Source organism: Solanum lycopersicum, chromosome 11 (genome assembly GCF_036512215.1).
Source record: "Solanum lycopersicum chromosome 11, SLM_r2.1".
Taxonomy (NCBI): domain Eukaryota; kingdom Viridiplantae; phylum Streptophyta; class Magnoliopsida; order Solanales; family Solanaceae; genus Solanum; species Solanum lycopersicum.
Window position 1 is genome coordinate 40,472,904 of NC_090810.1, and position 72,089 is coordinate 40,544,992.

Below are 72,089 nucleotides of genomic sequence, written 5' to 3' on the forward strand. Positions count from 1 at the left end.
GTGGTTCTTCAAAGGGAAGGTTGGAAATGCAAGACAAGCCTAGAATGAAGAAGAGGTTCTTCAATAAATTTCCTTCCAAATTTTCGAAGCTCGTGATAATAGGGTGTCTAACCCTAAGTATCAAAAGGGAATAGGTACTAGTTCACCAAGCAAGAATCCAACTTGTTGAAAGTGTGGTAAGAAACATTTTGGTGAGTGCCTTGTTGGGACGGACAATTTCTTTGGATGTGGTAAGAGTGGCCACAAGCTAGTGTTTCAAATGTATATGCTCCAAGAAAGAATCACTTTTATTCTCTTCACTCTAGAGGTGAACAAGAGAGTTCTCCCAATGTGTTGACCGGTATGTTATAAGTCTTCTCTATTGATGTTTGTGATTTACTTGTTCGAGTTCTACATTATTTATTGTTACTCCCTTGGTATATAGAAAGTTTGATATTTTGACCGATATCTTAAATGAACATTTTAGGGTAACTACCCCTGTAGGTGATTCGGTGGTTGCAAAGAGGGTTTATAGAAATTGTCCTATAATGTTTTCCAATATAGTTACTCAGGTTCAACTTAGTGGAACTTCATGTATGTGATTTTGATGTGATTTTGGGGATGGATTGGTTGCATGACTGTTTTGCTTCCATTGATTGTAGAACAAGAATTGTCAAATTTAATTTTTCTAATAAACCTGTCATTGAGTGGAAGGGGGGAAATTACATTCCTAGAGGTTGTATCATTTCTTTTATGAAGGCTTGTAAGATGATGTCCCAAGGTTTTTTATATCATATATTAAGGGTCAAAAGATTTAGACTCCGAAAATCCTCCCATTGAGTTAGTTCCCGTGGTGAGGGAATTTTCGTAGCTCTTCCCTAATAATATTCCGTAATCCCTCCCGAACAAGAAATTGATTTTTGTATTGACTTGTAATCGGATACCAACCCCATATCAAATCCTCCTTATCGGATGGATTCGGCCAATTTGAAAGAGTTGAAGGTTCATATCAAGGACTTAGTAGACAAAGACTTCATTATACCTAGTATTTATCCAAGGGTTGCTCCGATTTTGTTTGTGAAGAAGAAGGATGGGTCAATTAAAATGTGCATTGATTATCGCCAACTCAATAAAGTCATCGTTAAGAACAAGTATCCTCTCCCTAATATTGACGACTTGTTAGATCAACTCCAAGGGTCGAGCTACTTTTCTAATATTCACTTGAGATCGGGGTATCACCAACTTAGGGTTAGAGGTGAGGATATACCAAAGATAGAATTTCGAACTACATATGGTCACTATGAGTTCCTATTAATGTCCTTTGCTTTCACTAATGCCTTGACGGCTTTTATGGACCTCATTAATAGGGTGTTTCAAAGATACCTAGATTCATTTGTCATTGTCTTCATTGATGACATCTTTGTATATTTGAAAATGAGGGTAAACACCTAGACCATTTAAAAGTGGTATTACAAGTCCTTAAGGGAAACGAACTATTTGCCAAGTATAGAAAATATAAGTTTAGGTTGAGGTCGGTGGTGTTTTTTGGTCATATCATCTCTAGTGATGGAGTTGAGATTGATCAAAGGAAAACCAAGGCGGTTAAAAATTGGCCTAGGCTATTGACTTCAATCGACATTAGGAGTTTCTTCGGTATAGTGAGATACTATAGGAGATTAATGGATGGTTTTGCATCCTTGCCACTCTTTTTACTACTTTGACCCAAATGAGAGTGAAATATGAGTGGTTGGAGGCATATGAAAGAAGCTTCAAAAGTTTGAAAGATAACCTTACCTCTGCTCCGGTGTTTACCTTAGCGGAGGGTACAAAGGGCTTTGTGGTATATATTGATACATCCCGAGTGGGCTTGGGGTGTGTTCTTATGCAACATGATAACGTAGTATACTATGACTCCATACAACTTAAGGTGCATGAGAGTAATTATTCAACTCATGATCTTTAGTTAGCGGCCATAGTGTTTACCTTGAAAATATGGAGGCATTATATATATAGTTTTCATATTGATGTGTATATCGACCATAAGATTCTTAAATATGTATTTACCCAAAAGGAGTTAAATATCCAACAAAGAATGTTGTTTGAATTATTGAGAGATTATGACATGGGTGTTTTCTACAACCTTGGCAAAGCCAATGTGGTTGCGGATGCTCTAAGTTGTATGATAATGGGTAGTGTGTCTCATGTGGAAGAAGACAAGAAATACCTAGTGAAAGATGTTCATAGTTTGGATCATTTGGGTGCTAGATTGGAAGATTCTCCAAATGAGGGTTTTATGGTCCATCATAACTCTGAATCGTCTTTGGTGAAGGATGTGAAGTCTAAGAAACAGCTTGATCCATCATTGATGGATTTGAAGGAATTGGTTCTTGGTAAGCAATGAGGAGGGGGGTGGTGTTTTAAGGTATCAATAAAGTTTGTGTGTTCCAAATGTTGATGACTTAAGAAATAGGATTCTTGAGGAAGCTTATGGTTCCCGTTATTCTATTCATCACGGAGACTAGTGCAGGAGGTGCTAATGTGCCTTAGCCTATTTCACGAGGTTTTAGTAGTTGGAATTTGATGAAAATTTTTATGGAAGGTGTCAACCTAGTATTAGAGTAGGCTTAGGGTAAATAACATTCGAGTACGACTCCCCAAGGACCACCCTAAGGGCCCTTGGGGAGGACCCTTTCAATTTGGCTAAAAGGCTGCCACTAGGTAGTGGCTACCTACACTTGCCATTGACGGGGCGGGGTGTAGGAAGAAAGACGGGGCGTCAATGCGTACGTCAATTGAAACTTATACATTTTTCCAAAATTTCCTAAATTACAACTCTCTAAACCAAACTACGGATGTGCAAGATGGTTCGAGGGAGTGGGTGTCGATTGACACAGCCCGTAGGTCAAGGTCTCTAAGGTCAGGCTTGCAATTTTTCTATTTTATTTTAAAGTCTTCAATTAATTAGTTAGTTAGTTAGTTAAGGGTTTAATTAAGGATTAAGGGGTGGTTAATTATTTTAGTTAGTCAACTATATAAACTACCCTAATCCTAAACCCAACTTAACACCTCACTTTTCCCAAACTCAAATTACTCTTCCTTCTCTCTACATTCTCTCTCCTAAAGAAGAACTCCATAGGAGGATAAGGTCAAGGGAAGTAGGGCTTCAAGAATACAATTCTTATCCATCAATCATCAAGTAATATCAAGGTATGGGAACTCTTCACCTCTGGGATTCCTTTCCCCAAAGGGTTCTTCCAAAGTTTGTTCCAAAAAGATGATTTTCATATTGGTTTCTTTCTAATCCGAGATTGGAATTTTCAGTTGTGTTGTTCTTGATTTCTATTGGTTATTATGGATATTCTATGATTGTAATTCTTGATGCTAAACCTGGTATTGTGGAAGAGGTGATGAATTGAACCCAATTCTCTAACCTTGGGTTATGAACTAGACTTGAATTGATTAGTAATGATGCAATTTACTTAGTTGTTGTGTTAATTAATATTTTATGATACTATTACACCTACTATTGGATGAAGTTGGTTAGTTGATGGTAAGACCGTGGATCAAATCTTATGTCAAATCTTTACTTCAAGTATAATGTCTTATAATTGGTGATGAAGTTCAATTGAACTATGTCTTGTAATTGAATTAAGTAAGTGTTTGTATGATGATTCAATTGAAATATCTTGATCATGTGTATTGTAAGATTATTATTAACATGTAACGATATAAGATTTGTTATGAAGTACCTATGTGACTTACTATGATATGATGACGTTACTTTGTCAATCTCACATATGAGGATTATACCGAAAGGATGTTCTCATGAAATTCCTATTGATATAATGACTATAACAATACAAGGAGTTATTCTCCTATGACCTAAACTAAGTTATGATTGTTAAAGAAATACATCTCAAAAGGGACTCTAGCTTAGAACCGAGTGAACTAGTAGTAAGGAGTCTCCCTTCCCATATAGGGAACGTAGGTTCACTATTGTACTCGTGCGATAGAGATTAAAATTCCAAAGTCATAAAGAGAGTCTCAAACATGTCTCCTAGTTCTTGAACTATGTTACTAGGTTGCCAAGTAATCCACCTTCCTACGGTATAGGGTTTCATGACATCGGATTTTACATTAACGTATGTGTTCTATGTTGGTTAAGGAAAAATGTTCCCGAAAGTAAAATGAAGTAATAAAGTGAACTCTAACTAAGATGACTTAAGGGGTTTGACTTATTCTAGGTAGGGATATGGGACTCTACCTATACATTGACCTAGTTGGCCTTAAGGGAAGTCCTAAAAGGATGTACTTATGTTCTTATAAAGTGAATGATATGCATATGTTGACTTTACATGTTAATGATACTATATGATATTGGTTTCACTCATGAACATGTTATTGGTCTATATTGCTAAATGTGATGATGAATAATCATGATGATTTTGTTATGTCAAGTTAGACATTATTTATGATCCTTAGGTTAGTTTACTTGTTTAAGTGGAGTTATGAGTCTATACTTGGTCATTGAACTAGTAAGCTTGGTAAGGGGTTATGAATAAGGGTTTTGCTTGTGTTGTAATGTTTTTCACTCTTGAATACACACGTTGTTGTTATAACATGATGTGAAGTTTTCTTGACTATGGGTCATAGTATGCTATACACATGTTGACTTGACTTAACTTGATGATATTGGTCTTGTGTTGAATATGCTATTGTCTTAAGGAATATATGATTATTGTCTTATATGTTTTCGTCATTGTTCATAAGGCTTTTCAAAGTAACTCAGCATGCTTTTGAATAAATGTCCCCTTTAAGCATTATTTCTAAGTTGTGTGTGCATATGTTTCCATACTTAGTACAAGTTATGTGCTAAACCCCATTTCTCCCTTTTTCCTAAACATTTTAGGTTCCGGTCATTGAAGGGCTCGCCGGCAAATTTGGAAGAAGGCTTGGATTATTTCTTCAAGAATGGGTATGTCCACAAGATCCGAGGATTATGTCGTTTCTCATTCTACCTATAAGACTTGATATAGTCTAATGACATTCGTTTAAATCTTATTGTTCAATACATTGTTATAAGCCCTTAGTGGCATTTAAATATTTGTGTAAGGGGTATGCCCGAATTGTTCTATTTCGACTTAGATGGTTTTATATGAGACATCTCTATTAGACTCTATGTTATGTATATTGTATGTGTCGCATAAAAGTAGAATCCTATGTAAGCTTCCTATGTGAGGAGTCTATATAAACTCACTATGTATATATTATGTGTAAGCGAGTGATCTATGTAAACCTCATGATGTAGATGTAGATGAAAATTTTTAATTGTCTGCACTTTTTAACCTATGATATATAATGACGAATGTTACGAGGCTAGTCTTAGTCCTATCGAAGGACAACGGTGCCGGTTACATCTAGGGGGTGCTCCCTGGATGTAACACTCAACACGGGACCTGATAGAGTGTTGAAGTATCCGTGTTGAGTTTAAGTTTTATTTTTCTCATTTTATAAGTTTTTGCAACTTGAAAGTTTTCAAGAACACTTGCAAAGACTCACTTTCAACAAGTATTCTCCTGCAAGCACAACAAGTACCTGATCAAGCTGCATGCATTAGAGTATGTCTTAGGAGTTATAGTTTGGTGCATTGTATTGTAATTTATTCTCTAGTCTATAAAGGATTTAGATATTTGCTTTTGGTTTGAAAAAGTCTAAATTAGTTAGGGTTAACTGATTTAGTGGGCATTGTTTTGTTGCTTAGTGAAAATTTTAAGTCATCTAGGTGGAATGATTTAGTGGGCAGTTGTCACGACCCACAAGTAAACCCTAGAAGTTAGAGTGTCCTTGTGTCGCCACATGGAAAATGAGACTTCAAGAAGTCTCATCTAAGTCACTCTTACCATGCATTGCATAATAAACATACTAAAATGAGTAAGAATTTAAAACATTCTTCACACACGAAGAACTCTTTTCATAAACATTACACAAGCAGAAGACTTTCATTTAAAACATTAAACCTTTAATCTCCTTGAACCATCTAAACTTCAGAGTACACAACATTTGGGACTAATACCATACAAGACATAAAATAAAGACTGACATAAGGGAACATGTGTGGATATTGTCCTAGAATTAATGAGGACTCACCAATACTAGATATTTAACCCTTTGAAACCTATCCATCTTCAATGGCACATGAAGACTTCCAATTCCCTACACTTAAGTCAAAAAGGGAAAAGAAGGGATTAGCACATTAGATGCACTAAGTATGGAAGCCATGCAAAAACCATGAAAAAGGGACATTTAGTAAATAATATGTTTTTTATGAATTTTGATTAAAACATCATACTATAATAATAATAATAATAATAATAATAATAATAATAACAACATTTAACAACATAGAAACATATAAGAAATCATTTAAATAAATAGTCACTTTTTTGGAAAATGTTACAATGAACTCTCTTCACTGTTACAGTGAAGTTCCTTAAATTAATTTTGCACACGTTTTAGCATATAATTCCCTCACTAAAAGCTATCCTAAGACTCACTTAAGTAAGAAAAAAAGAGAACGCCCATACACTCTCTCCAGGAACACCTAAATTATACTTAAGACCACTCATAATGAGATACACATACTTACAAGTACATCAATCACATGCACATGAGATTCTCCTACCAAAGGTAATTTTGAGGTTCACTTGGGTAAGTTGTGAAGCAACCGCCCATACAATCCCTTACACAAACACTTAAGAAATCCTATAGACTACTTAGGATAGAATCATTCTTACTTAATACATTAGCATACATATAATATGACATTCTCCCCTACAAAGGTTATCAAAAGACTTACTTAAGTAAATCGCCATAATGAACTGTCCAAGATTACCTACTTAAGAATACATGAAGTTTGGATCATGTCTACATAATCAACAATCTTCCTTAACTAGAGTCATTCTTAAGAATTATATAAGTAAGATAAGAAGTGACCACTCCTCTGCCCCCTTCACGCCATAACTAGACAATCCTTAACTACTCTAGATAAGTACTTATTCATTTAACATACTTTCTTAACTTAAGTCATTACATTCATTAGTTCATAAAAGACTCATTCATCACATAAGGACATTCAAGTAATGGTCTTGGAAAAGACCTAGGGACTCCAACTAACACCTTCAAAGCCTATTGTGCAATGTCTAGATAGTACCACATACCACCACCTAAACTTCATAGAACTTCTTTAATGCTATTAAGTATCCAATATGATGAGAATAGTAAATAACCGGCATAGACCATGTTAACAAAACATGGAATCTGGGGTTCTAACCTACTCGGATGAGGGTGTTCTACGAGCCAATGGTAGAACTTTAACACATCCCATATAGGCACATGGTTAAGGAATATGAAGGGCATGCTTTGTGTTCTACTCTCATTTTTTAACTAGAACTACTTCCCTTACCATACTCACTCAGTTCTAGCCTTTGTTCTCATAGAGTAATTTTCATTAAAGGTTCATATAAAGGGGTTCTATATCAATTTCATAACTCAATCATATTTACCCTACCAAAGAGGTCCTCTTAGGGATACCTTCCAATGGAGATGAGAAGCTCATCTTGACTTTCCTAAGGTTTAATATGATGTTGATTCAGACAATCAACATTAACTCTATCATTCATTTACTTGAAGGATAACATTACAGCTTTCGACTTCAACATTCATAACCTTACCACTAGGTTAAAGGTTTCACATAAAAGACCTTCTTAACATCATTCAAGGTCACATGTAATTCATAAATACAAGAAAAAGAGGCTTTAGCACACTAAGTCAAGACATCTCACCTTCACATTCATATATGCATCAAGTAAGGGACACAAGTCAACCAAGACAAGACACAAGATACTTCACTTTAACACATATTAATTGTCATTATTTAAGTCATTTAGGAATTACTATTATCATCTTGATGTCATCCTATACACTACCATATCATCATCAATATAACCTTCATAGACTCATATAGTCAAGTAGGAACAACCGTGCATCAACCCTAAGACTAAACATAGAAGCACATAGACTTTCACATTACTTCACATATAGATATATGTGTTCATACTTAACATAAATCAATTACACAAATCATCATAATACATCAAGTAGTGCCAAAAAGGTCATGATCATCTTATTGCAAAAGTAACGCCGACAAGGCCACATTAATTCACATAGCACCGTCACCATAAGTGGACCATACCAATCACAACATAATTGAAGTCTAATTAACATAAAATAAAAGGAATTGGGGCAGCATACGCCCAGTCCATCTTACCACTTCGATTTCAAGGCTAAATCGTCCAATTCGATGTCATAAGGCCCTTACCCATGGCCATAACCAATAATTCAATGCAGTTATATCAATAATCAATGAAACTAGGTAAATTTAATACATTTTCATCAATCTAATACAACCTAGATATCAATTTACTAAAATTAACACATAAATCAATAGCCCAAAGAAAACTATACCAGAATTCATAAGCCTTAAGTCAATATCAATTCAATAAGCTTAATATTCAATTGATCTAAGAATATAAAATACTCAATTGATCAAATTGAAACATCCTATAAACGAATTAATTTTAATCTATACATTAATCAAAAGCCCATAACAATTTACTCATGAATTCATCAATATCAAAGCATGATCACATAATTCATATTTTAGTCAAATTGAGAGATTTGTGAAGGTCAAGTATTCATGGAGAATTTCATTGGAAAACATCAATTATACATCAGTAATATCATATCTTAACGTTTGAAAACCATTCATGCAGGAACCCAAGACTTAGAGTAGAAATTGGACTTTTTCATCTTTTTGAAATCTTTGAAAATCATCTTTGGAATTGGCTCTAAGGTGATAACAAGCCTTAGATGAAGAACTCCCATACCTCATTATAAGAACCCAATGATAATTTAAGAAAAAACTCCATTTAATAACAATTTTCAAGCTTCATCTTCACCTTAAACTCTCATGGGGTCTTTAAAGAAACTTTGGGTGGGAATGTGTTCCGATTTAGGTGTTAGGGTTTAATTGAGAGTTTAATGACTTATATACTCTTAAAATACTCATAAAACTCAAAATTACTATCCAAAGTCTTATAGGGGCGTGGGGTGATTTTGCAACTTCACCCCTCAACTTAACAATAAAGTTGTGCGCAGGGGACCGACCCAGCACCGGTTGCCCATCAACGGCCCGTCCCTTGACCAATAGACCAACCTGTTGGTCCGTGGTCTGAGGCTTGTCTTTGGATTCCTATCCCACGCTTAAGTGTCCATCGATGAGACACCACCAACGGGGTGTTGACTGACCCACTGGGTGTCGATTGGCATCCGTTGGTTGGGCTGTCTTGGATAGTCTTTGCATCAACATTGGATCCTTCTTCAAGGACCCTTGGATGGTCCTTGGGAATATTTGCTCGGACATTTCCAACCCAAACATGATTGTATATGAGTTTAGGACCTCTCTTATGAATTTCATCCAACACGAACACGTAAAATTTGACGAAACATGCATAGACATGCAACGTCGTTTCAAGGAAAACCTTTCCAACATCATGGACGTTCTTGGATGTTTGACCTCAAAACTTCATGAAACTTCAAAACACTACCTATATACACAATAATATCTCATTTAAGGACCTTATAACCTCATGAATCACACATAAACACATAACACCACATATAAGGTGTATTGGTGACTTAATCGTCGAACGTCTTGGTCGTCCCTTGACGTTTGACTTCCAGTGCATCTAAAATCTTAGACACTGCCTCAAACACACGTTATAAACAATTTTAGGACCTTGGACCATCATGAAAACCATGTTAGTCTCACCTAAGTGATTTTCGGGGTCTTGCAGGAGTGTTGTATTTGCTTAGTCAAATACTAAATCATCCGGAGCGTGGTGACGGGTCGGTGTGGTATCCTCTTAGCAAAGTCTTGTTATCTAGGGGTGATATCTTAGTAGACTGTTTTGAATCCTCTTAGGCTCTTCAAGTAATAGGGTTATACTTGGTCGTGAGATTAATAACTTTCTCACATTGATTGTAATCGGGTTCCACTTTTGCTTGAGAAGATTAGTGAAGACGGTTGAAAATCATGTGGAACTAGTCATGGTTTTACTCCCTTGAGCAAGGAGGTTTCCAGGTAAACTGCTTGTGTTGTGTTCTCCTTTCTGTTTAATGTTCTGTATTGTTCTTGTTGTGTCAAGAGACCTAGTCCATTGACTGATAGTGGACGCACGCATTCTATCACCTCCCTCTCTCACCTAGACATCTCCCATTGACCTAAGCTCCAATCTCTTCCGGTAGAAGGGATGCCCTCTTCCCTTTCTAAACTATATATTTACAACTGCCCGTTGCTCAAACCACTACAAAAATTTGACAAGGGGGAATACTGGCAAGAAATCACTCATATCCCCACCATACAAATCGATGAGGGATGTCTTTAATGATTAAAACAAATGGTGTAAGCTTTTCTTTTTTCCTCAGGAGCATCCTATTTTTGTTTACTTCCCTTTGCTTTTTTGTCAATTCTTTTACTTTTTTCAAATCTTGTTGAGCAGTAAAGTGTGGAATGCGTATTGCTAAAACGATAAATGTTGATTGGGAAAACATGTAATGATTTAAACGAGTATTTCTCCAATAGATATAAGTTATTCTATTTCCTTAGTATATTTTGATTGTTTGTTAATTCCCTTCGCTTGTTTGTTGTAACTATTTTTGAACAGTATGTACCATCTATTGCTTCTGTGAAGCCGACGGGGATATCTTTAGATCAGAATGAATTATTTATATTTTTAAAAGAAATCTAGTATAGGTAGGAATTGAGATAATTTTTACAAGAAAATTATTGCTTAATCTTTGTTAGGGTCTAAGAAATGCAACCTCACTTTCTCAATCAGGGGACCACAACATTGATAAGAAAGAGAGAACGAATTTGAATGCTTGCTTCCATTATTTATGCCATGTTATATAAAGTTATCTGTTGGTCCAAAATTTTCATTCTCCTTTATCTTCTTCTATCATTTGTTTTATTACATGCCTTGATTCTATAGAAGATGATAAATTGTAAAATACCTTTATGAAGTGCTGGAGCAGCAAATGATACCACAGCAGCTGGTGTCCTAGATGATATCCTTGATATTCAAGATTTATTCCCTTAACTGAGTATTATAAACTGAGATACAAACATCTGATACTCAAAGGACGAAAAATCGACTCTTCTTGTCCATCTTCTTTCAGATTGGAGATTGAAATTAGGCTTAGAAAATCTTTTCATTTTTTTAGAATTCTCTCGATATACGAGAGTGCCTCTTCAATTTACAGTAGATTATTTTGCAATTCCTCCCGTGTATACGATTCAAATGGAACAGAGCAAACAAGAGTCATGTTCCTCAGTGCTGGACTAGTCTTTAGGATTTCACTTCAGCTTGTAATCAGTACGTTTGCTTTGTAATGACCATTTGTTACCTCAACTTTTTATGTCATCACAATCTCTTAGTTATTACGCTTTTCGATGCATGAAATGATGTGATATCATGCTCATGATCTACACTTACCACATAATCATTATCCTAAAATAGAAGCAGGAAAAAAAACCACGTAGCCAGTGTAATCTCACAAATGGGGTTTGGGTAGGGAGGAAGGATCAATTTTTCCTTTCCTTCCCTCATTATTTCAACGTCTGGACACCAACCAAGCTCAGAAATTAGACCAAATAACAAGAGATGCTAAAAGAAAGTCTTATTTCACTAAACCTAACCAACTTGTTTGCAACTGGGGCATGTGTAGTTGTAGTTGTTCTATCTAAAACTCAGAGACTATTGTACGATCAAAGTAGCAATTAGTAGGTCCTCCATTTGATGCACATTTTCAGGTACTTTCTTGCAACAACTCTGGTGTAAGCATTAAGCAATAGTTTTGATATGCAATAGACTGGTCCAATCATCTGCCAACCGTTCACTGCAAGAGCATCTTGTTTCAGATCATGCAAAAAAATTCTGCAGAATCCCATCGATTTTTTCTTCTGTCAGGTTTTCAATATCTCCGAGCTCCTTTCTCATCTCCTCATTTGGCATTAGCTAGGTGACAACAAAAATCAACAAGAACTATAAAATGTTCAGAAACAACACAAATGACAGTCTTACTTACATTTAAAGCATCTCTACGGGACGAGACATTAACAATCCTTGGTGAAGGGGAATTTTGCAGCAGTGGAAGAAGAGCTTCAGTAAAAATCATAACACCTTAGTAATTAGTGTCCAAGCATAATTTGGCACTGTCGTATGTTGTTTTCATCACGGCTCTAATGTCATCGAAAGTTTCCCTGGTAACTGTTTACAATAACAAGATATAACAATTATTATGCCTCAGTCTCAAACAAGTTAGGATCGGCTAAACAGTCAAAAAACTTGGCATCAGTTCACAAGTAAGCACTCAACTGAAAACTAAACACTTCAGCTCATCCCACTATGTCTCATGGACACTTGGAAGCTGGCGTGTCACATATATTTTGGAGGTGTCTAGATGTGCATAATTGCCGGTTGGGGACAAATTTGAGTGTCTTTTCAGAGCAAGATCAGACCACACACGGGGACTATCGCCTACCTCAAAGCTTGATATGAGATCAAATCGCATAAAAAAACAAGAGCTAAGCATGTACAAAATTATCTTACCCAGTTTACAAGATCCATGTTCATGGCCCTTAGGACATCTTCATCAGGTACCACTCCAGAAACTCCAGCACTATTTACCTGCAGAAATTTATTCAGCAAGTGTCCAACACGTTCCTCGAGATTGAATGAGGAGCAATAAAATAGATTTATGTACAGTAACATTGAACAACTTTCACGAGAAACTTGTTCGATACCAGAATATCAAGCCTTCCATATTATGTTTGTACGAACTTTGCCAAGGACTCAATGCTCTGAGCATCTTGAACATTAAGCTGATGAAACACAACATTAGAAAATCTTCGTTCATTCAGCAAGGATGTTGCTTCAGCTCCTCTCTTTTCGTCTCTGGCTGTTAAGAGAACTGTTACATCTGAATTGGTGAGCTGCTTAACAACCTCGAAGCCAATTCCCTTGTCTGATCCTGTAACAACTGCATACTTACAAGCATCTCCTATCACTTACGTCCAATGTTTTTAAACTTTTCTCTTTGGAATCCTTTCAGGGAGAAGAAAAAAGAACACTATTTCAAAAGAACTGACGATATAGGAAGAAAGAGGGACGTATAGACTAATAGTCCAAGAGTTTGAAATAACAACCTCAGGGACCAGATGAAATGTCAACCGCAGGGACCAGATGAATTCGTTTCATCTACCTAAGCCTTAATTGACAGGATCGATCACCAGTATAAAGTTGATAAGTTGAGGTTCCTGCAGATGCTAACCTAGACATGCTATTATTAAACACAAAAGACCTCTCTTACCATACTACCAGTCAGGGGCAGAACTAATGGGACTCAAACGGGCTCATCGGAAACACCCTCCCTGAAAAATTGCACCATAACATGTATACAAAGCCAAAATTATTTTTTATAAGCATAGTACTGTTGAATCCCCTTGAGACAATCAAAAAATTTTGTGTTTTTACAACATACCCGATGTAGTTCCACTACAACAACACATTCAATGTAGTTCCACAAAGTTGAGTTTGGAGAGGGTATGCATCCATTACCCCTAGATACGCTATTTCCGGAAAAACTGTCCAAAGCAGTTCTGAAAAAATAAGTAACGGAAGTATATAGAAATAACAAAAACTGTAAACAGTAAACAAAACAGAAACTAAAACAAAACAAAAGGATATATAATTGAGATACAAGAAACAGCAGATAGTAACAAAAATAATTAGAACAAAACAATACCATATATAATCGAGGTACAAGAAACAACACATAGTAAGAACAACGGAAGGACAACAAACTACAGGTGCAATACGATCAGGTTAGACCTCAACTAACTCTATCACCTGAATCAAAAGAATATATAGTAAAAAATCAAAGACGGAAAATCAGAATCAGTCCATCTTTGTTAAGATTTGGAAATATTGAGTTACCTGCAAAACAAATCTGGGGTTTGCAATTGAAGGCCTAATTTATGTTCTACTATCTACCACTGGTGTAATTAAATTTGATGGATAAATAAAAACATTACATGAAATTAAAAAAATAACAAGAAAACAGAGAGAAAGCATGTCAAAGAAAAAGGAAAATAAATAGATTAGTTGACTTAAGAGGCAATGTTATTGGAGAAAATTAAGCAAAAAGTATCAAATAAGTTCGTTTTTGTTTTTTCGTGACAGATTGACCAAGAGCTGGTGTTTAAAATATAATTAAGTAATTATGAGACCAAATTAACATTTTCAAAACTTTCTAATCTTTTATAAAATACAAAAAAAACACGTTTATTATTCAAACCAAATAAGATCTTTCCATCTTCCTTCCTCTCTTCTCTCTTCTTTTCTTATTCCCTTGGAAGATTTTTCTTCTTCTTCCTTAGAAATTCGGAAATCCATCGTTACTCTTCCTTTACAGTTGCTACTCTTCCTCTCTAGTCCTCTATTACTCTCTCATCTTTCTGAACGGTAATCGTCTTCGACTAGACTTGAAATGGGTAAGTTATTTTTTTGAAATATTTTACAATTTTCAAAGTTTTTTCTTGGATTAATGAACAATAAAACGTTCTGTAGATGTAAAAATTAAATATTGACTTAATTGTGTGCATTATTTATTATTTTAAAAGAAAATCACACAACTCAAAAAATCCATAATTTGAGGAAATGTATATATATTGTTCTCATTCAGTGAAAAGTCATTTTTTGTTGGTGTTGTTGCTCTTTTTGTGGCCATTTTGTTGATATGATTTTAGAAATAAAGTGTTGTTCAGGCGTCCAAAATATATTTCATTTGTTTAAATATTTAGCGTATGTTGTAACATTTTAGTCATAGGTTGGTGCATATTCAAACAGTTATCATATGTCGTAACCTCTCACTTTATGTCAAAAAATGGTCATCTGTTGCCACATAAGATTCAAATGTTGCAATAATCAGTACATTTTTTTCAACATATGATTCATTAGTTGTTATCCATCTGTTGCAACATACTTCTATTATTATTTTATAATGAATTGTAAAATCTCAATATTTATTTATTTACTTTGTAGATAAAATGATACAAGAAGCTTCATCCATGACAACAACTCAATCTTCTAAAATGAAATGCTTTTTTTGTCTATGCGAAGAATGTGAGAAGCAACATGATTATTTTATTAGTCATGTTAAAAAACTTACTGATATTTCTAAGAAAATATCTCATTATATTGATGTGCAAATATCCAAGAAGACATCACAGCCTTTGAAGTGTAGGAGGTTGAAAAAATTTATTTCTCAAACACTTTGTATAATTATTGAGAAGAAAAAAAAGGGAAAAGAAGGCAAAGGAGGAAAAGGAGAACGACGAGAAGGAGGAGGAGAAGAATGTAAAGGAGGAGAAGGAGAAGAAGGCAAAGGAGGAGAAGGAGAGGGAGAAGAAGGCAAATGGGGAGAAGGAGAAGAAGAAGAAGGCAAAACAGGAGAAGGAGATGGAGAAGAAGAAGGCAAAGGAGATGGAGAAGCAGAAGGAGAAGGAAAAGGTGAAGCAGAAAGAAAACGCGATAGCGGAAAATAAAGGAAAGAAAGTCGAAGTTGTCAATTGTGATGTGAAGCATCAATATCCATTTGAAGGTTTTAATATTGAAGGCGAGGGTCCAACTAAACTAATGTCATCCTTCTCGCAATGGATAAACAAGGGTCTTTACAAGCACCATGCAAAAATGTGAGTATAGTAAGGTTGTTCAATTATTATTAGAATTTATTCTTGTTGTCCAATAAATAATAATTTATAATGATTACACAATTGCAGAGGAAATAAGAAGGATCATTACTTAGCCAATTGCTCAAAACTTGAATTTGACCAACTTGACTTAGTAGTTGCATTTCCATGGAATAAGGACTATTCTATATAACGTCTCAACCCAATAAGTGCTAGAATGATGAGGTAAATCCATGAACACTTTTATATGTATTTTTTACTACATGAATATATACAATTAAATTGATACACTTGCTTTATGCATGTGTGCAGTATGTGGATGTCATATTTTACTGTTTGCGTAAGAAGTCGATGAAATAGATTCAGTCTAAAAATCAATATACCACCACTAATTGTTTTTTCAAAACATACCTTGACAATGCTAGTGAATATGAGGATAAAATCGTTGGCATAAATAAAGGGTTTGGTATACTTTGTAGACTGCCTTGGCACTTGACAGATGATGTTTATGTCCCTGTAAATAGTAATGGGGAATTCCATTGGGTCTTGGCAGCCGTTGCATTGAAGGAACGGTGCATAAAAGTGTATGATTGAATGTCCTCAAATAGGTCTAATAAAAAATTATCCTCCGAGATTCAAAAGATGTCTACTATGTCGCCAAAGTACCTTGAGTTGAGTGGATTTTTAAGCAAAATGAGCGAACCAACTGGTCAGTTCTTAAATGATACCAAGGGAAGAACAATTTACCCATTCAAAGTCAGTCATGTTACTTGTATTGCTCAACAAGAAAGCAGTACTCTGTAAGTATCACAGTATTATTTTGTCTTACGACTATCGAAATGTGATGTTATATTTTCTGATTGATGATATGTCATGCAGAGATTGTGGAATTTTTGTTGCTGCATACGCTGAGTTTTTGAGTGATGGATTAGAAGTACCATTATGTGGAATTAGTGCTAACACCCTTCGCTTGAGATATGATTCACTCCTATGAAATTATGGGATTGTAAAGGCTCTAAATGGTTATGTTAGTAACACTGAAGACCCAAAGATGCGTAGAACTAAAAAAAATCTAAGATCGATGAAAATGTTTTGTTTATAACCATTGATTCGATAGGTGGTTATGCATATCATATCATTGTGAATTACCTTTTTGTTGATAAGTTGTATAAAACAATTGGTGAAGTGTTAATTAAAATGTTTTTTATGATTATTTTGATTTTGTATTAACAAATGTCAACTACGATAGAAAGGATCAAATTTGTTGTCTGTGGCAACATATGTAATTTCTGTTGTAATAAATACCAAAAAATTATATGTCATAACAGATCTTTTATATGTAGCACCAAATAGTATATATGTAACAACATATGTCACAGTTTGAATTGTCATTATTTTTAAAAAATAAATGACTTTAATTTTCATTTTCCCTCTCTCCTCTCTTCTATAAATGTCGTTTCATATTCCAAGATTTATTTATTTACACTAACTAATTTCAGTTTTCTTATCTACTATGCAAGTATTTTTCTCCTTCTCTCTTCTCTTCTTCTCTTAGTCCTTCCTTCACAGATCATCTTCTACAGCAAGGCGGTGTTGTCCTCATAATTTCTATTTTGTCGTTGATACATATCTTCTAAGCTAACATTTAATTAGGGTTTGAAATGCATGTATTTATCTGCTTATTTCCCTGTTTGACTTGTGTTTGTAGATCATGTCTGTGTGTCTTTCAAATATTTTATTTTTGTTGTTGCAGATACAAATATAATGGCTCCTAATAAAAGAAAACTTGATATTTATATATCTGACCAAACAATGATCCAGAAGAAGTCTAGGTCTAAAATTACTAGGAAGAGGAATGAAACTACTACACTTTTAGAAAATCTTGCAACTAAAGCAGTTTCTTCTTCTCAAGCAGAAGTAAAAAAATTTCAAAAAGAATATGAATAAATACAAGTAGTGGAGAAAGAAGATGAAAAACAAGAAAAAGTTGAGGAACAAGGGAAAATAAATGAAGTTCAGCAAGAAGAAGGGAAAAAAAATTGAAGTAGTAGTTGGGGAACAAGAAGAAAAAATGTATGAAGTTCCATGAAGAACAAGAACTTCATGAAGAGTTCAATGCTAGTGGTGATGATGGGATTAATATCATCAATGTATACACTTTCCATGTGCATCAGTAGTCTAATGCTAATGGTGAAAACATTATTAGGTCAGTCCTGGGAAGACCTTTCGTCAAATTCAGGGATATCGTCAAGAGAAATCAATTGGAATCTTTTTTTCAAAAGTAGTTGTTTTTGGTCATTTTCTTGATTTACCTATTGATCCACTTCCACGTTTTCAAATGACCATCGTGTATGAACTTCTGAAAAGAAGGTTCATTTTTGAAAATCTCAATAAGAAGGATGATATTGCAAATAATTATTGTGGCATGCAAGTTTTCTTTGGCATAAGAGAGTTTGCCATAGTAACCAGGCTAAAATGTCATCCTCCTGTTGAGCTCATCCCTGAATACATTGTAAAAACAGAACCACGAAGAAGACAGTTACTACTGAAAGAAGTAGAAGAAGCGGGACAACAGTCGCTGCCAACCGAGGAGCAGGACTTTATGTCCCTTGTTGGAAAAAGCTTTAAAAATTATAACTTATTAAGTTTGTTGGAATGGAAGTATACACCAAAGAAAGCACGAGGAGTCATTGTGCTTACTTTGGTTTACACATAGTATACTTTTGCCGAAGGATCCGAGCAAGAACATACTTTTAAAGTATGTCAATTTTTGTCAGGATATTGATGCTATCAACAACTACCCATGGGGTCATAAGAGATTTCATTTAATTGTCGACTACTTGTTGAGACCTTTAGGAGAAAAGACCAGTAACTTGTTAAGGTTTCCATGGGCTTTCATGCTAAAGCTGAATATTTTTAATCTTTTTATATTATATTAAGTAATAATTCAACATTTGATTATTGACATGTTTTTCTTTTTTTACAGGCCTGGGCATTTGAAGTCATTCCTTATTTGACCCATCAAGTAAATGTAGAATAAGAGAGATCCCAAGAATGATGAAAATGGTTGATGGCAAGAACAAAAACTACCAAAGAAAGGCATATTCCAGATCTTTTTAACCCTCTTTTTAATACAGTAAGTTGAGAATATTATTACTATATTACAGTTACATGTTGCTATAGATGTCTCTTATGTTGCTAAAGATGATTCAGTTTTTGCTACATGTGACATAAATCTTGCTACAGTTAAATCCTCTATAGCAACATGTAGCACATGTAGCAATAGAGAATTCATCTGTAGAAACATTTGTCACATGTTGCTACAGATAAATCCTCCGTAGCAAGATTTCTGTCACATGTAGCAACAAATGAATCATCTATAACAACATGTGAAACAAATCTTGCTAAAGATAAATCATCTGTAGCAACATGTGGAACATGTAGTAACAGAAAATTCATCTATAGCAATATTTGTTTAACATGTTGCTACAGATAAATCATTTGCAGTAATATTTCTGTCACATGTAGCAAAAAATGAATCATCTCTACAAAAATGTGAAACAAATCTTGCTACAGAAGATTCATCTATAGGAAGATTTTTTTCACATGTAGAAATAGATGGATAATCTATAGCAACATATTGCTACAAATCATTTATATGTAGCAAGATTTGTTTCACATGTAGCAACAGATGAATCATTTGTAACAACATGGTAATTCTTACTGATGACTCATTTTTACAATTTTAGGTTGTGCATTCATGGATTACCCCAACAGAAGAGGAATTGCAAATGCCATATCTAATAACTCTAGGGTTGGTTGAAACCATTTTTGATCCTGTTGTTGATAGAGTAAAAATGGTGTTGGCTGGAAAAACAACCATCAAAAGAGACTGACTTCGTAATGAAGTTGCTAATATATTAGTTATTTTTTATGGTGCTGGTGCTGGTCCTACTGCTGCTACTGGTGTTGATGCTATTGTTGGTGTTGATACTGGGCAACACGAAGGGAATACCTCTTGTAGACGATGTTCTGCTTTTCTCTGTGAGTAGTGTAAGAAACATGATGAAGATTTTGTCATGTATCATCGAAAATTGAGTGAAGCTGTCAATGAATTAAATAACAAGAGAGGTGTGAAGGGCATTGTATCAAAGAATATGCGGCATGCATATACTCCATGGGCCAAGTGGAGAAAAGAATCATTTGCCAAGGCAATGCAAAATTTGAAGAGGAAAATGTTTGAAAAAATTCCAAGGGTCGTTATTGAGGAAGTGACAGAGTATAAAAAGTTGAATATTTAAAAGTGTGTCTTTGTTGCTGAAAAAACCAATGTGTTGAATGTGACGAGTGCAAGGGATATTCGAATAGAATACGGTATGCATGTTTTTATCGGTCAAAATTTCAGGAACATGACAAGCATAGAAGTTTGGTGGGAAGACTCGGTAAGCCTACCTTTTATATTATTAACTATTTCTTTTATATTTTCAGTGACTACTCTTCCTAACTATTTAATATTATTTTTTATTTCAGTATATTGACGAAATCCTTAACCTCATGCGTCAGAGGCATGTGACATACCCTGATTACTATGATCTCAAAGATAGAATCTTGGATCTCAACTTCTATTCAAAGTTCCTAGAAAGATATAAATAAATGAGCGATGAGAAAACAAAGGTTGGTGGTAAAAGCATGAATCAGTTACTAGATGACTTTGTATGAGATTATGATATGATTGACTATGTCAGGAGTATTAGGCCAACCCCTGGAGGCATGGATTGGATTGATGCAAAAAGGATTTTAACAGTCATCAACACGGGGGGTATCCATTTTGTGAATCTCGAGATTCTTTTGCACGAGGGTCACATCAATGTATATGACTGCAACCTAATGGTTACTATTCATGCCAAGTTTTTGACACTCCTACAACCTGTTTTCTAGTTGCTGCCTAAATTGTTGATGCAAAGTGGTATAGTGAATCATTTCAAAGAGAAGTTGCTCACTCAACCATGGGAAATTAATTGTCGAGTAGAACCTATTGTACAGAACTGGAGTGGGGCGTGGATCATATTCCCTTGCATTTATTGAGCATTTGATAAGTAGGACAAACCTTCAACCACCGAAAACACTATTATGAGACAATATGATTGAACGGATGCAATATGTTTGAACTTATGGGATAATATCTCATAGCTTAAATCCTTGATATTAGCGTTTGTAATTAAAAACAATGTTTAATTTATGAAATTATGTTGTTTTATTTTATCTTAAAGACAATGTAATTAAAGACAATATTTATTTTATCAATTCTTCTGTCACAACATGTTACATATGTTGCTACACATGATTCGTCTGTAGCAACTTTTGTGTCATATATTTCTATAGATGATTCGTTTGTAGCAACATTTGTGGCATATATCGCTACATATTTTTCATCTGTAGCAACATTTGTGCATATGTTGCTACAGATGATGTGCATATCGCAACATTCGTCTGTTACATATGTGGCAAACGTTGCTACATATTATTCGTTTGTAGAAACATTTGTTGCATATGTTGCTACACCTGATGCATATATCAAAACATTTGTCTGTTACGTATGTGGAAAATATTTCTACATATCATTCGTTTGTAGCAACATTTGTGGCTTATGTTGCTACATCTGATGCGTATGTTGCAACATTCGTTTGTTACATATGTGGCAAATGTTGATACATATGATTCGTGTTTAGAAACATTTGTGACATATGTTGCTACTGACGAATCATTTGTGGAATATGATGCTACAGATGATTTGTCTGTCACAACTACGTTTTTGTTTGATCGGGAGTGAAAAACTACGTCTATTTAATTTCACAACTATGATAATTGTCTTGGTTGTACACAACTACATAATAATTTTGTATCCTCTAAGAAATTCTTATTGGTAATAGTTAGAAATACAAGAAAAAAACAAAGAACACCAACATCGGCGTCTAGATGCTACAACATTTGTTCATTTTCTACTCCTTCATCCCCCATTCGATACTTCTTTTGATATTACTTTCATTAACAGTGTCAGACTACTTAATTTTGTTTGCCAATCGGAGAACAACGATCTTGGATCGTATATCAACAACTTCATGATCCCTCCATCTAAAGAAGTTGTATGCATTCTCCTAAAATATAAACCACAAAGAAATAAATTTTCATAAAAAAAAGTAAAGAAATCTGAAGTCTCCAAATACTGTAGAAATAAACATACATACACGATATCGTGGACAAGACCAAATCATCGACCTGGATTGTCTTTTGACCATGAAGTTTGCATTGAAAGTAAGTCTCCATGTTTGTAATACATTTTAACATTCAACATAGTATCATTTTCATCATCACAAATTTAATTTAGTATAGCATTTGACATCTTACCAAATCAACTAAAAAATAATTGATCTAATGAAAATTGATTTACTGTTGAATATGTGAGTACTGGAATTTTGTTTAACCAAAGGCCAATAAAATAGAGAACAGTGTGACTAGGAAATGACTGACAGAAAATAAAATAAGATCATTACATTAATGTGAAGCGACATGTCCTATAGAAGGACATCCCAGGAGAGAGAGAGAGAGAGAGAGAGAGAGAGAGAGAGTGAAAAAAAAAGCGCCAAAACTGAAGCGGCAAAGATGAAAAATTTGAAAAATCTATTCTTGAAATGAAAATGAAAATGTCTTCTAGAATTAGTTAGGCCGATTTTACTTTTTAAACAGAATGGCTTTTGCTTGACATTGGCCCACTTTCCCAGAAGATCGATTTTTATAACTATATGTTGCCACAGTTGCATCATATGTTGCAATTACAATAACAAGAACTACATATATTGACACATATGAAAAATGATGGAGGCACTAATAGACGATTTGATCGATTTAGGAATGGATAAATGCAAATTTGAATCAAATTTTAGTGATTTAGAACATAAATTATCAATAATAATAAGGTATAACATTTGGAAGAACAATTTAGAAGGGTGTTATATAACTATCATATGGATTTACTAGGACAATGTTTGACAAACTAGTGAAATGATTGTGATTCTAAATATAATTGTTAGAATCCAATGGAGACTCTTGTGTTGGATCATAATTTGTTAATTACACATGTTGTAGGACCATATATTGGTGTTACACATCGAATCAGGTGACATTTAATTGAATTAAACCCCAAAAGAATGATTTGTTATAGCTATATGTTGCCACAATTACAGAATATGTTGCAATTTCAACAACAGGAACTACATATGTTGACACATATGAAAAATGATGGAGGCACTAATAGACAATTTGTCGATTTAGGAATGGAAATATAGAAATTTGAACCTTATTTTAGTGATTTAGAACATAAATAATCAATAATAATAAGGTATAACATTTAGGAAGAAGGATTTGGAAGGGTGTTATATAACTATCATATAATTTACTAGGACAATATATGATGAACTAGTGAGATTATTGTTATTCTAAATATAATTGCTAGAATCCAATGGAGACTAATGTGTTAGATCATAATATTTTAATTAGACATGTTGTAGGACCATGTACTTGGTGTTACACATCAAATTAGGTGACAATTTAATTGAATTAAGCCCCAAAAGACCGATTTGTTATAACTATATGTTGCCACAGTTACAGTATATGTTGCAATCTTGACAACAGGAACTGCATATGTTGACACATATGGAAAATAGTGGAGGCACTAATAGATGATTCGATCGATTTAGGAATGGAAAAAAGGAAATTTAAACCAAATTTTAGTGATTTAGAACATAAATAATCAATAATAAGAAGGTATAACATGGACTTTATATGTTATATCATAATTAAAAAATAAGAACAAAACAAGTGAAGGCAACATTTTCATCATATGTAATATAATATTTTTCCACATAAATAAATTTTAAAATAAATAGAAAAAAACATGAAGATCAACATCGTCTTCATCACAGATTAAATTATTCCCACACAGTCGTATGAGGAAGAAATTTAACTAGATAATCTAGTTCTAAATCACAAATACACAATTCGCAAGTAATATCGTCTTCATCGTCACTTCCTCTGGACCAACCAATCTTGTGGGCATTTTGTTGGGGTTGATGCACAGTGCAACAAATGGGTCTTTCACCCAAAATATTAGGTTTTTGCACCCACATTCGATTTAAAATGCACCGCAAATGGTGTCGACATATTTTCACTATCACATGCATGTTTTTTTAAGTTGCCAATGTACATCAAGCGTTCTCTCAATAAAATACCGCCTTCAAAGATTGAAATAACGGCAAGCACATACTCTGCAATACGGTGGCCACCATATGCTGCTTTTTAAACAATTCTCAGTGCAGTTGAATCATTACGATTGAAAAAATCAAACTATAAAAGAAACAACATATTAAGAATACAAAATAAATTGATGAAAAGGTGAAAAAAAACAAAAAAAAAATACCACGCCTTTTCTGTATCAGAATTCTAAGTTCTCTGATGTTTTGCAAATTTTAATGAAAGACATGGCATGTTGATTAATCGTCCATGAAGGGTCAGTGGGAAAGCAGTCCAATGTAACCTTCTGATACATAGATCGTTCACTACCAACTTCATTGAGGAACCTAGAACATAATTTAACACTGACTAAATCTTCTAAAGAGTAGGAAGCAACCGTTTGACAATAATAATTTCTAGTTCAGTCAGGAGGGATTCCAAGAAGTTTTTCCTAGTTGAAACCAAATGAGGTATTAACTAAAAGCACACTCTCACTTAATCATTATTTAAGGTATATTGGGAAAGATTCATAATTAATTTTTATATGTGTAATTGACAAATGTTTCACCATCTAAAATATTATGTTGCTACAGACGAATGATCTGTAGCAACATGTGGTAAATTTTGCTACAGATGATTGTCTGCAGCAATATAAGGCATATGTTGCTACAACTGATGCGTATGTTGTAACATTCGTCTGTAATGACATGTGGCATATGTTGCTACAGATGATTTGTCCGTAGCAACATGTGGCATATGTTGCTACAGAGGAATCACTTGTAGCAACATTTATAATATATGTTGCTACAGATGATTCATTTGTAGAGACATTTGTGGCATATGTTGCGGCATCTTATATATTCTGTTGTAAAATATAAAACTTATTTGACATATGTTGACACAAATAAAATGAAGAGCAACAATTCACGCGTTAGGGCATTTCTAGATAAGATTATATAATATGGATCATCCTGAAATAAGAAAGAACATTCATTAAAATTCAGCAACACAACGCTTAATACTTCTTATGGGGAATTTCGATATGGGCATGTAGTTTTTTTTTGGCCAAAAGTCCCTACATACTGAACACTTATGTAGGGATCTTCATTTGGCACCAGGTGAATTTCCTACAATATACCATTATGTATTTTGCCACTGAATAATATAGAGAGGAGTACAGGTAAAGCTGATTTCCAAAATCAACACCATGTTGGGATCGAAGCGCTACCATGGCATCTGGACAAGGTATTTTGTCCAAATAAAAAATTCTACAAGTAAAACTTCTTCTTTGTAGACCCACAATAGAAACATCTCCATGACCAGTGACACTGAACTTGTAGTTAGTGATTTGATGGGCCAACAACTTGTTGCCTGCATTGATATACTCTGATATGTCTTTTTCAATTGAAGGAACTAATCTATTTGTGGAGTAAACCAGTTCCATACGCCTATGGTGAAATAACAATGCAAATATCCAGTTTATTTCATCAAATAGAGCGACAATGGGAAATTCTCTTTCAACATCAAACATAGCATTGACCGATTCCGCGATGTTTGACGTCATAATGTTATATCTACACAACAACAGACAATAAAAACCAAACAAAACACATAAAGTAAAAATAAACTCAATTGAGATTGTATCTATTTCCCAAGCAAAATTCCCTACTCCATGTGTGGAATCCAATACGTTCAAGAGCTTCAGCAACTTTGGTACCAAATCTCTTATTTAATTGAAATGGTAAATGAACTCACATATATTGTACGCCTTTGGTACTTTATAAAAATGGGACACTACCTTGGAGTTGTCAAAGTTATTTCGAATATTTTTCGCAAGGTGTCTCATGCAACAACCATAATGAGATGCAGGGTAGATTCTCTAAACCATCTATCTAATACTTGGATTTCTATCAGAGATATTGCACAACTCATTATTATCCTCTATAAAGCTTCTCTTATTTTTTTTAAAAAATATTCATATGAGGTATCGCATTCCTTGTCCTCTACATTATTATGATCCTCCTCGATATGATTTTCTTCCACGTATACTCTTAACATGGGCGGTATCTCTGCTCCTCTCAGATAAACAAACAAACTAGATTGATCAGTTATTCTAAAAGGTAAAACCTTCTCATTATGAAAAAATTGTGGAATGTAACTCATAACACGATCTTGCGGTTTACAATTGTATCCACTATTTCGCACGAATAAAATGAAGAAATCATCATACGAAATGTTTCTTTCGACATACATCCCTACTGAACCAGCTCCTCATTTTTTACTATCCTCCCAGCACCATATGAATCGATTTTTCTTTTCGACCCATTCAGCACGACAATCAATCCCTACAAATTATGACATTGTACCTGCATAAATTAATTAAAATCCAATTAGTAATTATTTACAATAATTATATGTCGCAACATATGGTTCTTCTGTTGAGAAATGTAACACATATGTTGCTACATATGATTGTATAGTTGTTACAAACAAATCACATGTGGCAACTTTTTTATGTTATATCTAATGTTGCAAATCGTGGATTTTCTATTGCGAAATATAACTCATATGTTGCCACATATGGTTTTTCTGTAGTGAAATGTAATACATATGTTGCTACATATAATTGTTCTATTGTTACAGACAAATCACATGTAGCAACATTTTTATGTTATATCATATATTGCTACATATGACTTATCAGTTGCGAAATGTTTGTAAGCCATATGTTGCTACATATTATTGTTATGTTGTGATTGGAATAACATTTATTTTGCTATATATGACTTTTATAAGTTATAATAGTCTACTGTTGCAACATATATAACAAAATTTTTGAAATGTGAATGCAAATTATTCAAAAAAATTGCAGGTACCCAGATCAGGTAATAATGCAATGATTTCAAATAACTATTAAATTTTATATACCACAAACAATGGTGTTTCGCCCAACCACTTATGGAGTAAATTCCAATTGAAATAAAATGAAATTTGGTCCACAGATTACAGATTATGTAATCTGATTCAACCACTAGCATCCAAGACACACAATGTGCGAAAAGAAGAACAAAAGTAAGAAGATGAAGAGAGCACGAACAAAGGCAAGCAATTGAACAAGCAAATATGGAAGCAAAATAACAAGAAGACAAAGAATAAGAAGAAAAAGAATAAGAAGAAGAAGAAGGAGGAGGAGAAATACGACTGTTGGAGACGGGGGAAAATCTTTTATTTTCCTTTTTGACTCGTTATTTCCCACAAAAATTTGTTAAATTAGGTTTGGATTATTTAATTTACCCTTTTACCCCTCATTTAATTCCCACAAAAGTTGGTTAAATTATTTATTATGAAGTTACCATTTTACCCTTCATTTATTTCAGTGGACCAAAATGTCAACTTATAAACTTGAGGGCAACTCCACAATACTTAATCATTAATGACAATTGATTAATCACATAATTGTCACCTACACCCAATACTTAAGAATTATGTCACCACCCATTTATTTTGAAACCTTAATGTCAAATTTTTTAAAAAATTCTATGTTATTGGGACTAAACTCGTTATTTCCCCTAAATACCCTTCTCCCCTCTTGCTTCAATTTTTGATTTGGGAAAAAGGACATTTTTTGCTGCCTTTTTTGTGTTGGTGAAAACAGAGTTGTACCACTAGTAAAAAAGAGAAAGAGGTGGATATATTATTTTCGTAGTTAGCAACGTGTTATATATTTTTATCACTCGGTGTTTGGTATCTACACCAATTTTTGCATATTTTAGGGGAGGCTCCTTACATGATTTTTTTCCATTCCAATTTCCACAATTCGTGCTTCTAGATTTTGAATAAGCATAGAAAAATATCAATCATCCCATCACAACTCGTATAAGTTGTATTAGATATACAAGTGTAAACTAAAAAATATAACTATGCAAGTGCAAATATTTTGGAAAAGAACCAAATAACAAGCAAATGCTCTATTAATGTTGCCGAAGTTTGCTTTTAGTTACTGCAGTAATTTTTATCAAAATATGTTAATTAGTTTAAGATGAATTTGAATTTTGAATTTTAGTTAAGTTGTTTGAATTGTTGAGATATTTTAAGTTGTTTTAAATTTCAAATTATGCAGATTATATTTTTATGTTGGCTATTTAAAGTCCTGAAATCTTAATAAAATCATTGAATGTTATTATCAATCCATTGAGAGACATTTCAATTTTTTTGTCGCCCATTTTAAAAAAAACACCAACATTGGTATCAATAGCTTCATTGATCTTATGGGATCTGTGAAATCAAAGAATTACCATACATTTTAAATCCATAAGGACTACCTTTTTTAACCCATCAGGGCTACCCATTTTAACCCATCAAGGGTACCTTTTTAACCTGTGCTTTTTTCTACACACGGGTTTTTGTAAATCCTTTTTTAATCAAAAAAAATTACAAGCAACACTCTTTCTTTGAATACCCCCAAAAAAATTTCAGTGTTGAAAACTATCAAATTTGATCAGAGAAAATGAAATCATATCTTAAAGCCTATGATCTGTGGGAAGTTGTAATTGAAGATATACCCTTGCAACCCCTTCCTGCAAATCCTATCGTTGCTCAAATTAAATCTCATTTAGATGAAAAACCTAAAATATTTAAAGACAAAATTGTAATTCAAAATCAATTGCAGATTCGATTTTTTCTAAAATCGTTGATTGTCACACGACAAAAGAAGCTTGAGGAAAAATTAAAAAAGAATATCAAGAAAGTGACCAAGTCAGGCAAATGCAAATTTTGAATTTGAAAAGAGATTTTGAATCTCTTAGGATGCAAGAGGATGAAACAATTAATAAGTATGCTGATAATATTTCTTTTATTGTTAATAATAAAGGTTGCTTGGCGAGGATGTCTAAGATAACAGAATAGTAGAAAAAATGGTTGTGACTATTTCAGATAGATTCGAATCTAAAAAAGTCATCTCTAGAAGTGTCTTAACATCTTTCTAACAATTTCAGTTGAAGAACTAATAAGTGCTCTTCACGCACAGAGAAGAGCCTTCGAGCAAAATAAAGATAATGTTACTGATAGCGCCTTATATGCACAAAACATAAAAGAAAAAGGCGATTATCCCCTTTCCAAATATTGCAAAAGAAAAATGGAGTTGGGAATTTTTTGTTGGTGAAGACCTGATGCAATATGTGGAAATTGCAAACAAGTCAGTCATGTTACTAAAGTATGCAAGCTGAAGAACAATCTTCGAACACAAGTTGTAGAAGCAAAAATCGAGGAGGAACAACTTTTTTAAATTTCAATATCTAAAGCAAAGGAGGAGTGTTGAAGTTTTTTTAGTTACTGCAGTAGTTTTTAGCAAAATAAGTTAATTAGTTTAAGATGAATTTGAATTTTGAATTTTAATTAGGTTCTTTGAATTGTTGAGATATTTTAGGTTGCTTTAAATTTCAATCATGCAGAGTATATTATTATGTTGGTTATTTAAAGCCTGAATACTAATAAAATCATTGAAAATTATTTTCAATCCGTGGAGAGACATTTCAATTTTTTTGCTGCCCCATTTTTTTAAGGAATAATATATATATTGGACCCTAAACTTGGCTTCAAATTTTAACTTTGACCTCCAACTTTCATAATGCACAAACAGACACTTTAATTATCCAACTTTTAAATAAATAAACATATGACTCCTACATGGAACAATACACGTAGGACAAAGAATGACATGTAGGACATGTGTGTCTATTTGTTCCACTTTATACAAGTTTTAGTGTCTATTTGTGTACATCCAAAGTTGAAAGGCATAAATGTGAATTGAAGCCAAGTTAGAGGTCACATTTACATATTATTCCTTTTTGAAAAGATACCAATAAATGTATTGTATTGTATATTTAAAATTTGATATATGTCGATCACTACGTTATTGAATGTATATTGTTTTTTATTATTTTTTTCGTTTCAGTTTTAAATTTTGATATATGTCATTCAAAAAGTTGTTTCTTTGGTCCCTCTTCTTCTTATTCCGTTACTTTGTTGTCCGTCGGGAATTTTCTTTTAACTTCTACGGAGGTTCAACTATATCATACGTGTCGTTATTAGATTATAAAGGTAAAATTTTTTTAACTGTTTATATCCCTCTTGTGATGTCATTTAGTGTAGTGTTGTATTACATCATGTTGTATTTTAAAGAATTTCTCATCTTTTACTTATTCCTAAGATGAAATCCTTACTTTGTCTTTATACTTTACGCATCATCTGGTGTCGCACTGCAAAACTTTGTGAAGTTAAGATCTTTGATTCTATACTACCTTCATCGTAGTATGTATCCCTTGTACTAATTTGGAGTTAATACAAACGCTTAATAACTTTGATGGTCACTCAACTATCAATTGTTTTCACAGAAAGTCACTCAACTTTCATTTTAAACTCAAAAGTCACTCAACTATGATTTCTTTGCACATAAAGTCACTCAACTTTCATTATAACCTCAAAAGTCACTCAACTATGACTTCTTTGCATAGAATGTCACTAAACCTATTTAATTATTTTTTAATTAAAACAGTGACATGAAATTTTAATTATCAACCAAAATTTTAAGAATCAAATATTTATATATCAACTTAATGACCCACTCCATTTAACCCGACCCGCTAAAGTTTTAACATTGAATATTTATTTTTCTATTAATTCCCTAAATCATTCTCCATTGTCTCCCACACATTCTTTTTGCGAAGTAATGGGAAAAAAAATATTCAATGGTCAATGGGGAATGATTTAGGTAATTAATAGTAAAATAAAATGTTTAAGATTATATTTTTAGCGGGTTAGATTAAATGGGCGGGTCATTAAATATATATATATATATATATATATATATATATATATATATATATGATTCTTAAATTTTTGTTTAATAATTAAAATTTATGTCACTAAATATCAATGAAAAATAATTAAATAGGTTATGTGACTTATTCTGCAAGGAAGTCATAGTTGAGTGACTTTCTAGGCATAGAAATCATAGATCAGTGATTTTTGAGTTGAAAATGAAAGTTGAGTGACTTTCATTGAAAACAATTGATAGTTGAGTGACCATCAAAGTTATTAACTCCTTTATTGTAGTATGTATTCCTTGTATTAATTAGGAGGTAATACAAAGAATAAGATTTATGACATGGTTTTGTCGAAGAATGACTATGATGATTGAACTCTTTAATTTGTTTTCTTTCTGTATAGGTGGAGATATACAACTGTCGTTACGAGAAACAACATTCGGTTGTCCAACGCGCTGGAGCAGGAAATGATACCACAACAACTGGTGCCCTAACTGATATCCTTGACATTCAAGTTTTCATCTTTATTTAACTTTTAAATCTAAATAGATTAGCTAATAATTTTTATCATTTATGCTTTGTAATTTCAACTCAATTCATAAATTAATTTTATCAAAAAATAAATACCTTAAATTAGCAGTACGGTCAAATACCTATATTTTTTTTGGTAGAATAGTTAGTACTCTTTTATATTAGTTATAATATATAATTAAGAATTTATGACTTTATTATCCATTTGAATGAGTTATCAAAATTAAATAAGGTTAACTGCGATTTTTTGTTAAAAATTTAAAGTAAGATTTTTAGTCTTTTAAATTTTTTAAAAAAGATCAAAAGAATTAAAATAGTAATAAATTCAAAAACAGACTTAGAAATATGAAAAATTATTTGTAATCGATAAGTTATCTATAATTTGAAGATTTAAAAAATTACTTCAATATTTATATATTAAAATATAAAGTTCTCTCTATATATATTGATTCTTTGGAAGGAAATGTGTGATACATGATTTAAGTTCGGTAAAATAATTTTTAGTGATAGAGAATTAACATAAAAATAATATATTATTGTTAAAACGCATGATCAAAATAAGTAATAAATGAACAATTATAAATGAATGATAAAAGATTTTATGTTAAGATTAAAAAAAACTTATATATCTAATAAAAATTTATAATCAGACATTTGAATTTTTCCTAAATAAAATAAACATAGAAAAACTGTTCACAAATAATATGAATATTTATAATTATTAACGATAAATAATATTTTCATATAATTAAAGTATAGGAGAAAAAGCTAAGTAAATTTTTATAGTTGTAAACTCAGAAAAACATTTTTGTATCAAATCTTATAGATATAAACTCAGAAAACACTTTCATATCAAATATTATAGTGGTAACTCATATTACACTTTCATATCAAATCTTATAGTTGTAAACTTAGAAAACGATTTCATATCAAATTCTATAGTTGTAATTCAGAAAACGCTTTCATATAAAATTTTATAGTTGTAAACTCAGAAAACACTTCCATATTAAATCTTATAGCTTGAGGTTTCCAAGGAAGAATCATGTAATCAGTGTGGCCTTCTCTTTAAGAAGTAACCAATAACAGTGAACTCCTCATAAAGGAGTTAAATATTCATATCAGTAGATCCAGAGGCAGACCCACGTGTCATACCCTCGATAAAAAAATACACTGTATACCTAAGGTGAATTTTCTAGATTGGTGTTGATATATATATATTTTAACACCTAAATCACAAATGGCTGAAACAGCCCATCACTAGCTAAGCTCAAAGTTATGTGGGACGTCCAGGGTTCGAATCCCTGGGTTGTCTGTATATTTTTTACAATTTTTGTTTTCAGTTTTTTTTTAGTTAGATGTTTATACTTTTATTTTCGGAACCTCTTCAACGAAAATCCTAGATTTTCCACTGAGTAGATCCCTACTCGATGTATATTGGTAACGGTATACTAGTTCTATCTTTCCACTAGCAAGGTTTTTATTAGTGATAGGTTATTACAAGGTGCACTAGGTCTAACGTACATGTCGTTAGCTATGAGATTCATTAAGGTCTACTCCCATTAATATTTTTCTTATAATTAGTCGAAACGATTCAAAATCGAACAGAACATGTAAATCATCTCAAATAATATCATTTCAAAGTTTAGCAATCACTAGTCAAAATACTATTTTCCAAATAAATTTAGAACTTTTTCAATAGTAATCATACCTTGTAAGAATGAGATCATCTCGAATAATCTTTTCAGTATTATATCAAGTAAAAGACTTGTCCCACATGCAAGTTCAAACATTCGGTAACACATTTACTTTATAAACCATGTGAAAGTCATGCAAGTTATAAAATATCAGTTGTTGTAAGATTACTACTCACAGTACTGGTGCTGAAATACCAAGCCCGAAACTTGAGCAATCTGTATGAGTCCCTTTGGTCAATCTATAATCAAATTTATATCAATTTCAAGTTAGATTCTATCTTTAAGCTAATTCTATAACTATTTAAAATACTGAACTCTGAAGTTTCAGGTTTGATTCTCAACGTGTCACAATATCTTATCCTATAATGATATATTCCTTCAATTCAGTAGCAACAAGTTAAAAGCTTTAAGTATTCATATCTTGTGGTTGCTTAAACAATTTTTTTGAATATTACTACACTTAACAACAACTCAAGCTCAGCATAACAATGAAATTCAAACTAAGGTTACTCGGAGCATATTTTGGCAATAGTGGTATAAAATATACTTCTATATTGGTATTCTCATACCCAAAACCATTAATCAATCATGTATCTTGATACTCATAAAATAGATAGAAATATATATATGATTTATCCATCTGTACGACCCTTGCTGCCCAATTATTATCTTTAGTGATTAAATTCAACACCTACTTTGGATGGCCTAACTAAAAATCTCGAAGAGGTTGTAGGAGAAGAAAATCAACAACGATTTACCTCGAACCTAGAAGCGAAACCTTTTAATAAGTTTCTTTCTCCTTCTTCTCCCTCACCCTTCTGTTCTTTATTCTCTTTCGTGGTCCTTCGCTGGAAACAGAAATGCAACAACTCTGTTTTTTCTTTCTCTTTTTTTAACGCTTAAAGTTACTGCGTGGCTACGTAGGGCAGTTCGCCCAATCCTTTTTTTCCCTTAATGCAAGTAGCTGATTTAAGTCCTTTTTCTTTAAATAATGACATATACACCCTTATTTAATTAATAGTTCTTGAACATGTATTCTAATTAGTACTACAAATTTCTTCAAATAATAGAAAAGGGGGGAAAAGAGTGAGCAGATGCGAGAATTTCAAAAGAACGCCAATCAAAATTAACCCCATAATCTATGTAAAACAACATTTTAAAATTGAAAATGCAGGCAATGAACACCAAAGAGTAAACGAGAAAAAAATTATTAAGAGCAAAACAAAGGTCTAACACAACTTAAGGTTTAATTAAAGAAACTAATATAAAAAGAATTTACCTTTATGTAAGAAAGTGTAACGACCTGTTTAGTCGTTTTGAGCAGCAGATTTTATTTCTGGAAAAACAGGTTGAGGCGACGGACTCCACGACGGACCGTCATGGGCACAACGGACCGTCGCAGGGTCTCGTTTCAAAACACTTAGAAAATCTGAAATTGGGTACTGAAAATCGACTCTCTGAACTTTGTGACGGAATGGCAGGACGGACCGTCACAGGTGTGACGGACCGTCACAGACCTTGGTGGAAATATTGGGTCTCTGATACTTGCGACGACCTGCAGGATGGACCGTCGCAGGCACGACAGCCCGTCACAGCTTGCGTAATCCCAGTTGGAGTCGGATTTCTGGCTAAGTTTTAAGGGACGTTTTTGACTATTCTTGCCTTAATTATAAAGTTCGTGGGTTAATATTAATAAGTCTAATTACTTGGGGGTTAAAAGAGGTAACCTTAAGTTAATTAGTGGGGTATAATTGCCATCTTTTATTCTTAATTATATACTAATTAGGGTAAAAGAAAGAGGGTTTGCATAAGAAAATAGAAAGAACAAGAAGGGAGAGAGAGAAACGATCGAGAAGAAGAGGAAAAACACCAAGCTTTGAGGATTAACTTGCTTGATTTCAATTCTTCGGTGGAGGTAGGTTATGGTTTTCATGCTTTCATAGTAAACTCTTAATAGAGAATGATATGTATAGGTAGTATTGTAAACCCTACTATATGCTTAATTGTATGTTTGCATGAATATGATTATGTGATTGTGATAAGATAAGCATGATGAAAATATTGAATCCCAAATCTTGAAAAGAAACTTTAATATACATTATTAATGATGATGCCTTGGTATAGAAGAAGGCTTGATGAATTAAAGTAATGGGATTGATGATGCCTTGGTATAGAAGAAGGCTTGATGAATTAAAGTAATGGGATTGAGGATGCCTTGGAATAGAGAAGGCTTGATGATTTACAGAATGATATTAGTGGATCGGAGTGTCACGTTCCGACAAATAGTATTAGTGGATCGGAGTGTCACGTTCCGACACATAGTATTAGTGGATCGGAGTGTCAAGTTCCGACACATAGTATTAGTGTATCGGAGTGTCACGTACCGACACATGTAGGGGATCGGAGTGTCACGTTCCGACACATGTAGGGATCTGAGTGTCACGTTCCGACACATAGTATTAGTGGATCGGAGTGTCACGTACCGACACATGTAGGGGATCGGAGTGTCACGTTCCGACACATGTAGGGGATCGGAGTTTCACGTTCTGACACATAGAATTAGGGGATCAGAGTTTCACGTACCAACAAATAGTAGTAGGGGATCGGAGTGTCACGTACCGACACAAGAGGAAGAAAGATAATGAATCTTGAAAGATGTTAATATATTCAATCTAATGAACTAAATTCCCAAATGAGTATGGTATTGAGGCTTGAGCCCTCATGGATGAACTTGATGGTACTTATTGATGATTATAGTATCTGTTGATTGCGACGTGTTGAGTTTTATAGTTGATTTATGATATTACTTGATATATACTGTTCTCTACTTTGAGTTGACCGATGATATCTACTCAGTACCCGTGGTTTGTACTGACCCCTACTTTTATGTTTTCTTCTTGTTATTTGTGGAGTGCAGCAAACGTTCCGTCATCTTCAACTCAGCAGTGATTCTAGCCAGTCTTCATTATATTGGATATTCAGGGTGAGCTAATGCTTCTAGCTTGGACTAGGTCTTCTTCTTCAAGTCTTGATGCCTTGAACTTCTGGCATGGACTAGCTTCTTATGTATTTTTAGCTTTTAGAATACTCTTAGTTTAGTCATTTGATCGTAGATGTTCTTGTGGTGATGACTTCCAGATTTTGGGAATAATAATAGTTATTGATTTTATTAATGAGTTTAAGTCTTCCGCATTACTTTCGGGTTATATTATATTGAAATGTTAAGGTTTAGATTGGTTGGTTCGCTCACATAGGAGGGTAAGTGTGGGTGCCAGTCGCGGCCCGGATTTGGGTCGTGACAAACTTGGTATCAGAGCATTAGGTTCGGTTGTCTCATCACACAAGAACAGGTCTAGTAGGGTCTTAAGGAACGGTAGGGGGACGCCTTTACTTTTCCTTGAGAGGCTATAAGACTTTAGGAAAATTCCATTCTTTCATTCTTTCTTTCGTGCTACTACTTGAGTCCAATTGGTATCTAGGCGACAAGAAACAACTGAGCCAGCCACTGGGGCTGTGGCTCGAGGAAGAACAACGGCAAGGGGCCGTGGTAGAGGTCGTGGGAGGACGTCCTCTAGGGGAAGAGGACGAGCACCTAGCCCATCTGATACTAGGGCAGTGACTCCTCCACCGACTGAGGAGGTAATAAGAGAAGGGAAGGATGGGGAAACTGAATAAGTGCAGAATGAGGGATTGCCACCCCAACCTACCCCAGAGATGATCAATCAGGTTCTGGCTTATCTTAGTGGGTTATCTGATCAAGGTCTGGCACCTCCAGTGTTTTCTGCGCCAACACTTCCGGTTTCAGAGGTACAACATGCGGCTACTATGGCTCCCCGCATGGATGTTCCATTAGGAATAAGTACATTTCCACGTCTGACTACTGGACCTATAATGACAAATGATCAGCATGAACTTTTCAGTAAGTTCTTGAAATTGAAACCTCCGGTCTTCAAGGGTGCTGAATCGGAGGATGCTTATGATTTTCTGGTTGACTGTCACGAGCTACTACACAAGATGGGTATAGTAGAACGGTTTGGTGTTGAGTTCGTGAGTTATCAGTTTCAAGGGAACGCCAAAATTTGGTGGCGATCCCATGTTGAGTGTCAACCGACAGAGGCACCACCTATGACTTGGGCCTCATTCTCTAGCTTGTTTATGGAGAAGTATATCCCCCGGACTTTGAGGGATAGGAAAAGGGATGAGTTCTTGAGCCTAGAGCAAGGTAGGATGTCAGTTAATGCTTATGAGGCTAAGTTTCGTGCACTATCCAGATATGCCACTCAACTCTGTTTCAGTCCTCAAGAGCGGATTCGCCGGTTTGTGAAGGGGTTGAGGTTAGAATTGCGGATTTCAACCTTACAGATAGCGGCAACGGCAAAATCCTTCCAAGAAGTGGTAGACTTTGTGATAGAAGTGGAAGGAGTGAAGCCAGACGACTTCACCACAACATCGACATCAAAAAGGTTTCGAAAGGGAGGTGAGTTTAATGGTTCTTACACTAGAGGAAAGGGTTCGGGAAGTTACTTAGTCCGACCAATTCAGTCTTCACTACAGACTGTAGTTGGGGGACCACCTCAGACCGGTCAACACTTCTCCGAGAGGCCTATGCTTGACTCCAGAGAGTGTTATGGATGTGGGGAGATTGGACATATTAGGAAAAATTGTCCCAGACAAAGTTATAGACCCCCAATAGCTAGAGGTAGAGGTGGTCATGGTAGAGGCCGTTATTCTAGTGGACGTGGTGGTCGAGGTAATGGTGGTCACCAAAACGGCCGAGGTGATGGGAAAACTGGAGCCACTACATCACAACAAGGTAGGGGCAACGGACAGATGAACGATAGGGCCCATTGTTACGCTTTCCCTGGGCGGTCTGAAGCGGAGGCATCTGATGCTGTCATCACAGGTAATCTTCTGGTTTGTGGTTGCATGGCTTCTGTATTGTTTGATCCTGGATCCACGTTTTCTTATGTATCTTCCTCATTTGCTAATGGTCTAAATTTACATTGTGAATTACTTGATATGCCTATTCGTGTTTCTACTCCGGTGGGTGAGTCTGTGGTAGTTTAAAAGGTGTATAGGTCTTGTTTGGTGAACTTTGTGGGGAGCAACACTTATGTAGATTTGGTTATCTTAGAAATGGATGATTTTGATGTAATTCTGGGTATGACTTGGCTTTCTCCGCAATTTGCGATTTTGGATTGTAATGCTAAAACGGTAACGTTAGCCAAGCCTGGGACAAATCCGTTAGTTTGGGAGGGTGACTACACTTCCAATCCGGTCCGCATCGTCTCTTTTCTTCGTGCTAAGAAAATGATTAGTAAAGGGTGTTTAGCTTTCTTGGCACATCTCAAGGATGACACTACCCAAGTACCTTCGATTGAGTCGGTTTCAGTGGTTCGTGAGTTTCTGGATGTGTTCCCTGCAGATCTTCCTGGTATGCCACCGGATAGGGATATTGACTTCTGTATCGATCTTGAACCGGGCACACGCCCCATTTCTATACCCCCTTATAGAATGGCTCCCGCAGAGTTAAGAGATTTAAAGGCACAACTTCAAGAGTTATTGAACAAAGGCTTTATTAGACCAAGTGCATCTCCTTGGGGTGCTTCGGTTTTTTTGTAAAGAAGAAGGATGGGAGTTTTCGAATGTGTATAGACTACAGACAACTAAACAAGGTAACCATAAAGAACAAGTATCCTCTTCCCCGCATTGATGACTTGTTCGATCAGTTACAAGGTGCTTGTGTCTTCTCTAAGATTGACTTGAGATCCAGTTATCATCAATTGAAAATACGGGCAACGGATGTGCCAAAGACTATTTTTCGAATGAGGTATGGACATTACGAATTTGTAGTGATGTCTTTTGGTCTAACGAATGCCCCTGCTGCGTTCATGAGCTTGATGAACGGGATTTTTAAGCCATATTTGGACCTCTTCGTGATCGTATTTATTGATGATATATTAGTATACTCAAAGAGTAAGAAGGAACATGAAGAGCATTTGAGAATGGTATTGGAAATGTTGAGGGAGAAAAAACTTTATGCCAAGTTCTCTAAGTGTGAGTTTTGGCTAGATGCAGTGTCCTTCTTGGGGCACGTGGTTTCTAAGGATGGAGTGATTGTGGATCCTTCTAAGATTGAGACAGTGAAGAATTGGGTAAGACCCACTAACGTGTCAGAAATAAGGAGCTTTGTTGGGTTAGCTAGCTACTACCGTCGATTCGTCAAGGGATTCTCTTCTATTGCTTCCCAATTGACGAACTTGACGAAGCAGAATGTCCCATTTGTATGGTCGGACAAATTTGAGGAAAGCTTTCAGAAGCTCAAGACTTTGTTGACTACCGCACCTATCCTTACCTTGCCAGTAGAGGGTAAGAACTTCATTGTTTATTGTGATGCATCCTATTCTAGTTTGGGTGCAGTACTAATGCAAGAGAAGAGTGTGATTGCTTATGCTTCAAGGCAACTAAAGGTGCATGAACGTAACTATCCGACCCACGATTTGGAATTGGCTGCGGTGGTGTTTGCATTAAAGTAATGGAGACACTAGTTATATGGGGTTAAGTGTGAGGTCTACACAGATCATCGTAGCCTTCAGTATGTATTTACTCAGAAAGATTTGAACTTAAGACAGAGGAGATGGATGGAGTTACTAAAGGACTACGATATCACTATCTTGTATCATCCGGGGAAGGCGAATGTTGTAGCGGATGCTTTAAGTAGAAAGGCGGGAAGCATGGGAAGTCTAGCTCACTTGCAAGCTTCTAGACGCCCTTTGGCTAGAGAGGTCCAGACTCTAGCTAATGACTTTATGAGATTAGAAGTAAATGAGAAGGGAGGATTGTTGGCTTCTGTGGAGTCAAGATCTTCTTTTCTTGACAAAATTAAGGGAAAACAGTTTGATGATGAGAAACTAAGAAGAATCAAAGATAAGGTATTGCGAGGATAGGCTAAGGAAGCACAAATCGATGAGGAAGGTGTTTTGAGAATCAAGGGGAGGGTATGTGTGCCCCATGTTGATGATTTGATCAACACTATTCTGACAGAAGCTCATAGTTCGAGGTATTCAATACATCCGGGAGCAACCAAGATGTATCGTGACCTAAAACAACACTTTTGGTGGAGTAGAATTAAGCGTGATATTGTTGACTTTATTGCCAAGTGTCCAAACTGTCAATAAGTAAAGTATGAACACCAAAGGCCCAGAGGAACGCTTCAGAGAATGCCCATTCCGGAATGGAAGTGGGAGAGAATTGCAATGGACTTCGTGGTTGGTCTTCCAAAAACGATGGGTAAGTATGACTCCATTTGGGTGATTGTTGATAGGTTAACTAAATTTGCTCATTTCATAATTTAGCCAAGATCTATATCTCAGAAATCGTTCGATTGCATGGGGTTCCACTATCCATCATATCGATAGGGGTACGCAGTTTACTTCTAAGTTTTGGAAAACATTGCATGCGGAATTGGGTACTAGGTTGGACCTTAGTACTGCGTTCCATCCTCAGACCGATGGTCAGTCTGAAAGGACGATTCAATTGTTGGAGGATATGCTTCGTGCATGTGTGATAGAGTATGGTGGTCATTGGGATAGCTTCTTACCCTTAGCGGAGTTTTCATACAATAATAGCTATCACTCAAGCATTGATATGGCTCCATTTGAAGCGTTGTATGGTAGGAGATGTAGGTCTCCCATTGGTTGGTTTAATGCATTCGAGGTTAGACCTTGGGGTACTGACCTTTTGAGGGATTCGATAGAAAAAGTGAAGTCTATTCAAGAAAAGCTTCTAGCGGCGCAAAGTAGACAAAAAGAATATGCAGATCGAAAGGTTAGAGACTTAGAGTTCATGGAGGGTGAACAAGTCTTGTTGAAAGTTTCACCAATGAAAGGGGTGATGCGGTTTGGTAAAAGGGGTAATCTAAGTCCAAGGTACATTGGACCATTTGAAGTACTTAAGCGAGTAGGAGAGGTGGCTTATGAGTTAGCCTTGCCTCCAGGGCTGTCCGGAGTGCATCCGGTATTCCATGTGTCTATGTTGAAAAGATACCATGGGGATGGAAACTACATTATCCGTTGGGGTTCAGTTTTGCTTGATGAGAACTTGTCTTATGAGGAGGAGCCTGTTGCTATTTTAGATAGAGAAGTTCGCAAGTTGAGGTCAAGAGAGATTGCATCCATCAAGGTGCAATGGAAGAATCGATCGGTTGAAGAAGCCACTTGGGAGAAGGAGGTGGATATGCGAGAAAAATACCCACATCTGTTTACAGATTCAGGTACTCCTTTTCGCCCTTGTTTTCCTTCTTGTGATCATTCGGGGACGAACGATGGGTAAATTGGTATCTAATGTAACGACCTGTTTAGTCGTTTTGAGCAGCAGATTTTATTTCTGGAAAAACAGGTTGAGGCGACGGACTCCACGACGGACCGTCATGGGCACGACGGACCGTCGCAGGGTCTCGTTTCAAAACACTTAGAAAATCTGAAATTGGGTACTGAAAATCGACTCTCTGAACTTTGTTATGGAATGGCAGGACGGACCGTCACAGGTGTGACGGACCGTCACAGGTGTGACGGACCGTCACAGACCTTGGTGGAAATATTGGGTCTCTGATACTTGCGACGACCTGCAGGACGGACCGTCGCAGGCATGACGGCCCATCACAGCTTGCGTAATCCCAGTTGGAGTCGGATTTCTGGCTAAGTTTTAAGGGACGTTTTTGACTATTCTTGCCTTAATTATAAAGTTCGTGGGTTAATATTAATAAGTCTAATTACTTGGGGGTTAAAAGAGGTAACCTTAAGTTAATTAGTGGGGTATTATTGCCATCTTTTATTCTTAATTATATACTAATTAGGGTAAAAGAAAGAGGGTTTGCATAAGAAAATAGAAAGAACAAGAAGGGAGAGAGAGAAACGATCGAGAAGAAGAGGAAAAACACCAAGCTTTGAGGATTAACTTGCTTGATTTCAATTCTTCGGTGGAGGTAGGTTATGGTTTTCATGCTTTCATAGTAAACTCTTAATAGAGAATGATATGTATAGGTAGTATTGTAAACCCTACTATATGCTTAATTGTATGTTTGCATGAATATGATTATGTGATTGTGATAAGATAAGCATGATGAAAATATTGAATCCCAAATCTTGAAAAGAAACTTTAATATACATTATTAATGATGATGCCTTGGTATAGAAGAAGGCTTGATGAATTAAAGTAATGGGATTGATGATTCCTTGGTATAGAAGAAAGCTTGATGAATTAAAGTAATGGGATTGAGGATGCCTTGGAATAGAGAAGGCTTGATGATTTACAGAATGATATTAGTGGATCGGAGTGTCACGTTCCGACACATAGTATTAGTGGATCGGAGTGTCACGTTCCGACACATAGTATTAGTGGATCGGAGTGTCACGTACCGACACATGTAGGGGATCGGAGTGTCACGTTCCGACACATGTAGGGGATCGGAGTGTCACGTTCCGACACATAGTATTAGTAGATCGGAGTGTCACGTACCGACATATGTAGGGGATCGGAGTGTCACGTTCCGACACATGTAGGGGATTGGAGTGTCACGTTCCGACACATAGAATTAGGGGATCGAAGTGTCACGTACCGACACATAGTAGTAGGGGATCGGAGTGTCACGTACCGACACAAGAGGAAGAAAGATAATGAATCTTGAAAGATGTTAATATATTCAATATAATGAACTAAATTCCCAAATGAGTATGGTATTGAGGCTTGAGCTCTCATGGATGAACTTGATGGTACTTATTGATGATTATAGTATCTGTTGATTGCTACGTGTTGAGTTTTATAGTTGATTTATGACATTACTTGATATATACTGTTATCTACTTTGAGTTGACCGATGATATCTACTCAGTACCCGTGGTTTGTACTGACCCCTACTTTTATGTTTTCTTTTTGTTATTTGTGGAGTGCAGCAAACGTTCCGTCATCTTCAACTCAGCAGTGATTCTAGCCAGTCTTCATTATATCGGATATTCAGGGTGAGCTAATGCTTCTAGCTTGGACTGGTCTTCTTCTTCAAGTCTTGATGCCTTGAACTTCCGGCATGGACTAGCTTCTTATATATTTTTAGCTTTTAGAATACTCTTAGTTTAGTCATTTGATCGTAGATGTTCTTGTGGTGATGACTTCCAGATTTTGGGAATAATAATAGTTATTGATTTTATTAATGAGTTTAAGTCTTCCGCATTACTTTCTGGTTATATTATATTGAAATGTTAAGGTTTAGATTGGTTGGTTTGCTCACATAGGAGGGTAAGTGTGGGTGCCAGTCGCGGCCCGAATTTGGGTCGTGACAGAAAGTATTGTGAATACACCAAATCTTGAGCATTTTAAAGAACAAAATATAATAACTCACTTCGTCCCCTTTTATATTTCATCCCTTTCTATAAATAGGTTGTCCATAATGCTTGTCATTTCATAAAATCAATACAGAAAGTACTATATTGTTCCTTTTATACCCTCGTGAGTTATTAACCTTGAAAATATACATTTGACCAACTTAGAAAAGCTGAGTAAATGGTTCATGTTCATTTATTGAATTAATTAATCAAAATAAATTAATTCTTATTCGTTGATTGAAAACGTGATTTTCAAAAAATTAAATATGGGTAGAAGGGTAAAACTACATCATTTATTAATGCAAGTGCAAAGTAAAAAGATGACACATAAACTGAGACGGATGGAGTAATGAATTGACAATGGCCGAAGGACAAAGCTATTCTTTTTATAATAGGTAAAAGAATATGAAAAGTTTTTTTTGTTAACAATTTTATCTTAACGGCAAGAAATTAAATTAGAGATACATGTATCTTTTAAAGTTAATGTCCATGCTTTATCTTTTAAATATTTATTAAAATAATATTTAAACTTTATAATTTCCAGATAACTTTTCCAATTCTTGACACTTATTGCTCATTTATGACTCCCGATGATGCAGGGGAAAAAGGGAGGTTGGCTTGAGCTACCACTGGAAGAATGTGAGCTAGTTCGTAGTAAAGGTACTTCTTACAATCACTGTACCCAAATCGATACAGGAAATTACTCTCCCATGGTAACTTTTTTTTCTTTTTAGCTTTCTTCGTATAGAAAACAACAGAAATTTGTGATTTTATAACTAGAAAAATCAAGTACAACTGTTGCAATCTAAATTATATTATTATGTGATTGTCATAACTAAATAACTAAAAGTACATTTCTTGGAATCCAAATTATGTTATTATGTGATTGAAATATTAATATTTAATTAGATATTTAATCGTTTAAATTAAGTTGAAGGGAAAAATGGTAATCCAACTTTGAGGTTAGAAGCTTCCTACTTTTAGTAATATATTAGTTTTATGGCATGTGTGTTGCACGTTTATATCATATCATATAGTATACGATGTTGTAAAATAGAATTAATGTTACTAAAATTTTAATTAAATAATTATAACTGAGAGAATATTGGACAAGTGCTTTTAAATTATTAATATAAATTTTCATAGACTTAATTATTTTTTAGACAAAAATGACCAGAAATCATTGAAACACTTCAAAATGCATTCAAAAAATTTAAATTTGAAGAGAAAGTGATATTTCATAAGTCATATTGTTCTTTACTTTTCTCAATTTGGTAAACAAGCTTAACCAACAAAACATAAAAAAAATCTCAAGATGAAAAATGTTTAGCAAGAACTTTTCCTCTTGAGGTCACGACGGTAAATCATGGACACTATTTAGTACAATTATTATCGACGGTATTAATACTTAAAATTTAATATGTACATGAAACTAAGAACGATTGTCATAATTATTTTAATATGTTATCTTCAAATGTGATATATCTTTTAGAAAATATTATTATTCAATTAATATTTGAGTAAGGTTATTATATAGATATAATTTTACAAAAAACACAATATACTTACATAGTGAATGCCAATACTTTCATAAGAAGAATGTTATAGAGAAAGATGTATTACGTCAATAATTAGTTCTAAAGAAGACTATCCTTTATTTTTTCGCCGCATACATATCATATAGATGTTGTCTTAGAAGAGTATTTAGTATCTTATAGATGTTCCATAGTGATATAAAACATTAATATTTTCAACACAAAAAATTAAAAGATGAATAAAATTTAAAGTATTATTTATATATATTTAATTTTATTTAAGATCATTTTATAATTCATCCCTTATTTTTATTCATTTTTATATAGCTGACAAAGAGTGTATCTTGTGACATAACATTTTCTTTGATCAAAATGAACATAAAATAACAAGAAATTCATACATAAAAACAATGCATACTCAACATAAATATAAAAAAGTAAATATATGTGGATCAATTCATTACCAATGAAGAAGGAAGACTAAAATATATGTTCATGACATATTCACCCTAGTGTTTCATTTGATTGAAATCTCTTCCCACCAACAATTTACTTTTTCTTTTAATTTGTAATTACATATCTATTAGAAAATAATTATTATCATAATTATATTATCATTATAAGTAAAAGTGAAAATCTGTTTGTGAAACAATAGACTTAGCACAAAACATCTAATTCAATGGGCTACGTTAATGCCCGATGTTTTACCAAAATTTGGAAGAAACTCCTTTATTTGAAGTTAAAAGAATAACAAATAGAAATATAAAGAAGAAATATCTTACCCAAATCATGTGACTTTTGTATTTGTTTATTGTTAGTGTCTCTCTCACATCTTTATCTCTTTATTTTATTAGAAGAAATAATGAACAATATGTGTATTTAAAATCTCTCTCGAACGAAAACACAAAAGAAATTATTCAAGAAAAAATTAAGAAAAATAAATTAAAAATTTCCACAGACCATATATACAAGAAATAGATTTCTGTGTGAAGAAAAGTTCATAGATAATTGTATATTTATTTGTTCTCTTGTTTTTCTTTAATCAAAAGTAAATATCTAAACTCCATTGCCAAGAAATTCGGCAAAACATATAAATGGATTGGGAATGAATCATTTATGAAAATCTTGAATGATCTCAAATTGTCACAAAAAAGAGATTTGAAGAACTTCTAAGGAGTGAATGGTTGTGATTTATGACCGAAGAAACATGAAAGTAGAAATTGTTGTGACAATTCGTAGGAAATTAGTCTCTTTAATGAATAATATGAGATAAAACCCCCATATTTATAGTAAACAGAGGGTAGTATGAACAAGATGTTTTTTTCTCTTACATGAAAAGTCATAAGTTATCGAGAAGTCACAACCCTTTGGAAACGTCACAACTCTTTGGAAAAGTCATATCTCATTGAAAAATTACAACCATTTCAAAAAAGTAATAACTCATGTTAAAAGTCACAACTCATCAGAAAAGTCACAATCCAAGTTTGGAGTTCATGCTTTTGAAGCAATATATATATATATATATATATATATATATATATATATATATATATATATAACTCATCTAAAAAGTCACAACTCATCGGAAAAGTCACAATCCAAGTTTGGAGTTCATGCTTTTGAAGCAATATATATATTCACATATATATATGTATATATGTATGTATATGTGTATATATATATGTATATATATGTATGTATGTATCTATGTATATGTATATATATATATATATATATGTATATACATATATGTATGTATATGTATATGTATGTATGTATGTATATGTATATGTATGTATGTATGTATGTATGTGTGTGTATATATATATATATATATACTCCTTTCACTATTGTTATTCTCTTATTATTGAACATTCTAAAGTCTCTCAAATGTTCAAATCTTCCCCATGAAAAATCTATTGTTATCGGTTTATAAAAAGATCAAATATGTTGTTTGGTGTCTTCTTCAAATTTCAAACACTAAAATTAATCAAAAATATTTTAATACATCATATCAACTTCAACTCAAGACTATTTTGATATAATTATTTTTAAAAATATTAGTCTAATTTTACTGTTCTAACTTTATTATTAAATATTTTTCATTGAAAATTTATATTATTTACATCATTAGTTCATGATGTTCGTTTGTATACCTCTCATGCATGACCTCATTTGTAGGTTATGATTATAGAGAAATTTGACTTGAGGCTAGGGGTGGCTCAACATAATTCGAGGCCTAAAGCAAAATTTGAATAAGGAGCCTAAATCTAAATAAACTTCATTTGTATTTATTTACTTTTGCAAAATTTTGTAATGTAAATTATTACTTAATATATTTTTTAAAATGATTTTTCAAATGCCTTTTTTTTTTATCATTTTGTTAGGTAAGATTTTATCAATTTAACATTGAAAAACATCATTTTATTGAGACAATTGTTATATGAATTGCTAATATACTTTCAAAAGTTATGAGTTGATAAATTTTAAATAAATATAATTTGATTCAAAAAGTTGATAATTTGGTATACCCAGCTACTTGAATATGAAAAGTTACGAATAAATAAAAAAGAATTTATAATTCACCTTGTTCAACACGTTTAGACTAGTGATTCATATTTTTGACAAAGTATTACTCTAACTATCAAAGATTTGAAGAAATAAAGTGCAAAAGGAGTTAAAAAGGATAAATAATGTGATTGTTACCGAAGAAAACACAAGAATTCAAAACAATGTTTTCTTGTTTTCTTGATTTTAATAGGGTTAAGAAGATTAAAAATAACATAGTTTCTCATTGGGAAAATACACAAGTATCCCCCCCCTCCATCTTATGTATGAAATCTTAGAGACACACTTATACTATACTAAGGTTCTATTTCCCCTAACCTTATTTTATAGATAATTTTTATTCATTTTCGACATACGTGACACTATCTTCTGTTCCAAGCGCGTGCTCAAATATTTATCAACCTATCTGGTTAATAGTGCCACATAGGCAAAAAAGCGTAGAAAATTATTTATAAAATAAGTTCAGGGAATAATAGGACATTAGAATAATATAAATGTGTATCTAGGATTTCAGGCATAGATTAGAAGGTACTTATGCATTTACCCTTTGTAATTTATTTGAGAGGCTCCCAAACTTATGGAGAGGACCCTGTTTGGCGGGCACAAATTTTCAGTAAAGACACATGGATAGATAAATTCTATGCATAGATATATTGAAGATCATAAATATTTAGAAAATGAGAAGGTAATAATTGTTGGTCAAAATAGAGGATGGAGAAGTAGTTTGTAATAGTGAGACACTTTATGGTTTTCAATAAAACCTGTTAGATCGACCAAATGATCGAATAGCATACCAAGAATGTTTACTAAAACTCTTTGATACCTCAACTTGATACATTCTTCTTCACACATTTCGAGTTAAATAACAATCAATGTGTCACAATCAAGGGTATATTACATTTTTTTTAGTAGAGGCTCTTATTTGTCATATATATTAACGATTCGAATATGATTTAAAATAATATCTATTTAATAGGCTTCTTTCTATATACCTGTGAATTTCATTATATTTTGAAATGATACATTGAAAGAATTCGTTAGGCTTTCAAATAACAATAAATTGATAGTTTCATTGTTGTATCTTTCCAAAGGAATAAAAGATCACAGAAATAGTTCAACAGTAGTATGTCTTTGATTGCTTTCCTTATTTTATTGTATGTGTAGATTACTAAAGGTAAAGCCTCATTTTTCCTAGTGTGAAGATTATTATAACGTGTATCTATCCATTATTAAATTATTCACTTAGTAGTCTTAAAGGTGACCTCTTTTAAAAGGGTTTATATTAGTAAAAGGCCAATATCGGTCGTTGGCATGCCCGATGTAAGATTGATTGATGCATAAGAGGGTTGTGACATTTACACGTGTTATTCTTGTATTCTTGATCTTGTCACATTTTTATAAAACCTACCTATTCTTCACTCTTTATTCATCTCTTCGGCTTCTTTCTCTCCCGCTATCGCCGCTTAGTTTATGTTCTGTAACAAGGTTAATTCTATTCATCCTATTTTTCTCTTTATTTTTCCAATGTGGGTATATTGTTCTTCTCCTTTTGGTGATTGTTTATAGATCACTCCCCACCCTCCCCTTTCTTTTAGGCAATTCATTTTCAAGAATAAATTATTTTTATTGGTGGTCTTATCCTCTGTATAGTTTTGATCAAGGGGTGTTCATGATTTGAATAAAAATCAATCCAGAATAAAAATTTATATAAAAAAGATTCAATAAATCAATTTTATTTAGGTTTGATTTTGTTTGATTTTAGATTTTTGAAACTGGTAGTATTTTTGTTTTGTTTGAAAAGGGGTCGTATTAGTTGTCCTAGTGTAAAGAGCCAATATTGATTGTCGTCCTGCCCGAGGTAATATTGATTGATTCAATGTGGGGCATTCTAGAAATTTTTACTTAATTTGACCTACTTAAGAGTATTGTAATGTTTACATGTATTATTCTTGTATTAGCAGCGTTCTCACATTCTTATAAAACCTACCTACTCTTCCCTCTTTATTCATCTCTTCATCTTCTCTCTCGCTCTCGCCGCTTAGTTTATGTTCAGTAATAAGGTTAGTTTTATTTATCTTATTTTTCTCATTTTTTTATGTGAGTATTATTCTTCTCCTTATGTTGAATTTTTAAAGATCTTCTTTTATTTTAGCTCCCCCACTACCTATATTTTTTAGGCAATCACTTTTCAAGAATAAATTATTTTTTTGTTAGTGTTCATCTCTTTCACGACCCAAAAGTACCTCCTCGAAGTTAGGGAGAACCCTCGTTTCGTGACCGGGCGTACTTGAAAGAGATACATAATAATTCTTAACGTAACGAAACCATGCAGGTATGAATTATGCCCTCGAATATATGAGGACACACTTTGTCTTGAGAGGAACTTTTCCAAGTTTTGCCTTCTAGACTTCAACCTTGCTTCCAAAACCTATACTTAGTGTAGAAAAGTATGAGGTTATTACAAATAATGTACTAAGTATCCCATATGCAAAAACATGCGAAAAGGTATGTTTTAGTAAAATAACATTAATGCCAAATTAACTAAAACATTCATGAATTTAGAGACAAATCAATATGAGAACCGTAATTTAACAGTTAAAGAAGAACTCACATAATTTTAACCAAAAAGAAGCATTTATAGTGAACTCAAATTTGACATTACTGTGAACTATTGAACCTTAACAATAAATCATTTAAAGCATTCACAATGAATTATACTATTCTAAATGAGTGAACTTCCAAGACCAAGCAAAGAAAAGTGAACTCATTTTCGTAGGAGTTTCCCTACCTCGGGATTATCCTAAGACTCACTAAGGTAAGACATGAAGAAAGTATGCATATGCCTCCTTCAACACACACCAAAGAAACCCTCAGTACTACCTCTTTCGGCTTAATCACCTCGAGAGAACAAGCCCCACACTCAATGACAAGACATTAAAAGGACACACAACAAACCACCAAAGTATTCCTTTAAGAATGCCTACTTAGTGCATTGAGCAGATGGTGTGCCATACCACCACCTACCCTAAGTAATACACTCTTTTAGAAGGTTTGGCCCCAAATCTTCCCTTTCGGAAGGTCCTACTTAGTGAAATGTATAGATAGCGTCCCATACCACCACCTACCCTATGTAGTACGTTCTTTTAGAAGACTTTGTTCATTCAATTCAAATAAGACTCACCAAGACTCCTCTTTCGGATTGCCTACCTAATGCAATGGATAAATAATGTCTCATTCCACTACCTACACACATACGTTTCTTTTGTGGGATTTAGCTTAACCTACATATACCATGAGAGCTAGACATGGAATCCCTATATTAACCCTTATCGGGTGAGGGATCCTCACTTTCCTAGAATGAGTTCATTCTGTTAGCATTTACATGGTTTTCCTAATAGCTACAGCTATGCGGACGCATAGTTAAGGTATAAGGAGATTGCTACTAAGTAACTCATTCTCTAATAACGAGGAGTACTCATCTCAAGAGGTACATCGGAATACAAAATCTCAACTCACGAAGTGTAACCACCTCTTCTTCATATCCTCTTTGTGATAGGAATAACATCCCATGGATTCTAAACAATATAAACTATAGATTAAGGATAACTAGTGAGCACCACATATCAACTCATGAATGGAATTTATCCTCCAACCTATCTTAGAAAGCTCATGATATATAGTGGGGTTGCTACTAAGAAACTGCATCTCAAGTCACGAATAGTGTTCACCCCAAGACTCTCCTTAGGACTTATCTTAACTTTATTCATTTAATCAAGGGTGAGTGTGTGTTTACATGTGAGCACACCTTGCACATAAGCTTCATTTAATTACATCTAACTTCTATACATGCTTAGACCTTCATTCATCACATCACACACTTTAAATGCTTCACAAAATCATATAAGTCCTGTATACATAATCCTTAACATACTTCTCATATCAAGCTTCATAAAACAATTTACAAGAATAACTTCATTCAAGCATACACTGTAGTCTACTTCACACAATCACTTCATAAGGCACATTAAACAAGAACGGAATATATATCATCTTACTTCTAATAACAAGCCTTAATAGTCCCATTTACAATAAACTAGTAACTTCACATTCAAACAATTCAAGTAAACACAGCCACCAAGAAGGTGGACCATACAACTTAAGATTATTTCGAAATTAAAGCTAAACAACATAACCAACTTACCCTTTAATCCAACCTTTCATCACCTACAATAATTTACTCAATATTTCATCATAATAAATCCCTTTGGACAGTATCTAAACATCAATAACAACATAAAGAAACCAAAGTTCAAAGATTACAAAACTAGTCTCATTTAACTCATTTCTTATGCCAACATTAGTTGAAAAGCTTTAACATGATTTCATTGAAGTTTTAACCTTAAAATCATAAACTAACGTTAGAAACATCATTATTAAGTCATTTGATATGTTTTCATGCAAGACCCATATTTAGATTTGAAGATAGAAGAAATTAGGGTTGAAAACTCATTTTGAAAATTCATTAGAAGGGACTCCTTGAATGGAAGAGAGTTCAAGGATGGATACCACACCTCACATTGAAGAAATACCAATGATTTTTGATGAAGAACACGACCACCAATATCCCTCCTAGAATTTCTTGGCTTCTAGGTTCCATGGTGACTTGAGAGAGTCTTCTAAGAGAGAGGGGTTTTGGGTTTTAGGAAGAGGGTTCTAAAATGAGTTCTTAGGGCGTAGAAAACTTTAATATACCTAATAAACCCTAAAACTAACATCCTAGGGTCTTATGTACCATGATTTCACGGTACTTTCAATGCTTTTTCCATAAGTTTAGTGTGTCTAGAACCTTTTTGTAGTAAGTTTAATGTGTTTTATCTATGTTTTGCAGGAAAGTTGTCCAAGAAATCCAGAAGATTGTGCAGAAGAGGTGAACCACAAAGCCATTGACGGCCTGTCATACAATCGACGGTTCGTAGGTGGTGATCGTTGACTGGAGGTCAAATCTTCTAGAAGCAACTCAGGGAATACTGACCAAGTGTGGGTCTACGGAAGGATCAACGGCCCATCAACTGATCGACGGACCATCCTGGCAAACTGTCGATCAGATCAGAGATTAGTCTATTACCCGATGTTGAAGAAATAACTAAGTATGAGACAACGAAGGCATCGACAAACCGTGTTGTTGGTCCGTTGATTGGGTCATAGAAGAGATGCTAAGTATGGTCAGATGGAGGCAGTTGACGGTCCATCGTTTCATCGACAGACCGTCAGTAGAGTCGTCGATTGAAGGCGCGTTTCTGGACAGACTTTCCTTATTTTGAAATCCTTTTAATTTAGGACTTTGTTATTATAAATAGGGTTATTTTTGGGGTTAGACTCTTTATTATTTTTTATACTTTTGTTATTGGAGACTTAACTTTGGATTTTGGGAATTAATTCAAATTTCCAAAATCGATTCTCAAGTGAATTTTGTTATTTCAAGTGCAACGTCTAGATTTTCTTCAAACCTGTCAAAATAAGTACATGAATTATTGTAACAACCATGAATTGTGTATTTCTAGGCATGGGTAACTAAATCCACAACAAAGGTTGTGGAAACCATGGGTGATTAACTAGGTAAAACTAGTTAAATAACAATTCTAGAATAGATTCTTGCATTTATTGATAATTTTTTTGTTTAGAAGTCATTTAAACGAGTGCACACGTTAGAACTTGCCCTATTGCTACTTGCCGGACCAAGTAAGTAGTTTTTAGGAAAAAAATTATCAACATATATTTAGTGGACACTATCTAATAGGATAGTGTGGGAAGTAGTAAGTTATCCATACAATATATGATTCTTAATATGAGGTAAGGTAAGGTTTACTAAATTAGACACACGTAGCCAGACTAAGGTGCGGGGTGAAATTCTTTAATTGTCGGACCATGGAATTAGAGATATCTAACTTACCACTCTGAATGCAAGACACTAGAAAAGAATTGTTATAGCTAGGATTACAACATTATCAACCTACGGGGAACACTTACACCCTATTTTTTCTCATCACGTGATAAACACCAATGTTTTAGTTTTGCTACTTGTTTTACTAAAAAATTATTGAACACTTTTATTTTACAAAACCCCCTAGTTTGATTAACTCTTTTTCGGAATGGACTTGACTAAATAGACGTAATTGTAGACTAAAGTTAGGTATAAATCATTTTCCTCGTGGGATCGACCACAACCTAAAAATTGGATTCTCTACTTGATACGGATGCTTATACTTCTTTAGATAAGTATAATTTAAGCATATCAAATTTTAACGTCGCTGTCGGGGAAAGTGGATTTTAGATTTACTTTAAGATTAGCTACTGAATTTTAGTCAATAATTTCCTAATTTTACTCTGTTTCTTTATTTTTATGTCTTTAGGTCTAGCTCCAAGTACACGAGTCGAGGAGAACTAACACTTCTATTGATCCAGAACTGAACCGTACACTATGCAAAATGAATGATCTACAGAATCCTACTAACCATGGTGATGGGATCAACTGTCAACTTTCTCCACCGGTTGATGCTCATAACCAAGTAATCGTGGAATACCCTGATGAGGGCGCTCTGAAGAGACAACCTCCTGCCCCACTCCCTCAAGATTATTATAGGGGCAATGTTAACATCATCGATTCGGATGGACCTCTTGTCCTACCTCCTCTACCACAAGGTCATTCATTCTTGGTAACTAGTAGCTTGATGTAGATGCTCACCGCTAAAGATTGGTTTTCGGGGATACCATCTAAGGATCCACATGCTCACATTGCCAAATGGAGGTCGGTGTGCAGGAGTTGTGTTAGGAGGCCAGACTTGGACATCGATATCATTGGATTAAGGGTGTTTCCTCTCACACTGACGGGAGAGGCCGCAATTTGGTTTACTGAGTTGCCTTATAATTCGAGTTGAGGGATGTGTTCCTAGCAAGGTATTAAACGATTCCCAAAACGATTAACCATAAAGATAGGGTGAACAACATTGTTGCATTGCCTGAAGAGTCGGATAGTAGTTCTTGGGATAAAATCACCTCATTTGTGAAAAGTGTCCAAAACCACCGCACTAATGATGAATCTTTGAGAGAGTACTTCTTTAGGTAAGTATAATTTGAGCGTATTAGGGTCATAAAAGACTTGGGGTGAATTTACCAAACACCCCACGACTTTACAAGAAACTTACAGATTTTGGGCATTTTTCACCAACGGACCATTTGTCAATGGACGGACCGTTGGTGGTGTCTCATTGGTTGAGACAACTCCATTTGGAGCCTTTTCATCCTAAATTGCAGGGACAATCGACGCCCTAGGCCGACGGACTGTTGGTGGACCAATGGACCGTCCTTAGGGTCGTTAGTGGTCACTTTTTTGGCAGCTTGATCCTAGTCTTGGGCCCTTAATCTAGGGCCCCTTGTGGGTCTTAGGTGCGGTCCGAACTTTAAACCCCTAAACTAACTCATCTAGGTCATAGGAACATTCCACATCAATTTCGATTAAACGAAAACGTAAAACTCACTCAAACACATAAAGAGACACAAGCGCTATCTTAGGCACACCTTCCGAACGTCATGGACGTTCTTGGACTATGACCTCCAAACTTAACCAAACTTCACACACTTCCTAAGACACTAAAATAACTCATTTTAAAACAAAATTAACTCAAGAAACACTCACAAGGCTCTAGTACATCTTAGTTCGTTTTAGGGCGTTAGAGTATCCTTGGTATACCTGTGGGTTAGAGGTGTTCACCATTTGGACAAAAGTCGATCCGAACAAAAAAAAAATATATCAAAATGATTCAATAAATCAATTTTATATGGGTATGGTTTTGTTTGTTTTTATATTTCTTAAAATCAATAGTATTTTTGGCTTTCTTTGAAAAAAATTGAAGAAATAACTTAACCGATCTGATAAATTATGTACGTACATATATTTTATTATTACTAGTTTCTGGACACGTGTATCCTATATAAACTAAAATAAAATGTTTTAAATAAATAAATACAGAAAATCATCTTATATTTAAATTACAATAATATCATATCATTCCTTTTTAGAATAACAGTTCAAATATTGGCGATCTACTCTTTGATATCAGCATATAAGGTAACAAATTGAAATATGATAGCATGGTATCTCTCGTTGAGCTAAAAGAGAGATTAAAATACTTCTTAATTTAAAATGTTATAATTATGAAGGAAACCTAATAGATGTATATTATTATCAAACATACGCAAGACAAACTTCAGAGAAAAAGACAGAAAAATGAAAAGACAATAATTATTAATAATGTTCAAATATAAATTAAGGTTGCCATTGACCTTCAATATTGACTTTTTCATCATAAAGGAATATCAAACATCGCTGCTAAATGAAATATTTTTTTTCAAAGATTAGCTTTGAATATACAAAGATGAGTGACAACTTGGATGTCAAAATGTATGAAAAAATTAAAAATGAATTTACATTTCACAAAATAAGATAAAATAAGAAATATAAGTATAAATGAAGAAATCATATCATGACTTCTTCCATGAATGGAACAATTTATTATAAGTCTGATCATACATTATATTTTATACTTCAAATTATTTAGTGTTTCTATCATACAACTTACTTAAAAAATATTAATTAACAAAACTATATTAAAAAATATAATACACTACACTCTCCCACACCCTTTAAAAATCAACTCAACATATTTAAATGACAAAACCTTAAAGCAAATGAAATAACTATTATCATCAATTAAATAGTACAATAATGAAACTATAAAAAAGAACAAGAAAATTACATTTTTAATAGTTATGAATTATATTGCAAAAGTATGTTAGTAGTCTTATGATCTTATGTGTGACCTTTATTGTACATTCAAAATAAGAGAAACTATATAATAAAATAAAAAAATGAAAACATAACTAATTGTTTTATGTACAATGATGTCTCCTTCATGGCAACAGTATATTGACTGTGTCATGATCTTATGCACGACTCCTTATTTTATATTTCAAGAAGAGAAATTATATACTAATTAAAATAAAAGTTAATTAAAATTAAATAATTGAATTTTGTGTTATGATGTCTCCGTTGAGAAGATGAAGTCATTCACCTTTGTTTTTTTACCATGAAAGTGAAGGAATATTTTGTTCAATCCTAAATAAGTTTGATTGAACGCCTCTTAGTCTTCTCAAAGGCCAATCTATTAAAAAATTGCTTGAAATACTTTATCCCCATATACTTTACAGGGCTTGTATGTCTCTTGATGTTATTCGCTCTAATAACATTGATATTTATAGATAGGAAATGTAGGAATAACTCAATTATATAAGGAAATTCGTAAAGTCAGGAGTTAGATAAGTACAAATAATGATATATATTCATGGAAATATTAATATATATTTTTTGGAATAACGTGAATCCTTTTTTATACATAAATCATATTAAATTGTTTGACAGTTTTAAAATAACCTTTGATATTCCTAGAAAAGATCTGTAATTAATATATTCGTCATTGAACCATCTTGATTTTGTTATGATTTAATTATAGAGAAAATGGTCAAATAACGCCCCCCCCCCCTCCCCAAAAAAAATTATATTGTCGAATTCTCAATTACATATTTATAATTTAAATGAATCCTATAAACCCCTGAAGATTTAAAAAATGTAATATATAACCCTTAAAAGCTTGCACCCACATTTGTATCATGGAGTGGTTGGCACGCACCTGCCACATAATAATCCTTTATATATATCAATACAAATTAATTAATTTTTTTATTATGTTGTCATAGAAGCAACAGTCTGTCCAAAGCTGTTTGTCGGAGTTGCACCACTGCCTCAATTCTTTCAATATAAGGTTTTTTCCCACCCGCCTGCTCAGTTATCTTCTTTATTCTGTCAATTCCATCTTCAAAAATCTCCACTCTTCGTTCAATAGTCATTAAATTATCCGTCAAATTCTCCATTTTTACCCGATCTATTTTTCCTCTCTTATTTATGAAATTTTCATTCAAAATCAATAATAATTTAATTCTCTCATATTGATGAAATTTTTACTCAACATTAATAATACTAGAATGCCCAATATTTTTCTCTTTTAATTTAGTTTGTTTCGGTAGGAATCTTTAAATATAATATTTTATTTGGTTTTTGTACAATTAGAAGTTCATTATAGATTTAGTAGTTGGAGTCTTTTCGAATTTGGATAAACATGAACATCTTACCTTTTAAATTTGTGCTTGAGATTGAATCTGCATCTCCAACATTAAATATCTTGAAGCTGTGGAGAAAAATAGAGAAAGTGGCGATGTTGGTTCTCAGCGAAACTGGTGATTGATGGATATGTTCTCACATGGTGGAGTAACAAAGATTATTTCTTCTGGTATTTTATTTGAGCTCCTATGAGGAGTATAAATTTGATGGTGAGAGGTTTATTTATAGAAGGTCGCTATGTGGCCTCCTGAGGTGGAGGAGCAAAGCTCATATGATGGATAAAAATGTCGTCGTCACTGGTGTTGTTGCCTGCCGGCGCCGGTGTTGTTTCTCTGCCAAAAAAAGAAGAAGAAAGCGTGTAGAAAGATCAAAATAAAATAAAAGGAAACATATTTTTTAAAAAGAAAAAAACAAAAAACTACTCTAAAATAAAAGAAATATTACTAAATTTTTAATTAGTTTTTTTTTATTCACATTCACTCTCTCAAAGAGAGTGAACTACACACTCTTTGCCACCTCAGCATTTAGGAGCAAATAATTTCATATTAAAATAGTATAGGGGCTAATAGGAATCCTCTGAAATATAAGTGTGTAGTTGAGAATTCGATAATAGGTTAGGGGTTCATTCGACCTTTTTCTCTTAATTTTATATAAATAGAAGTTATTAGATGAATATTGGTAAATGTTAATCAAGTGAAGGATAAAGTGGTCGTTTAATTTTTTATGGACATTTGATCACTATCTAATATTAAAAAATTGAAAAAATTTATAATATATTAATTTAGTGTAGGGGAAAAATGATAATTCAATTTTGAAGTTTGGGTCTTCCCATTTATAATAATACTAGTAACAACTTTAATGTTGAGCTTGAAACTTCGTCAGATTTTCTGGATAAAAAAGTGGGGTGGAGCACCACCAAGGTGCCAGCACTACCGTCCATTAGTTTGGGTCCCAGTGCCCCGCGCAAGCATTGCGCCCCAAAGTTAGGCCAGTAGTTTTGGACCTGGCGTTCCGCGCCAGTATTGCGCCAAGGTCGTCTAGACTTCTTCCTTCTGTGTTTCATTTCAAACGTGTTCATTGAGTCGTGAGTATGTTCGTTTCGTTGTATTACCTCCTAAACGCTCCATTTACCTTTGAGAATTCCTACATGTTCTAATCACATGTCTTGATTAAAAAAAAGTTTAGAAAATAAATTAAAGTAAGTTTAAGAGGAAAGTTCAAGGAGTCCTTTTGATTTTTTTTGAAAATCTTTTGTAAATAACAATGGTTTGAAGTGAGTACTTTTTGAGAAATTAAATACGAGAAATGAAGAGTCTTATTTATGATATATGATAAATTTGAAAAAAATGGATACAAACAGTGACAATTATGTTTCTATTCTCTCGTGTGTTTGTATTTGTGTGTATACACACACTAGTTCTCGACACATGTATTCTATACTAATTAGTACTATAAAAATCTTATAATCATAGAAAAAAGAGGAAAAGATTGGGAATATGGGAGAATTTCAAAAGAAGACCAATCAAAATAAACCCCATATCTATATAAAACAAAATTTGAAAAGTTTTTTTTTGTGAGTAAGTATTTCTTGAATACAAAAAATTTAATTAGATACATGTATCTTTAAAAGTAAATATTCATGCTTTATCATTTTAATATTTATTATGATAGTATTTAATCTTTATAATTTCCAGATAACTTTTCCAATTCTTGACACCTTTTGCTCATTTATGGCTCCTGATGATGCAGGGGAACAAAGGAGTCTGGCTTAACCTACCACTGGAAAAATGTGATCTAGTTCATAGTAAAGGTATTTCGTGCTATCACTTTACCCAAATCGATATAGGAAATTACTCTCCCATGCTATTAACTTTTTAAGCTTTTCTTTGTATAGAAAACAAAAGAAATTTATGATTTTATAATAGTGGATTAAAGTACAACTCTTGCACTTTAAAGGCATAATACATAAATATGCCCTTTAACATGACTTTGAATTACATTTATGTCCTTCAACTCTGGGTGTGCACAAGTAGTCACTTAAACTTGTATAAAGTTGAACAAATAAACACACATGTCCCACATGTCTTCCTATATGTTATTTTTTGTCCTACGTGGTGTCCTTTGTATATTGTTCCATGTAGGACTCAAGTGTTTATTTATTTAAAATTTGGATAGTTAAAGTGCTTGTTTGTGCATTATGAAAGTTGGAGGTCAAAGTTAAAATTTAAAGTCAAGTTTAGGGTCCAATATATGTATTGTGTCCAATTTAAATTATGTTATTATGTGATTAAAATATTAATTTTTAATTAAATACTTAATCATATTAATTAAGTAGAAGGGAAAAATAGCAATTTATCTTTGAGGTTAGGAGCTTCTTACTTTTAGTAATACTAGATTCACTGCACGTGTGTTACACGTATAGGTTATGTTTCGAGTTCCCTATACACGAGAAATTTTATCTATTAAGTATATTTTAGGATTTAAACATATAAATCTATATTTAATATTGCACTACGTCATACTAAGTAAGTGGCCAATCTATTTGTGTTCTTGCTTGTTGGGCATGTAGTGACGAACATCGTATTTTTAAATTCTTATTAGGCAATTTATTAGTAAGTAATTATGCACGAATTAACAGTTTTTCCCTTTGTTATGTCGTGTCATTAAGTGTATATTCCCTTTTAATTTTTGAAATTCAGTGTACCATACATTTGAATAACTTTATATACACAAAAGTAATGTCTTCTGTGGTAGATATCTGGTGAATGTCATATCGTCTCTTCTTCAATAAAAACTAAGAATTCGTCCAATATAATTTTCATTAGCTACATGTGTAGTATATTTATTTTTCTGTTTCATTACTTACAATTTTGATATTAATCAAATCTTACCTAATACTTTCTTGTAGAGAGTATTTCTTGTATATGGGCTTGTGGACCAATCTGGTTGTTCAGTCATAAGCTGCACTTGTTTTGTTGGCATAGATACTCCTCTAGATAGTGGAACATATAGTTTGCCATGCGATAAAGCATGTTGTGTTAGGTATACTCCTACATTTTATAATGTTTGATCTTTAGCTTTATTTATCATCATTAAAAAAATATAGACGTATTAGAAATTATTTCTGAATAAATTTAAAAGGGTATCCTTCATTTTCGCGGAGGGATGGTAGTGGTGATAGTTGTATTAGTGGAGTAAACACCTAGTTTTTGGCATGTTAACCTGTTATTTTTCTGCATGCATAATGTTCTCGTCAAAGCCTCAACAAATAAATCATATCCAATTGCATAAGCCATGTGAGCGGTCTAGTTTTCTCTGTAACATTATTGGCGCGCGCATCTTCTTTCAAAATAAATCTAATGTATAAAATTAAAAAAAAATTTATATATATATATATATACATATATATATATATATATATATATATATATATATATATATATATATATATATATATATACACTCATGTATTCATGTATCTTCTCTTTTGTGCTATGAAGTATAATAATACGAGAACTATAAAAGTTAGGATTTATCAGACAACATACGTATGCGACAGAATCCATTAGGTGTTAAGATGTTTAGATATAAATGCAGATCATATCTTTACTAAAGTCAATTCTATGTATTCTTGCACATTGCAGCCTAGTAAATGTATAGCCGCTACAAATAATATAACTCGGGCACATTGATTTCCATCACACACTTTAAGTCCTAAGCATTATCTGTTTAAAAACGGGAAGGAGTGTGGTTATAGTTGTAATGTTGGTAAACATCTTGTTTGTAGTATATTGATCTATTGATTTTTCTACATGTATGAAATTCTCGTTAAAGCATCTACAAATCAACTTTATCTCATTGCATAAGCCATTTGAGAACACAATGGGCACATTTTCTTTCAAAACTAACATAAGTTGTAAAACTAAAAGAATCATCAAATGTTATGTATATGTTTTTGTGTAGTTCTTCTTCTCTTTTGTGCTATGAAGTATCACAATAAGATAACTCCAAAATTTAGGATGTATTAGACAATGTAGCTATGCGTCAGAGTCCATTTGGTGTTAAAGTGTTTAGGTATAAATACAATTCATATCTTTATTGAGGTTGATTCTATGTAGTCTTGCACGTTGCAGCCTAGTAAATATTTAGCTGCTTCAAATAGCATAACTCATGCACATTTTTCTCCATCACACACTTCAAGTCATAAACAGTATTAGTTTAGAAAGGGGAAGGGGTGTTGTTATATAGTATTTTTGTTGGAGTCAATATCTGGTTTGTAAAATATTGACCTGGTTTTTTTTTTTGCATGTATGACATTCTCGTTAAAGCCTCTACAAATCAACTATGTCCTATTGCATAAGCCATTTAAGGGATCAGTTTTCTCAACAACATGATGGACACATTTTTGTAAAAAACAAACCTAATGTGTAAAATTAAAAGAATCATCAAATATTATGTATATATAATCGTGTGATTCTGTTCTTCTCTTTTGTGCTATGAAATATCGCAATAAGATAACTGTAAAAGTTAAGATGGATTTAGACCGCGTACCTACGAGGCGGAGTCCATTGGGCATTAAGAGTTCAAAACAATGTTTCTTGATATATATATATATATATATATATATATACACACACACACACACACACACACACACACACTAGTATAACACAAGAGGTGGACCCACACCAAAAAATAATGTATATTATGTATATCTATTTTGAGAAACTGACAAAATTTATCATATTAGTATACAATGCACTCAATAAAAAGCGTAGGAGAAACCAGCTTTGAGACGTGGATTAAAATCCATCTATAAAACCATGAGTTAAGGTAATCCTGGGTTCACCTCTGCATAAAACTACATAGAAACATAATATTATTTTGTAACTTGCAGGCTAATTGTGAAAGAGGAAGAAGTTGTAACTATAATGGTGAAGTCAGGATGGAAGAGAGAACAAAGATTACTTTTAATGGTAAAGGGTATGAGAGACAACGAAACATAATATTTTAAATTTATGAGAAAACACATCCACTATACAAAAGAGAAGGAGATGACTTCTTGATGTTAAAGTCCCTCTCGTACAAGCTCTTACAGGGTGTACACTTACTGTACCTCTTTTGGGAAGCGACAAAGTAATGACTATGTCATTTGATGATGAAATCATTTATCAAGGATTTGAGAAAATCATACCAGACCAAGGCATGCCTAAATATAAACAAGAAAGAAGAAATAGAGGAGACCATGTACTTCAGTTTCTTATCAAATTTCCTTTAAAATTGATTGAGGAACAAAAGTATGAGGTTGTTAGTATACTTGAGAATCATAATTCATAGTTCTTCATATTTATGTACTCCAACAAATAGTGTATTCAATTAGATTCTCATTAAATTATATGTGTTACATAGTAATTGCTACATTGATTTTTGGAAAAGTATTATTATTCCATATATATTATATACTATACTATCTTAAAAGCATGAACTCTAAAATGCTAGTTAATTGTACTTCTCCATAATGCTATATCAAGCCCAACTCCTACAAAAGCCAACCCCGCAATAACTGGAAAAGTCGACTCTCTAAAAGCCGGAGCTGAATCTTCCACACCAATCTCATTGTTTATGTTTAAACCTCCTATTCCAATTTGTCCAAACATCTGTTTAATGAGTACTAACATGCAATAATCTCAAATAAATGTTGTGACAATAATTTATATATAGACAATTAAATTAAAGAAGACTAATAGAGAGAAAATAAAAAAAATAAACATAGGAAGAAAAAATATATTAAGCATCATTCTTAATATTTTAATCATAAGAACATATAAATGGAAAAATCGATAAACAATAGGTACATAATTTTTCGAGTTTTTGTCGACATCTTTCTCATATTCAATCAAAATTGAAAAATCTTCTCCATCAAGTTAAACTATAACATGAATCAAACAGAAAAATTACTACAGTTTTGTAAAGTGATACATAATCATATAAAGAAAGATATACTACATACTTTTTATGTTGATGATTTCACTACTTTAACCTTAAAATGAAAAGGATAATCTTGGATAGGAGTTTCATGAAACAAAAAAATTAATTTATACAGAATAAAATAGAGGAATATATAAAAAAAAACATAAAGATAAATCAAACATTTGAAGGTTATAAATATGAAAAACATGAATGTTATGGATATTAAGAATGACAGTTGAATAGGTAAATATAAGTTATGCACGGAAATATTTATTTAAAACAAATAAATAAGAATAATAATAAATTTAGATAAGAAAAAAAATAAGTGCAAATAATATTTTACTGAAACACCACTAATAGTGGAATTCAAAGGGCCAAAATAGATAAACAGAACAACTTTAAGAATATTAAATATATGTAGTTGAACCTCCACTAAAATCTAGAAAAGTAATCAATCCTCCCATGAGCACTAAATATTTATAATATTTGAATTTATTGTAGGGGTAAAATGGTATTTTGACTTTCAATATTTAGTGTAAGGATAAAATGGTATTTCAACTTTCAACTTTTATTGTTCCTAGTTTTAGTTTTAGTTTTATATATATATATATATATATATATATATATATATATATATATATATATATATATATATATATATATATATATATATATATATATATATATATATATATATATATATATATATATATATATATATATATATATTAGCATAAGTACCCTCACCCCCAACTTATGTCCGAAATCATAGAGACACATTCATACTATATGGTCCTATTACCCCTATGAACTTATTTTATAACCAATTTCCTATCCCTTTTTGATCTAAGTGGCACTATCTTATGGGTCAAGTGCGTGCTGACAATTTTTATCAAGCTATCTGGTGGATAGTGTCACATTGGCCAAAAAAGGATAGAAAATGATTTATAAAATAAATCCAGGGGTAATAAAATATTAGTTTAATATGAGTGTGTCTCTAAGATTTCGATCATTGGTTAGGGGGTACTTATGCATTTCCTGTTTCTTATTTATAGAATATTGAGAGGCTCCTAAACTTATGAAGACAACCCTGTTTGGCAGGCACAAATTAGCAGACAACATTGATAGATAAAATGTATACATAGATATATTGAAGATCATAAATATTTAGAAAAGGAATAGGACGTTATTGGTGATAATAGAGGATAGAGAAGTAGTTTGTAATAGTGATACACTTTATGATTTTAAATAAAAGCTATAAGATCAACCAAATTATCTAATAGCATACCAAGAACGTTTAAACTCTTTGAGTCCTCAACTTATATATTCTAGTTCACGCAATTCAGGTTCAATAACGATCAATATTAATTTCCCAATCAAGAGTACAATACATTATTTAGTAGATATATTTTTATATATATTAATGATTAAAATATATTTTCTATTTTATAGGCTTCTTTCTATATACCTATGAATTTCATTGTATTTAGAAATGATACATTTAAAGAATTCGTTAGATTTTCCAATATCAATAGATTGATAGTTTCTTTCTTGTATCTTTCCAAAGGAAAAAACGATATCGGAAAGAGTTAAACAGTAGTATGTCATTGTTTTCTTTCCTTATTTTATTGTATGTGTAAATCCTCTAAAGGTAAAGCCTCATTTTTTCCTCGTTTGAGGATTGTCCTAACTTGTATCTATCCATTATTATATCATTCACTTAATATTAGTAAAGAGCCAGTATCAATCGTTGGCATGCCCGAGGTAAGATTGTTTGATGCATAAGGGGTATTTTGGTGATTTTCATTGAATTTGGCCTACTTGAGAGTGTTGTGATGTTTACATGTGTTATTCTTGCATTCTCGTTATTGTCACATTTTTACAAAACCTACCTATTCTTCACTCTTTATTCATCTCTTCAGCTTCTCTTTCGCTCTCGCCGCTTAGTTCTATTTATCAATTTTTTCTTTTATTTTTCCAATGTGGATATATTGTTCTTCTCCTTTTGTTTAATTTTTATAAATCACCACCCCTGCAATTATTTTCAAGAATAAATTACTTTTTATTGGTGGTGTTATTCTCTGTGTAGTTGTGGTTAGGGGTGTTCACGGTTTGAATAGAAATTGATCCAAAACAAAAAATTATATCAAAATGGTTCAATAGATCAATTTTATTTGGGTTTGATATCATTTGGTTTTAGATTTTTGAAACCAACATTATTTTTGATTTTGTTTGATAAGGGGTCATATTAGTTGTCCTAGTTTAAAGAGTGATTATTGGTCATTGGCATGTCAGAGGTACTATTGATTGATGTAGTGAGGGGCATTGTGTTGATTTTCATTGAATTTGACTCATTTAAGAGTGATGTAACGTTTAAACGTGTTATTCATCCATTTGCGGCGTTGTCACATTCTTGTAAAACCTACCTACCCTTCCCTCTTTATTCATCTCTTTAGATTCTCTCTCGCCCTCGCCGCTTAGTTTATGTTTAGTAATAAGGTTAGTTCTATTTATCCTATTTTCTCTTTATTTTTCCAATGTCTATATTGTTCTTCTCCTTCTGTTAATTTTTTTTTATAGATTTTCTTCTATTTTATCTTCCCCCCCCCCCCCCTATGTTTTTAAGGCAATCACTTTTCAATAATAAATTATTGTTTTGTTGTTGTTCGTATCCTCGTTATACTTGTCGTGTGTTTTAAGATTTTTTATAATTGATAGTATTTTTGTCTTTGTTTGAAAATACCCAAAGAATAACTTAACGATCTGATAAATTATGTATATACATAGTATATTTTATTATTACTAGTTTCTGGACAAGTGCAACAAACGTGTATTTTATTTAAACTGACATAAAATGTTAAAATAACTAAAATACAGAAAATCATCTTACAATTTCATTACAATAATATCATTCATTTTTACAAGAAAAGTTCAAATATTTGAGTTCTATCTACTCTTTAATATCAACGTGTAATGTAACAAATCGAAATATGATAACATATTATCTCTCGCCCAGCTAAAAGAGAGATGAAAATACTTCATATTTTAAAATTTTATAATTATGAAGGAAACCTAATAGATGTATATTATTATCTAACATACAAATCATCTGTAGGACAAAATTCAGACAAAAAGACGAAAAAATGAAAAGACAATAGTTATTAATAAATTTAAAATATAAATGAAACTTTCAACGTTGATTTATTTCATTATAAAGGAATTTCAAACCTCGAATCCTACGAAATGAAATATTTTTAAAGATTAGGTTTGAATGTAGAAAGACGATTGACAACTTGGATGTCAAAATGTATGAAAAGTTAATAATTGAATTTACATTTCTTAAAAAAAGATAAAAGAAAAAATACAAAAATATAAATGAAGAAATCATATCATGACTTCTTCAATGAATAGAATAATTTATTATTAATCTTAGTATTAATTACATTTATACCTCAAGTTATTTTTTGTTTCTATCTTACACCTTCTGCAAAAAATATTAATTAACAAAGTATATTAAAATATATAATACACTGTACTCTTACACCCTTTTAAAGTCAACTCAATATATATCAATTACAAAACCATAGAACAAATTAAATAATTGTTATCATCAATTAATATAGTATAATAATATAATCATAACAAATAACAAGAAAATTACATTTTTAAAAGTTATAAATTACACTGCAAAAGTATATAAGTATTGTCATGATCTTATGCACGACCCTTTAATTTACATTTCAAATAAGATAAACTATATAATAAAATAAAATATAAAACATATCGAATTATTTTATGGACAATGATGTCTCCTTCATGGCAGGATTATATTGACAGTGTCATGATCTTATGCACGACCATTTATTTTACATTTGAAGAAGAGAAAATATACACTAAATAAAATAATTTTTTTAAAAAATAACTGATTGATTCTTGTATGATGATGTCTCCTTTGAGAAAATGAAGTGTTTCACCTTTGTGCTTCAACCAAGAAAGCGAAAGGAATGCGTTGTTCAATCCTAAATAAGTTGGAATGACCACCTTTTAGTCTACAAATAAACAATTCTATTAAAAAAAAATTTAAATGCTTTATCTCCAAATACTTCATAGGACTTGTATGTCTCTGATGTTATCCACTCTAATATCATTGACCTTTATAAATAAGAAATGTAGGAATAACTCAATTATATAAAAGAATTTGAAAAGTCAGGAGTTAAATAATAACAAACAATGATATATATATTTATGGACATATTAATAACTTTTTTTGAAAGAATGTGAATCCTTTTTTATACATTAATCATATGAAATTGTTTGACAGTTTTAAAATAACCTTTAATATTCCTAGAAAAGCTTTGTGATTAATTTATTGGTTATTGAAACATTTTGGTTTTGTAATAGTTTAGTTTTATAAATATAAGTTATGAGATGAACATTGTTAATTTTTAATCAAGTGAAGGATAAAGTGGTCATTTAATTTTTGAGGGACATTTAATTACTATCTAATATTAAAAAAAATTATCATATAGTGCAGGGGAAAATGGTAATTCAACTTTAAAGTTTGAATTTTTCCCACTTATAATAATATCTGATATGATAGTGTATTACATTCTACCCGCCTTAGGAAATTTGATCGTTGAATTTCAACAAGGGTGCACCTAGGGGCGGAACAAGCGAGGATACTTGACTGGCATATCATCTTTTGACCCCCAAGTAGCTTCTTCAATGATATGATTTCTCCAGTAGCCTTTCACGGACATAATTGTTGTTGACCTTAACTTTCTTACTTGTTTGTTAACAATAACCACATGTTCCTCTTCATATGTTAAATTTTCATCAACTTGTATAGTTCGTGCTTCAAGCACACGAGGGGAGTCTGAGATACATTTTCTTTGCAGATATAGAGCATCGGACGAGTAAAATACATCTCAACGGAAGTACCAAAGGATAGAACACTACCCTCCCCGCTCAAGAAATCTTATATGAATTTACATATCTTGAGCTCAATTTAGTTTTTCTTTTCTGTGGAATTACTTCATGCCTTTTATGAAGGAATTTTAAGGAAAATCTGGTCCCCAAATATCAATCTTAATTTCCTTTTATTTATATATGATTTACATCCTTTTGAACTATGAGTAACTTCAGTCTATTTAATTGATCCTTAATTCTAATACATTCTCCACATCAAATTCGAACTATATAATAGGAAAAAAATCATATAACATACACAGCTTCATATAAAGTCTTCTGAGAGGTTGACTGAAAGTCATTACTGTAGGAGAATTTTGCCAAGGGTAAGTAAATGTCCCCAATAACATTTTTAAAGTTAAACAACAAGCTCTTATTATATCCTCAAAGATTTATACATTACGTTCGAAATGCCCGTTCAAAATGCCCGACCTTCTATGGATGAAGCGCAATACATAAAATCAATAGTAACTCCTTTCAATTTTCATTCTGGAATCTTAAAAGTAGTAGTAGTCATGTTGGTTGCTTATACATCTTTAACATGCTCACAAGTCAGCCATTAGAAATGAAGTTAGCAATACCATTTTTTATAAGTTTCCACCAGTACACTTTCTTCATCAGGTGTCTTAGTAGATCCAGGACCTACGGTGTATTAAGAGTCATAGATTATTAAAGAATAACCTCTCTCACATAATCTATGTTCGATTTTCATAGCGATTTTCGTAATCTGCCACTTTTTCCAAAAGCGACATAACTGTCAATAGTCATATCCATGTCTTCACTCGCTATAACTTTATTTCAATATTCACATGATTCTAATCCGTGTATTTGGTATCTAAATATGCTCTACCAATAAAGACTTGGCCTGAACATAAGCCAACAATGTCTCTATGTTTCTCACACTAATTTGATATCCATATCTTTGAGTGTGTACACATCTTAGATAAAAATCCATGCGCAAGGGCTATATGTCAAATAGTCCATGGATTTTCTTCTAGATGCATCTGCCTTAATTTTGTCATTTTTCCATATAACATCAAACAGTAAATTCTATAGTCATTGAGTTATTTCCTTTGGTGGTGTCAATTGATATATCAAATCTTTCTGCTGAAAAATGAATACCAAGCTCTTGTAATCTAGATGCACCTCATTGGTTTCGTTGTATAAATATTACATATAAAAAATCTATAACAAATATCATCGAGACTACTATCAATTTATGAGAGGGATAGTCGTGCTCCCTACTAATTTAGCTTTCTCGAATCATAAGATATTACACAACCATTTTGTCTAGAAACATATTCTAATTTCACCCTCAATATGTCTAGAGTTTATAAGGCTCTACTCCACCAAATATTTATAGTAGACTGTCAAGTGATTTTATCCTTTGAGCATACATACTGATTCCAATTCACTGATACACTCTACACTTAGAAAACTTGACATAAAATGGATTTCTTGTTCTTTTTGAGATACCATCCAGAGGTGATCCTTGTGTTCATTCTAGCTAAGAGAACAGACTTGGATATAATTATAACTTTGGCACTAATCTTTCAATAAATTCCTTTAAAACCTATTTCACTTAGTCCATAAATGCAACTAGAACATAGGTAAGTCTGAAAATATCACAAAGAACTTTCTACTCCTTCTATCGAGTTCCTAAAGCGGTCTTAAAATATGTTCCTCTGATTCCAAGATTTGAGAAATATGCAGGTCCATGTAACTAATAAAATAAGTCATTTATAAAAAGGTGATGATTACTTAATGCACATTATTGCATTGCTCAACTGTTAGCAGTCAATATACTCTCAAGTATTTGCCCCCTTTTTCCCACAAAGGATATTTGTGTACAATAGGGTTCTATAAAGCCATTTCCTGCAGGTTGCAATCTATTACTTAACTCTCTCCACTCCATTGGTTCAATATGATACGGAGGTACCAATATGGGCTAGGTGGAAGGTATCAAATCATTATCAACAATTTATTGCTTATACAGACGAACATCGTGAAAAAATCGTAGGAAGTACGTCATCTGATTCTCTCACTAATGGTATTTTGTGTAGATCTACAACATTCCTAATTACCATAGATTCTGGGCGTAACATTTGTTGTACCATAGATAGGAGCCATAGCAATTAAGTTGAATGGATAGTACCTATTTTTGTAAGTCTTCTCTCAAATTTGACAAACTTTATATACATGTCCAGTAAAATAATAATAATAATTCCTCGAGCGTACCAATCAGTAAAAGCATTTTCCAATATCTTTAAGCATTTATAATTCCCAACTCTTTGACTTGTACTAAAATTTCTATATAAGAATTTCTTAGTTTTGGCCTTTTTCGAATCACTGTCTGAATGACTATTTTCAATCTTCTGGCCAAATCCTCAACCACATTAAACTAGGTTAAGATCTTTATCCACAGGGTTGTTTAAAGGGCTAATCAAGCTTAAGTGGTTGACCTCTCAAGTAAGGAGCAGGTAAAGACAATTAGATTGTTGAGGCATATATTAGTTCACTCCATTATTTAAACCAATTTCTTGAACTCCTTATCATGTTACGCATTTCAAACGGTCAATAAGAAATAATTCATAAATAACTTAGTAAATCGCCTCAAGGCATCAGTGTGCTCTTATTGGTATTCTGAATATTACAATATCGCGCCATGTATTTGATCATGTTCACCTTCTCAATGTTATGAAAACTACAATACTCTTGTTGGAACGTGATAGAGCTTGTAAACTTTAAGTATTAACCCATGAATCATTACTTTACCAAAAATCATTAAGGATCTTTGAGTAGTTAGAACCTACAAACCTAAGAGATTTTATGTCAAGCCCCGAGCCTACACCCTGAACATGAACGACACTCAATAACCATTTCTGGCCTTGAGTGGACCCTTGGGATGACTTACTTAACTCAGCAAAAGGCTTAACTCAATACAATAAACATTCTCATAAAATAATTGAATTAAATAAGTTAGCCAAAATGGCACTAAAATCTCATAATAGAATATCTTAAATATAAATAATTAAAGACTCAAAACTAAATTGTCTGACTGTCTATGAAGCCTCTATAATACTAAGCTTGATGTTGGGACAGACCCTACAACTTTCTATAAAAGAAAAGACTGAAAACTGTAAATATGTGTCCTCCATAATGTATAGAGGCTAACTATTGACTCCTAGTGTTTAGCTGGATCAACGAGGCCAACTGGCATCAGTACATTGAATGTACTAGTATATGAGTTGGAATG

General features: G+C 33.1%; 1 long non-coding RNA gene across 4 annotated transcripts; it reads right to left on the reverse strand.

Moving 5' to 3' along the window:
* Positions 1-11,590: 11,590 nt before the first annotated feature.
* LOC101267863 (uncharacterized) lies at positions 11,591-14,335 on the reverse strand. Of its 4 annotated transcripts, XR_011212464.1 has the most exons (6): positions 14,097-14,331; positions 13,642-13,744; positions 13,307-13,531; positions 12,905-13,205; positions 12,711-12,788; positions 11,591-12,368 (listed from the first exon to the last, which is right to left on the reverse strand). It is a non-coding gene; the product is annotated as an uncharacterized lncRNA (long non-coding RNA). The 4 variants fall into 4 exon arrangements; XR_011212463.1 differs by having other exon boundaries at positions 12,905-13,531; positions 14,097-14,333; XR_003244366.2 differs by having other exon boundaries at positions 13,307-13,744; positions 14,097-14,333.
* Positions 14,336-72,089: the final 57,754 nt, after the last annotated feature.